General features: G+C 35.3%; 7 protein-coding genes across 17 annotated transcripts in view; 2 read left to right on the top strand and 5 right to left on the bottom strand.

Moving 5' to 3' along the window:
* Positions 1-2,076, top strand: part of LOC113727772 (probable protein disulfide-isomerase A6) — a 5,174-nt gene extending 3,098 nt beyond the window's left edge. The window contains exons 5-11 of the mRNA XM_027252113.2: positions 1-54; positions 203-230; positions 320-411; positions 633-789; positions 877-1,001; positions 1,229-1,328; positions 1,702-2,076. The exon at positions 1-54 is cut by the window's left edge and continues 64 nt beyond it. Of these exons, the coding sequence (XP_027107914.1) occupies positions 1-54; positions 203-230; positions 320-411; positions 633-789; positions 877-1,001; positions 1,229-1,328; positions 1,702-1,767 (622 nt within the window). The 3' untranslated portion in view covers positions 1,768-2,076. The remainder of the gene's footprint in view (positions 55-202; positions 231-319; positions 412-632; positions 790-876; positions 1,002-1,228; positions 1,329-1,701) is intronic.
* Positions 2,077-8,372: 6,296 nt separating this feature from the next.
* Positions 8,373-9,695, bottom strand: LOC113727771 (uncharacterized). The gene has a single exon (XM_027252112.2). The coding sequence runs from the start codon at positions 9,693-9,695 to the stop codon at positions 8,373-8,375; it is 1,323 nt and encodes a 440-aa protein (XP_027107913.1).
* Positions 9,696-19,156: 9,461 nt separating this feature from the next.
* LOC113727770 (uncharacterized) lies at positions 19,157-25,190 on the bottom strand. 2 transcript variants are annotated; one of them, XM_027252111.2, is made up of 6 exons: positions 24,724-25,190; positions 23,964-24,137; positions 23,775-23,833; positions 21,935-23,683; positions 20,290-20,437; positions 19,157-19,975 (listed from the first exon to the last, which is right to left on the bottom strand). In XM_027252111.2, the coding sequence occupies exons 2-6, from the start codon at positions 24,064-24,066 to the stop codon at positions 19,302-19,304; spliced, it is 2,733 nt and encodes a 910-aa protein (XP_027107912.1). In that variant the 5' UTR covers positions 24,067-24,137; positions 24,724-25,190; the 3' UTR covers positions 19,157-19,301. The 2 variants fall into 2 exon arrangements, with proteins under 2 accessions (XP_027107912.1, XP_027107911.2); XM_027252110.2 differs by lacking the exon at positions 24,724-25,190 and having other exon boundaries at positions 20,290-20,428; positions 23,964-24,157.
* Positions 25,191-35,286: 10,096 nt separating this feature from the next.
* LOC113727768 (ATP-dependent DNA helicase Q-like 1) lies at positions 35,287-40,886 on the bottom strand. 3 transcript variants are annotated; one of them, XM_027252106.2, is made up of 10 exons: positions 40,694-40,886; positions 40,222-40,601; positions 39,380-39,646; positions 38,506-38,669; positions 38,105-38,201; positions 37,960-38,003; positions 37,452-37,566; positions 37,023-37,376; positions 36,477-36,701; positions 35,287-36,344 (listed from the first exon to the last, which is right to left on the bottom strand). In XM_027252106.2, the coding sequence occupies exons 1-10, from the start codon at positions 40,806-40,808 to the stop codon at positions 36,234-36,236; spliced, it is 1,872 nt and encodes a 623-aa protein (XP_027107907.1). In that variant the 5' UTR covers positions 40,809-40,886; the 3' UTR covers positions 35,287-36,233. The 3 variants fall into 3 exon arrangements, with proteins under 3 accessions (XP_027107907.1, XP_027107908.1, XP_027107909.1); XM_027252107.2 differs by having other exon boundaries at positions 35,288-36,344; positions 39,380-39,631; XM_027252108.2 differs by lacking the exon at positions 35,287-36,344 and having other exon boundaries at positions 36,500-36,720.
* Positions 40,887-45,169: 4,283 nt separating this feature from the next.
* LOC113727767 (uncharacterized) lies at positions 45,170-57,380 on the bottom strand. 6 transcript variants are annotated; one of them, XM_027252104.2, is made up of 13 exons: positions 56,747-57,379; positions 55,748-55,959; positions 54,102-54,283; positions 53,450-53,618; positions 51,524-52,205; positions 51,316-51,400; positions 49,692-49,779; positions 48,237-48,421; positions 46,830-46,962; positions 46,351-46,487; positions 46,126-46,200; positions 45,702-45,821; positions 45,170-45,544 (listed from the first exon to the last, which is right to left on the bottom strand). In XM_027252104.2, exons 4-13 carry the CDS (start codon positions 53,592-53,594, stop codon positions 45,500-45,502), a joined length of 1,695 nt encoding a protein of 564 aa, XP_027107905.2. In that variant the 5' UTR covers positions 53,595-53,618; positions 54,102-54,283; positions 55,748-55,959; positions 56,747-57,379; the 3' UTR covers positions 45,170-45,499. The 6 variants fall into 6 exon arrangements, 5 of the variants coding, with proteins under 5 accessions (XP_027107905.2, XP_071932443.1, XP_027107906.2 ...); XM_072076342.1 differs by lacking the exon at positions 55,748-55,959 and adding an exon at positions 54,860-54,998; XR_011839629.1 differs by lacking the exon at positions 55,748-55,959 and having other exon boundaries at positions 45,702-45,849; positions 56,747-57,380.
* Positions 57,381-61,281: 3,901 nt separating this feature from the next.
* On the bottom strand, positions 61,282-65,783 carry LOC113727766 (uncharacterized). Of its 3 annotated transcripts, none has more exons than XM_027252100.2 (7): positions 64,576-65,783; positions 64,312-64,476; positions 63,804-63,827; positions 63,640-63,720; positions 63,433-63,552; positions 61,658-61,762; positions 61,282-61,574 (listed from the first exon to the last, which is right to left on the bottom strand). In XM_027252100.2, the coding sequence occupies exons 1-7, from the start codon at positions 65,698-65,700 to the stop codon at positions 61,530-61,532; spliced, it is 1,665 nt and encodes a 554-aa protein (XP_027107901.1). In that variant the 5' UTR covers positions 65,701-65,783; the 3' UTR covers positions 61,282-61,529. The 3 variants fall into 3 exon arrangements, with proteins under 3 accessions (XP_027107901.1, XP_027107900.1, XP_027107902.1); XM_027252099.2 differs by having other exon boundaries at positions 63,804-63,845; positions 64,576-65,782; XM_027252101.2 differs by lacking the exon at positions 63,433-63,552 and having other exon boundaries at positions 63,804-63,845.
* A 3,294-nt stretch (positions 65,784-69,077) lies between these two features.
* The window catches only part of LOC113727765 (calmodulin-binding protein 60 B-like), a 5,829-nt gene continuing 4,239 nt past the window's right edge, over positions 69,078-70,667 (top strand). Inside the window, exons 1-2 of the mRNA XM_027252098.2 lie at positions 69,078-70,134; positions 70,226-70,289. Coding sequence (XP_027107899.1) covers positions 70,046-70,134; positions 70,226-70,289 — 153 coding nt within the window. The 5' untranslated portion in view covers positions 69,078-70,045. The remainder of the gene's footprint in view (positions 70,135-70,225; positions 70,290-70,667) is intronic.

Genomic DNA, 70,667 nt, shown 5'->3' with positions numbered 1-70,667 from the left:
TGAGATTGTGCTTGATGAGAAAAAAGATGTTCTGGTTGAGTTTTATGCGCCCTGGTAATAAATAGGTTCTGGTACATTTTCTTTGTTGCAAATCCTCTTTTAGGTTGCCAATTTATTTTCCAATCAACTATGTGTGATAGCTCTGGAAGTCCAGTATGATTATACGTCATTTCGCATCTCTGATTTTGCTTTATCTTTGCAGGTGTGGTCATTGCAAAAGCCTTGCTCCCGTATGTGCATTACTAGCTAATGGAATATGGTGGAAGCTGTCAAACAACTTTTGACTAAAAGCCTGACTTTCTATTTTTATATTATGCAGACTTATGAAAAGGTGGCAACAGCATTTAAGTTGGAGGATCATGTGGTTATTGCTAATGTTGATGCAGACAAGTACAAAGATCTTGCTGAGAAGTGAGTCCTTGATATGTTTGCATTTTTGGTCCTTAGCCAATTGATTTTTCCATCAGATTTCTGCTTCTGCTGTTATTGTTTCTAGTTGATCCATCTTTGTGCAAAGAACTGGGATGCTCTCTCTCTCTCTCTCTCTCTCTCTCTCTCTACACCACTGCCCCCAAAAACCCCTTGTCTTCTGTGTTTGTAGAAGATTTTATGCTAATATTTTGCCAAATCAGATATGGTGTAAGTGGTTATCCTACATTGAAGTTCTTCCCAAAGGGCAACAAAGCTGGCGAAGATTATGATGGTGGTCGCGATTTAGACGACTTTGTTACTTTCATCAATGAGAGAACTGGCACTAGCCGTGATGCAAAAGGACAATTAACTTCCCAGGTTAGTGGCAAACTCTCATACTGTTGTAAAGTAACACAACACCGGTACTAATACCAGTTTTGTATTTTTATCTGTCTTACAAAACAGGCTGGTATTGTTGAATCCCTTGATATTTTGGTGAAGCAGTTTGTAAGTGCTTCAGATGAGGAGAAGAAGTCAATATATACACAGCTGGAGGATGAAGCCCAGAAATTGACGGGTCCCTCTGCAAGGTTTTTATGATGATTTTTTCTCTTATTTTTACTGCAAATTTGTATTCCTATGTATTTTCCATTTGATAATGAAGCTTAAATTACAAACGTTGTGGTCTGGTCTTGTAATTATGCTTGAATCAGTTTTCAACTAAATGTTCTAATGAGGATCATGCTTTTTTCAGAAAAGGATATATATTTAAGCACAGTCCAGTGTTGATCTTTTTGTTTTAAATTGTTTTGTTTAGATATGGGAAAATCTATCTGAAAGCTGCCAAGAGCTGCTTGGAAAAAGGTGCAGATTATGCTAAGAATGAAATTGAGAGACTTGAACGTATGCTTGCTAAGGTAATACTCGGGCTGTTCTTATGTTAGTTCTTCAAATTTTGTGCAGCTACTCCTTTATTCTTCTTTGATTAGCACCCAGTAATTATAGTTGCACATCATGTCTTGCGACAATGACTGTCTAGAAATCACAGCACACTTTTAGAACAATAAATCGACAAAGCTTCTTTGAAAATAATGACTAAAGGAAAGATGCAGTGAGAATTTTATAGAGAAAAGAATGTCATTTAAATGATTGGTTTTTCTAGTGCTATAAATGCTATGAAGAGTTTGTTGAGCTTCTCAATTAGTTAATCGATTTGAAATTGTCACTCAAAGACTTAAAATATTCAAAGTTTTCTGGTATCTCTACATTACTCGATCAATGGTGATGCAGGCAATAAATGCAGCAAAGGCTGATGAGTTCATCCTGAAGAAGAATATCTTATCTACATATGCTTGAAAGCATAGGAATTTCAGTATGGTGATTCATGTAGAAGCTGGTTCCCTGGAGATATATTCATGCAGTCGTCTGCCATCCAGGCTTTCCCAACACTTGGGAATTGTATCATCTTGTTACTCTTAATTTGCTTCTTTTTTCTTTTTTCGCATTTCCGCGCCTGAAGTATGTTTAGAAGGTAGATTTGGGAAAAAGTGGAACATTTTGCAGTTTTACGAGCAGGAATAACACGAATATTTAATAGTAGGAAATGCTTATTATGACTTTGACTTTTGAATGAGACAGCATCCTGCTCCCGCAAGACATTTCCTACTCCCGCCTGTAGCAGTCTTGCTCTTTATTCTCGTTTTCAATGGATGTATCCAATCTGATGAGGATGCCTTGGTGAATCAACTTGGGGAGTTTTTTAAGAAACAACTGCATTGGTTAAGGTAGGTAGTACAGATATTTATTTCGATATTATCATAGAAATCAGAACGAAATTTTGCAGATAATGTGGTGAATAAGATATCAGTTGAACGGATATTAACCTATATTTTAAGAGCTGCATCAGGGTATCAGCTTTGTCTGCTAAAGCCCCAGAAACCAGAGTCTGCAGTATGAATGAATAATTAGCCAACATCTTTTAGGTGCCTCCGAACGAACAACGTTGGAAGCAGTTCTAAGGTGCCAACCACACAATTTTCCACTCCACTTGTAGTCGGGCCATGCGTGACCTTGCCACACACACACTAGTACATTAGGGAAGCTGAACGGCGGTGACTTTGTCGAAATCCTGCAACTCTCTACTATTAGTTTCTAGGTTGTGTGTGACCATACACAACTCAGGAGCAATACATGAATTCAGCGTCACATGCATCTTCAGATCACCTTCCATTTTCGATTGCAAGAAAATACTACTACTACTTTGCATTACGACTCTGTTTTTTTTACGTCTTCATTCTCCCTTCCCTCTCCCAAAATTACTATCTTCATTCCTTCCGCAACCCTAATCACAAAAGGTTGGTATGTGACTGTTGTATACAAGAAACTACAATGTCAAAGGACCCTGCACTAAAATACGCAGTAGAGTTGGATAAGATGAAATGATAAAAAACCTACAATGAAGAGGAGATGGTCATTGGATGATGGACTGATTAACAAAATCCCACTTCTATAACTTCGTAACCACACAAATATTTAATTACAGTTGTTTCTTTTTTTTTTTTTTTTTTTTTTCTCTTTTGGTCCCCCTTTTACCTCAAGGAAAGAACTAGAGAAGAAATGTGAAAAACTGTCTCCAATTTGCTTTCCTTTCCTTTGCTTAGCTTGGTTTGGTGGACATTGAGCCTAGCAAGCTGGCTCAGCTCTGCGTCCTAGCCAAGAAAAGAGTACATTCCTCATAGAACTCCCAAAATATGGGTTCTTTTGCTCAAACTCAAAAGCCATGAATCATGACAATCATAAGCTGCTGCTGCTGCTGCTCATTGATGCATACATACATAGTCTGGCAAATGATGCCATTGCCACAATAATGAAGCAAAGGCTGTCTGTCACTCGGGCCCTTCATCTTATGTCTGGTGTTGTTTTCTTTGCTTTGGTTTGATACGACTGTCTTCATTTCAAGCACTTTTTGCAGGCTTAGAATTCATGGACTTTCAATGGCTAAAGGACCCCTTGGTCAGTACTGATATATATATATATATATATATATATATATATATATATATATTCGGAGCAATTTGTGAAAAGGTTCTTCTGAATTCTTCTTGTACTAGATTTTACCAGAAACATGTTCTTTAACCTCGTAACCTCTGCAGGCAACCTCACTGATGCAGTAACAAACATAGGAATTTGACCAACCTTTTTATGGATGGGTGAAATCTACAGCAATATATTTGTTTTTTGCTTTTCCAATCCCTGCAGATGGTACAATCTCAAGTGATCATTTTTACTTTTTCTTGGAATTGTTTTCAGAAAAACAGAAACTATCTATGAAGGAGAAGTCATTTTGATTCTCAAACTGTTTTGACATATGACGAAAGTGCAAAATAGTTTTGTAACTTTTTTTTTAACGATCACCAGCTTAGTGTGACAAGTACAGAGTTAATATGTGAGAGTAAATTTTGTCACAAGCCACAAATTATCATTTTCCATTTTATAATATTGTAGTTATGTACTAAAACCAAAAAATGTTGTGGGCTGATATTGCTTATATATATAAACATATATATATATATATATATATATATATATATATCCAGCATCATCTATCTAACATAGGCGTTATATGTTGGTAGTTTAGGGGTTTCATGTTATATCTTTCATCAAGAATATAGGAAATGAGGCATATAGAAATAATTAACAGTCATATCTTTGCATACTATTGCATGCTTGATTTGTGTAAAATTTCTTCAATTTTAATCATACATCTTAAGAAATCATTCAAGTTTGACCCAAAAACTACTACAATTGAAATGTTAGATAATCAATGCCATCTTTTAGTATCACAAAAAAATGAGTGACGCCAAGATGGATACCTCTTTATGCTAAGAAACAATTCAATGAGATAATGACATAGATATATGATTTTGTAACGAATGTTTATTGAACAGTCATTAAAGCGTTTAAATTATATTCAACATAACATGTGAATACGTAAATTTAACATATCATTTGAATGCATATACATTTTCAAAATATATATACTTGAATTACACCTTATCGAGTGTCCACGAACGCTTGCTAGACAAATCTAGGTACGTGAAGGAAAGTTACATTTATCCATCCTATATTATGGGTGGTCCCTTGAAGGCTAGAACACAAATATTGACTAGTGGCGTATCAATAAACTACTCTGATTTTGCTTTGTGGATTGCTGAAATCTTTGCTGATACACTATTGGGTGGGTGGCAAAAGCAAGTAATACAACAACTTGAAACCTTTTAACCAACAGGAAATGATGATGATGCAAAAGTTATTCTGATAGAATGGCAAAAAGGGGAAACAACCCTCAATAGTCATCATAAAAGTGGAGAAGGAAAAGGAATAGAATAGAAATGCAAATCCATGTCTCCATCAACCTTCTTCATGTCAAACTCCGGGAGACAAACCGACCCAATCAAAGCCCTATTAAGAATCCTTCCATTTGGAGCTGCATGAGTTTGCACAAGTTGCAGGTCCAAACACCACAAGTTTTTTTTTCTTTTTTTTCTGATTAGATTTTATTAGGAGAGAGAACACCACATGTTGGATTGGCCAAAATGTACATTTTAGGAAAAAGAAAAATCAAATCATGCCACCTCCTCACTTCAAATGTTAGAGAAGACCAAGGGGTTGGGCATTTACAATTTAGTCATTCATTTATATTATATATATATATATATATATATATGTATATATTAGTGGGCGTAAGTATATGATATAATTACTTCCAATTTGAAGTTGAACTTCAGATTTAACACATGTATCTTGCATTCACTTTTGTTAATGTGTAGAAATAAAATGATATGATTATATATTTGGTGCATATTGGATCAGTCAATATCATTAACAGAATTTATAAGAGATCAAATTATTGAATGAATAATTTAACCAAACCTATGATTGAATGGGTCTGCGGATAAGAGCTCAAATTCTATATCAAATAGTTCGAGATGGGAAAATGTTCAAATTCTATACCTAACAGTTGGAGATGAAAAAAATGTCACTGAGACAGAAAGAATTAAAAAAAAGGTACTAATAAAAGAAACCCCCTCGAGTCTCGTAAAATGTTTTAACTATTAAATAGAAGGCGCGGCTCACGTCAGGGAAAAAAAGGTGCTGGGGTAATAATTAATTAATAAATGCATTGTATTGGCATATACAGGGGTAGCAATTCCTGACAAGACCCGAAAACACGACACGAATCTAACACGAAATTAATGGGTCTGGGTTGAGGTTTCGAGAGTTCGGATCAGAATCGGGTTGAACCCGATGAACCCGAAAAGAAAACATGTCAATTTCGGATCAACCCGTGGTGACCTGATATGACCCGATGTGACCCGTTTACGAATTAAAACTAATTTAATAAACATAAAAATTATTTTATCTAACTAAACTAAATCATTTTTTTTCCAAAGGCATTAATTACTTAATCCTAAATGAATTTTTTTAACTTGTGTGAAGTTAAAATTATTATATTTGGACAAATAATATATTATGTTATTTTTTACTTTTATGCTGTTTTAATTTATTTTATATTTGGTTTGGGATAAAACACTTTTATGGTGTTTAATTTATTTTAGATTTGATTTGAAATTATTTATTTAAATTTTTATTACTTGATGATGTAATTAATTTTGTGAAAAATTGATTTTATTAGAAATTACAGTGATAAATTAATAAATTAAAATTAAGTTTCGGATCATTTCGGGTCGACCCGCCAATCCGAAATTTTCGAGTTCGTGTCAGGTACCCTGACCTGTTTCGAGTTGACGGGTCGGGTTCGGGTCAGCAGGTTCTTTGTTATACTTAAACCTCAACCCGACCCCGACCCCGACCCCGACCCGATTGCCACCTCTAGGCATATATCCTCACAGAACTTGCGCAATAAGTTGCGCTCCCAACCTGTCAATCCAGAAGCCCAAAACTTGCCGACTCCGAAATTATCAGGATCGGTCTATTTCCACTGGAGAAAGATCATAGAAAAGATAATATCAAGATGACAAAGACAAAACGCTTTGTTTAACCTCCGAAGAAACTTTTCAACGTCTCCCTCAAATGGACTTTGTATAATTAACCAAATTGGATTACGGTAGGCCCTAATTTATCCAAAAATGATCATCTTTTTTCAATCAATCTGGGAATGCATATGCTTTTATCAAGGCTGGCCCTTGGAAAAAACAACCAGAAACAGCTACGTGTCCTTGTCACATTTGTTTATCAGGCAACACAGCCAATTTTGCAATTGTAGAAGATGGGGCCTAGCCCCATACCTAACAAGGGCTCACCTAGGACAGCATCCATCAAATAATTGCATCAAAAATCTAACATGGCCTCTAAAGCTTTTGCCTCCCATGCATCATGCAGCATGAACAGTTCAATATTTGATCAATGAGGTTGCACTAGTAGTATTTTTCACTTTCTTTTCTTGGCAACTTTTAATCCGTTTGGAATCAAGATTACTTAGAAAAGGGTTTCTTTTTTTCTTGTATTGTTAAGTGAAAAATGTGAAATGGTTAAAGGAATTGCCTAAAATAGATGAATTCTAAAAGTAATTGGTAAAACTATTCAATTATGAAAACTTTTAGGGACTTTCGTGTAACTTCTGTTCATGTAGCTGATTTCATGGAGGATATAAGTTTCTTTGTGACTTTAAATCCTCGTTTTTGAATCTTGAATTTCAATCGAGTGAAGCTCTTTTAAGACGTTGTCTTAAGTTTAAGCAAATGTACATTCTTTCTTATTTGATAAAGGGCTCACTCAGGTGGAATCAGAGCATGCATTTTATACCGTTGAAAAATTGAAAGTGTCTAATTTTTAATGCCGTAAACGGCACTCGAATTCGACGTCGGAGCAAAGAGTTATAGTCGAAACAAAACCACCCATCTCTCACGACCTCAATTGCCCCAAAAGGAAAAGAAAAGGAAAAAATCTATTGCATCACCTTTGCAACGGAAAAAGATAACCCCTTTCATTCTTTTTTCCATCTTTTTATTAAAGGTTTTACTCGTCCAAGAAAGGACAAAGGTATGGCATATGGAATTAACATCGCTTTTCAGTTGCAACCATCTAATCACAAATTTTAACGTAAATAAGTTCAGGAATCTTTTGGAAGGCATAAAAACAAAAGGATGAAAACAGAAGTAACAGGTACTAGCAGAATTCTCATCCATCATCCACGCCCCAAATTGAGCTGTTATTTTCTGCTACTACATGATCATTGTTTCTTGAAACAATATGCGTCTCTGCAACAACACGGATGGATTTACTCTTTCAGACCCCTGTGCATCATCTGCTGCCAAGCATCATGGCTCAGCAGAAAGTTTGTTGCTTTTGAGAGAGATGGAAAGAGACCTCTGTCTCTCAGGGGAACCAGGGAAATTATTGCGTTACGATTATGCAGCAAGTTGGTCAAATAGATTACAACTACCACTGAAAAATGGTCTACTAAACAAGTGCCAAAAATACCAAAGAAAACGTCAAGAACTGAACAATAGAGATGAGATCAAAAAGTGATTAGTCGGCTAGAATAGATGCTTTGACTTATTGGAGCTACTAACTCTCTGGTGGATTGTTCATCCAGACAACAAACAGAAGAAAATTGTGGATCTAAGGAATAGTTTGCCAAGAATGGCTAAACAAATCCATCACAATTAATCAACAAACTTCTTCTATTTCCAACCTTCCAACGAAGAGATCGCCATCAAATTCGTAGTAGAGTTAACTACATACAAAGGCAGATCCCAAAATTACACTGAAAAGTGAAGAAGGCACAATTAAAAAGAAAGTTTCTATACAAACCCCACTTTACGTTTTTTTTCCCCAACTAGTAATAATTTTCAACCCCATGAAAGGATAATCTAATCTAATGATCATAGATTTTTTTTTTAACTTATTTTACATAATCTTCTTCCCCCTTTTTATTTTTACCTTGAAGAAACAGGGTTCAAAGCTCTAGCAAAACCATTCATGGCACCATAACTTTTGGAACTAAATCCCAAACAACCAAGCAATCCTTGCCTATATGGCAAGAATGTCTTCTTCCTCATCTCCTCAGCTTGAGCTCTATTGGCAGTATAATGCAGTTCATGAGGTGATGGAGGAACCCTTCTCTTTCCAACCCCATTTACCGCCACCTTCTTCTTCCCATCTTTTTGGGCGCCAGTGTGTTTTGCTCTTTTCCCATCTGCAGACTCTGTTGCCAACAAATCAGGTGAAACTGTTGCTGCAGCTGTGGGAGAGGCCTTCTCTTTATCTTTATCCTTAGGAGAGGAAGAAGAAGAAGACGAAGAATGAAGTGATGGGAACTTTGTTGGCATTAATTTCTCCATTTTGATCTTGTCTTTAACAGGTGAAAATGACAGAGACCCCCAAAACTTGTGCCCATTATTTCTTCCTTCACTCTTACTCCTATAGAGAAACTCCTTCAAGAAAACCCATCTACTCGAACTCCTCCCCACGGATGAAGATCTCGAGGACGCACCAGACTGGCACGGGGTCGTCTCGCCCGAAACAGCTTCTTCTTCCTCGCCATTTTTAGCAGCAGCCAGCTGCTTTTTGTCCTCGAAAATTCCACCTGATCTATCATCCTCAAAATCGCCTCCATCGTGCCACCCGAATGGGCTCGAGCTAGTCCTCAGGGGTGACATAGATCTAGTCCTCCTCCGCAAGGATCTATCCCGCATCTTCGCCTCTCTTCCTCTAACAATTTCGCCAACTTCATCATCAGCCACATCTAAATCCAGGAGCGGGGCTAAAACTTGAGGTCTCTGGAGGTGGGAGGACAGCTTCATGGGCCGGATCTGGCCGTTCAAGAAAAGCTCGTCAGCGGAGCTCATGGATCCGGCCGATGAAGTCCCATTGGTGGAAACTTTACTGGCTGAGAAATCGAACTCGAATGAGCAAGTGGAAGAAGTAGGGGAAACTTCAGGTTGGGAAGACAGTCCTAAGTCGTTACTGTTACAACTACTCATGGCCGTAGAAAGCATGAAATGCATAGGACTCGCCGGAGCACTGTAGTAAAAGCCGGTGACGGGTGCACCCTGGCCGCGGCCCGGGCTAGAGGGTGCACTTACGTATGGGGTGGAGCAAGTACTATCAATGTCATAGTAATCGGTGAGCATGTTCATGGGCTCATTCATTGCGGTGGTGGGATCACATTTCTCGAGTGTTTGAGTGGCGGTGGAGGAGGAGGAGGAGGAGGTGGTGGTGGTGGGAATTTCGAGTTCTTGATTTTCCGGGAACAGCATTTTTTTCTGCGAAAGGGACTATAGGAGGTGGGGAGTGGGGAAGGGTGGTGAAGCGTGCAAAATAATGGGGGGAAGGATGGGAGGGCGGTTACGTTAAGGAATGGACCTTGAATGTTGGGATTTATATCGTCAATGCCACTGCTGTCTTTTCAGATTTCGTATTGTTTTAGTAAATATATTTGGGCCTTTGCTGATGGATATGATATCATTATGAAATGTTCATTTACTGCGACACACAGTCACACGCCCCCACTTTTGCCTTCGAGTAAATGATGTGTTGAGTGCTGTGCAGGATTTTCTTTCTTCCTCTCTTTCTTTTTCTTTTTTTTTTTCAAATCCTTTTACTTTGGTAATTTTTTTTTGTTATGATAAAATTAGAGAGACAAATGAATCGAATAAATTCAAATTTTGATCTAATCGAATTAAATCTCGATCCAATTTTACCAAGCTCGAATTTAAACTTGAGATCATTGAATTTTTAATGTAAGGTTGTATTTGGATTGCATTTTTCATGATTTTTCATAAAAAAATTATTGTAACGATTTGATGTATGTGAGGAAAAAATGTAATAGAAAAATGTAATTACGGAAAACGACATAATTTTTCGACGGAAAACAGCAATCCAACCAAGGCCAAACTCGAACTTAAATTCGACCTCAAATTAGACGAGAGTCGGCAGCAATCGTTCGCATGCATGTCACCATACGGTGGTTCTGAATTTATACATCTTTGTTTGGACGAGGGTCATTTAGGAAAAAAAAATTTCTTTGAGATTTTGAAAACAAGTTCTTTTACAATCTTTTATGTCTTTGTGATCAATTTTTTATTTACTACTATATTATGTTTCAAAAAGTACTATAAAAAATTATGAAGTATTTGCTTTCTTGTACTACTTTGCCACAATAAACACTGGGTCTGTTTGGATTGTAAGTTATTTGGAATATTTTTACTGTAGCACTTTTTGTGATGTGATGTATGTGAGATAAAAAGATATTGGGAAGATAAAAAGGTGTATTGGAAATTGTAAAGATGATGTAAGCAAATAAAATTGGGGAAATATGAAGCAATCCAAACAAACCCAGTACTAAAAAGGAAAGGGCAATAGTCTAACTGGGCCTTTGGGAATAACAAATAATTTTAGGACAACATAAATGGTATATTGAGAATAATTAGGGGGTGATAAAGAAGACATTTTGAGTATCAAGAAAGAATAATTAGGGGGTACTCTAACTTCCAGCAAGCTATTAGCTGATTAGCATTTTATTTTAGTACTGGGAAGCACATAGATGGATTTTTTTTTTTTTTTTCATGGATGATTTCATTGGCATGATTTTATCCCACTTTTTTTTTTTTTTTTTTTTTACCCCAGTGGATTGTTTAGATTTCTTAGCATGATTTTATGTCTTTAATTGTATCAGCACCAGCTCTTGGGAACATCTTTTCACCACAACCAAAACACAACAACAAAGTCATATTCGGTTAACCTAACACCAAACATAGGTAATGAATGCTACGCCTTTTATTTACACGAAAGGCAAAATTAAACCCAAGACAAAGAAGGTGTTAGCATAATTACACCTAAAAAAATGTGGCGAGGCAGAATTATGTTGCTGAAAATTTCACCAACATTAGCGTGGTTGAATACATCCTCAAGAATGTTCTTTTCACATGTTTATTTTTATCAAAATATTAGCATTACCATTAAGGGGTTTAGCTGATACTTTTCAGAAAATCGAATGTTGGATAATCAACAGTAATGTTGCCAACGCAAGTTGGTTTTAGTTGCAAAAATGGTCCGCTTCATTACAAAAGATCATGTGTTCGAATCTCACTGCTCATGTGAGAATGACAGAATTTGTGAGCGATTCATAAAAAATTCTATAAACGACTTATGATTTCAGAAGTATGTCCTGCCTCTTGATTGATCGTGATTGAAATTAAACACACTCAAACTTCATATTATTTAAAAAAAAAAAAAAAAAAGTCTTGACCTCGAGGTAGGGGCACGAGAGAAATCGAGAGCGTACCAAGCAAATCTTTATTAAGTGTATATTTCTCGATGAATTTGTACCATGTACTAGGCTACTAGCTATGCAATGTAAGTTGTAGCATAGTATAGACTACAGTGTGACAGATGCAAATCGGAGGTTTTGCTGGAATCCAACGCTGGAAACTTGTCCTCAAAAGAAAAAAAAAAATGCATTGGTATGATGCAATGCTGGCAAGAGAGAAGAGATGGTATGAAAGAATTAAAAATGGTGGACACAGAGAGAGGAGTAGGGATCTTGATGGGAAAATGGGAAAGGTGCAATGGACCACTCGCCACAGACATGCCTGCAAACAATCAGAGGCCGGGCACGTTCTTAATCCCCTAATCAAGTCCCATCCCTTCCCCCCTTTTCCAACTCCTCTTAACTGCCACACCACAGTTTTCTTACCCCTGCAGATTTGCTAGGTTTCATGTGCCTTGCTCTCATCTTCTGTGCACATCATTATGCTCATACATGATGATGCACGTCAATCAAGATCTTAGGACTGTTTGCCCGTCTCGTTTTGGGACAAATCAAAGAGCCACCTTTGTGGTAAACCCTTCTTTTTTGGTTTTTTGGGGTACAAGTGAAGAACACAAAGAGAGTTGCATCTTTTTTGTGTTACTCTCCTCCTCTTTCAAGGCCTGTTTGAATTGCGATTTTTCATCGAAAAATTACGTCATTTTCCGTGATCACATTTCTCTATTACCTTTTTCTCTCACATATATCAAATCGCTACAGTAATTTTTTCATGCAAAATCATGAAAAATACAATTCAAACACAACCTTAGTTAGTGATGCATCTTCAAGGGTTTCATCGACATGTTCTTCTTAGTTTTTTGTAACTAGTCACAAACATTAATATGAAGTTATGATTTAACGTTTTATTATAATATAACATTCATAAGATGAAATAATTCAAGATCAAACACCTCTTCGACCTCTAAATGAACGGCAATTTAGGGCCGTTTTTCTTCTTGTAAAGGAAAAAGTTTAAGATCCTCGTGTTTAACGGTTTAAATTTCAAGATAGTCTGTAAAGTTGAACTCTAACTTGTATATCAAATATTTAACAAATTCCTCCCAAACAATTTGAGTGATTTAGTCATACAAACAAGCCTCTATCTATGTCCATAGCTATTGATCACCACATACTTACTAATAGTGGTGGTGTGTTGTGAATGGCATTATGCATTAATAGACATCATCATCATCATCATCATCATCATCATCATGAAGAGAGTAAGAAATGGAATGCATCATTTACACATGTATGTGTGTGAAACAGTAGCTAGGGAATGTAAGCCAAGAGCCGCTCCTCCATAGGATTCTGACTTTTTGGGGGCAGCTAAAACGAGGAGGTGGGCATTGCTCTAATTAGTAATTAATCATTGGTAGAATAAAAATGTCTAGGCTTCCTTAGTTTAGTTTATATATCTACTTACTTTGTTGGCCAGAAACCATAAAAAGATACTCCCTCCCTTTTTTTACAACTGACGTTTAAGGTTTTACACATCAATTAAAAAAAGTTTTTCATTGTTTAAATCTGTATACTACTTTTCTTTTGTACTCTCATTAATTGTCCAATTCACCCATATTTTCTCTTACTAGAGTACTAAATGGTGTTGTTTTACTAAGCCAAAAGCAATGCAAACTAAATGAGTAGTAATTAAGAACCCTTTATTGGAAAAGAGAGATAAAAGGGTAAAATTGTAAAAAAATAATTAATACTGTATGGAAATAATAAAATGACAGATAAAAGTACACTAGAGTAAATTTCTTAAACGTCAGTTATAAAAAAAAAAAAGGGGAGTATTATTACTGGCATTAATATGTGAACATTGCAGAAAACAGCCTCTTTTTTCCGGTTCTTCTCTAACCAAGAAAGCAGATTCAGGTGTCCATAGTAGCTTGCTGCAGAGGAATCTCATTGAGGCCAAAGGGCACTTGACACGTAAAATATGGCCCTTGCTATTTACATTATTGTTATTATTATTATTATTTTACCTGTTTTATAATAAAATTAACTAACTTTATCAAGTTCCAAGTCCCACTTGTCAACACCAACAATGGAAGAATGACAGATTATTAGTATTTGCAAGTCAGAGACTCAGAATTACTCTCAAAACACATGGTTTAAATAAATGTTACATTTGGGGACAACCAAAGCATGTTTTAGAGCGAAAATGTACAACAGAATTATTATCTTTGAAAGAAGTAAAGTGATTTACTTCTAAGGTTTCCTCTTATATGGCATTTTATTTGTCCAAATACATTTGCCTGCCTCAACGTAGAAATGGTAATCAACCCTTCTTCATTTAGTTAACTTTCAAAGGATTCTCTAAAAAAAAATTTTACGTTTTTCGTGAACATATTTTTCGATTATCTTTTTAACTCACATACATCAAATCAATAGAGTGCATTAACCTATAAAATACTTTATAAAATAGCAATCCAAATGAGGTTAGTTTTTTAATAAAAAAAAATTTCACGTTTACTATGAACACAATTTTCAATCACTTTTTAATTTCACATATATCAAATCGCTACAATACATTTCTCTTCAAAAATTTCAAAAAATAACAATCCAAATGTGCCGGACTTGGAAGTCTCCTTTCACCAAGGATGTTTTCTAATAATATATACCAATTTTTTCTTGCAACTAATATAAGATTAAAATTAATGGAATCAGATTTTAACATATTCAGACCGTTTAATAACTAAAAATTAGACATTTGAATTAATTAAGTAGCACTAAATTTTCTAGACAAAGTTTGTTCTCAAAATTAAATAATAAACTAATTACTTATCACTAAATATGATAGGCACTTAAATATATTAGATTTAATATTTAACAATTCAATAACTTAATGAATTCAGACATTACATTTCAGATTTCAAACTTCAGTTTTCAGACTCTAATTTCATCAAACGCGTCCTAAATAGCGGATTTCGGTATATGAGTACCCATCACTTAGGAAAAAGAAATAATACCAAAAATGTTTCTTGAAGAAATGAAAGCTGTGGCCAGAGCAAGCGGGTCGTCTGCCTGCCCTAATTAGCTGTGGAATAGTACTCTTTGACTGCTGAGTGCTGATGGTTAGGGAGCACTCACAGAACGTACTGCTTAATTTCAGGGACAGCATATGCAAAAGAGAAGATAGATGGTCCTTTGAAAGAACATTTTTCTTTCTTTCTTTTTTTTTTTTTGGTTAAAAGCAGAATAGTTATGGTTGTGTAGCAGAATCTTCTGCAGAATCTTAAAATTTTACATATAAAATTTTGAGTTGGTCAATTTTTTCATTTTCTTTTTTTTTTTTTTGGTTTAATATCAATGTATATAAGTTGGTCAAAAAAGTTACAACAATTAGTTTGTTGAAATAGTATTCAGGGTTTAGCTTTTTCCTATGGTATTTGATCGCCCACTGATTTTAGAAAGTAGTCTACTTTTTATGTGTTGCTATATTTGGGGTTTGGGACAAATACAGTTAAGAATTGAAGCGGTTGAGGGGTACAAATTGTTTATTTTATATGATTTGGTGTATACTAATGTCACTTTGTTCTAAGAACGAATTTTATTGATGTATACTAACTCAATACATGAATACAACCCTGTCTATAAGCGTATTTTGAATCTTGAAAGAAATATGACAACTATACTAATTTGGAATATTATTTGGAAGGGAAAATGACATGTTTCATTCTTTACATTTCGCAAAAATATTCTTTTCGTTCCTCACTTTTAAAATGAAGCAAATTCATCCCTGACATTTAAAAATTAAAGCTATTACATCCCTGAACCTAATTTTCAATCTGAGTCAAACCATTCAATAATCTAGTAATAAATTTCGGAAATATAATTGATAAATCACTCGGTCAATTTCATCATATTCATATGAAATATATTAAACCAAAAAAATAAAAATTATAACATAAAAGGCCATTCTTTGTCTTGGAATAGTAGAGTTTTTTTTTTTTTTGGATAAATCTTTTCATACACCATCAGTATATCCGCTTGCGAATCCAGATGCGTATCATAAATATAAAATTTGGTGTTTAAATTTAAATTGAAATGATATGGCGGTACATAAAAACTGTCAGTGTGTACAATGATAATGTAGGAAAGATTAATTTTTCTTTTTTATGTTATAATTTTTTTATTTTTTATTTTTGGGTTCATTAAAATTTACATGAATATCAAGTTGAGTTAACCTAAGTGATTTACCAATTACACCCCCAAAATTTGTAATCAGGTTGATTGGTGGTTTGATTCAGATTGAAATTTGGGTTCAGGGATGTGAGAACTTCAGTTTTTAAATGTCAAGGACGAAATTGATTCGTTTTTTAAGTGAGGGACGAAAAGAATATTTTTGTGAAATGTGAAAGATGAGACCGATCATTTTTCCTATTTGGAATAATTACTGTAGCATTTTTTGTGATATGATGTATGTGAGATAAAAAGGTAATTGAAAAGATTAAAAATTATATTAAAAATTATATTTGTGATGTAAGCAAATAATTTTTGGCCGTTACTTGGCTATCCAAACACACTCTATATCTGAGGTAGCTACTTGTAAGTTAAACAAGAGGACACATATTGTTATGGTAGATTCATAGTGATTTTGAGCTGAAAAAAAAAGAGATTTGAGCTTTTCGACCTAAAAAAAATAGAAAATGACCAATGGAAAAAACACATAGATACAAGTTTGTTTGATTGTGAATATTGGGAAAAATTTTTGAGTTCTTTGAGAATATTTCATTAACACATTTTTAAACTACCTGTTCGTTCATATAATACATCTCAAAAAAGTGTTATAGTAATTTTTTTTATCCTAAAAATGCGAGCCAAACACAATTTCTAATAAAATTGTTCATCAATGATGGTGTCTTACTCAAATTTTGTGGTGAGCAAGACACTAAAGGTGACTCTATCAGCATTGGATGAATGACAACTATGCAAAATTTGAATTCGAAATTCTACTTTTGCATACATATCATGAATCCAACGATGATAGTGTATGTCAGTGTAAGAAAAATTTACTTTTATACTTAATTGAAAAAATTTTCAAGTTTCTCTTATTTCTTTTCTTTCTTTGGTTGGCTCTTTGTTCTCAAAAACTTGTACTTACAAATGAAATAATTCCCATTTGGATTGCTATTTTCTAAAGTTTTTATAAAAAATATATACTATAACGATTTGATATATGTGAGATTAAAAGGTGAACTAGAAAATATGTTCATGAAAAATGTAAAAATTTTTTGGGAAAAAATAGCTTTCAAATCAATCTTCCTAGTCTTGAATTAATGTCATAGCAAATTTGGTTTTAATTATTAAATTAAATTATCCTTCCAATCAACCTTCCTAGTCTTGAATTAATATTGACATGTGAGGATACAACAAGAAAATTTTCTCTGGTATAAACATTGTGACTGTAACATTATCTATTAACTTTTGGAAAAATAGATCATGAATAATGTACTGCCTATATAACCCGTTTGGATTGTTATTTTCTAGAGTTTTTGTAGAAAAGAAATACCATAGCTATTTGATGTGTATATTTTTTTTTTGTCAAAACTTTTCGTAAGACTTTTGTGACTTTACAAACCTAAACCCCGAGTAAACCTCAAAAGCCGGCAACTCTTGAGGTTCCTCAGAAGACTTATAAACCCACCCAGATCCCCTCTCAGCCCCGATGTGGGATAACCACGTAAGGGGGCAGCTGCTACTAAAACTTAAAGAGACCCCACTAATCCCGATCCAAGCGATTGTCTTTTTTGTCAAAGCCTTTCGTAAGACTTTTGTGACTTTACAAACCTAAACTCCGAGTAAACCTCAAAAGTCGGCAACTCTTGAGGTTTCTCAGGAGACTTATAAACCCACCCAAATCCCCTCCCAGCTATTTGATGTGTATGAGATACAAAAAATTGTTTAAAAAATACGTTCACGAAAACGTAAAAAAATTTTAAAAAAAAAAGAGGCAATCCAAGATAGCACTCTAAGCAATAAGGCAAAGAAATGATGGGATCACGTGATATGTTGGCCGGTTAACGTACCAGTATTAGAAGATGGCACGTGAGCCCATTTGGCAAAGTATGAGCATTCTGTGTTCATCTCCACAGCCATCTTCTGCCATCCCATTACACAACACAGCCATAAAATACTTGTCTGCAATAAATACCACAAACATCAACTTGCTCATAAACAAACATTTTGCTTGGAATTCATGAATTTAGAAGCATGTGCTTTGATTTGTGCCCAAGTTAATGATGCCAATCACAAAGGGCTTCTTGGAAGGATCACTCCCCTAAGGCAACATTTTGTCCTAGATTCCATCATCATCTCTCCAAACCATAAGAGTAGTAATTCTTTCCAGCACCTACTACTTAAATGTTGGACCACAATTCAACCTGTAGTTGCAGTGAAGTTCTATTTGTGTACCATTTGGCTCAGTCCCATTGGTGATTGGATACCCCTAGCAAGTCATTTCAAGAAATTCACTCCCATCTTCTTGCTTATCCATTTTGACATTCTTGAGCCTCAACAAGTAGGTGCCATTCAGCCAAAACCAAGTGCTATTGAATCCTCCTAACCATCTATTTTCAAGGTCAAGCTCGTTTATATCAAGTTATACCCATATCAAAAAAATGTTGAAAATGTTAAATTTGATGGTCAAACGTTGCAACTTGACTAGTTTTCCACCTCCTCTAACTCTAAGTGATGGTATCACATTTTGACACATACTAGGGCGGGCCAAAAGAAAGCGATTCTCTTGATAATGAAGTGGTAACTCCATGTTTTTTCTTTTTTCTTTTTTTTTTTGTTGTCCTTCCTTTCATCAGAGCATGGCTACGACTCCTCAAGTATGAAAAGACTCAGCCTCAAACCATTGGATCTACAAGGATTTGGTTAACCACCAGCACTAAAACACTTGAGATTGTGTCAATTGTCAGGTTCTTATGGTTCAACCGTGTAAATCAATTATTCCCATTTATGGGGAAAAGAATCACTACTACAGCCAAATTCAACCTGACCAATCCCAGCCAAACACCCCACATGGCCGCCCAAAGAAGGACAACTAGAATGATTAGTCAAATTGGGGCTTTGGCTCATCATACATATGTCATGTCGAATCCCTCATGTCTGCTAGGCACAGCCTAACACAGTTATACATCAAAATTGATTTTTTTTTCAATGTCTATAATCTGCATGATATTTTATGATCACCGGTTCAATCTTTTTTCTTTTTACAAAGAATTGGTTTTACACAAGTTTGTAATATTTGAGCCAGGTTGTAAAGGTCTTATAGTAGAAGATACGGACGGAATCTGTAATGTCACTGTTTATGAGGTCCTATAATGAAAGGAAGTTAGGCCTAAAAAGGGTTTCAAGAAATTTCAGTAGTGCAGTTCTGCCCAGGGAGACAGCAAGCAATGAAGAACGGTGAAGTTACAATCAAAATGCAATCTGCTCAAGTATGAATTTTAAGCCTTTGTATTTTTGGGCCCATCACAATAACCATGTATCTACAAGTCATACTTGAGTAATGTAAAACCTATGTAGCCTATGTTGCAATGCTTTAGGACAACAAGAAATCATCAACCAATTCATCAACCAGATTACTCAATATTCTCTTCTCAATTTCTACACCTTCTTCAAATGCCTCAGTCTCAAAATCAACCCACTTCCCCAATTTGGTGCTCATGTCCTTGTCCACAAGCTCATCTACCATCAAATCTTCCATGCTTGTCCAGCCTGAAATCTCCCTGCCCAGTTCTTCAGCCAACCAATCTTTCTTCTGAATCAGAGCTGCTAGCTTAGTCCAAGATTTCCAGCTTCCACTAAAATGCTGCGCGCACTTTAATTCCAGAGATTCTTCAACATAGTCGAACAATACCTTTTGCACTAACTTGAAGTTTTTTTCCACATTTTTACTTGATCCTAGTTTTACTTCACCCCACTGACCAAAGAGATTGGGAGCTAAGATCTTGTGTGCCTCACCAAGTGCAAACTCCTCCAGCAACAAGTCAGTGTTAACAAGTATACACCGGATATATTCCAACTCCCATTTGGCTGATTCATTAGTAATCATTGAAGTGAATGATGAACTTGTATCTGTTACACTTGTTGCCCCGAGAGAGGCTGAAGAGGCAGAATCTGACACTTCCATGTCGGCTTCCACAGGTTGGGACTTTCTAGTGGAGCTCCATTGAGTCATTTCATAAGCTTCAACTGCCAAAAACATCTTGCTCGCTGAAATTGAAGAAAATATTACATTAGATCCTAAATTACACCCCCCAAAGAAAAATCTACTAAGGACTACAAGAGTTGGTCCCGATTAAATATTTCAATCAAGACTTCAAGGCTCACAGGCTTCTGTACATTCATAACCTCATCGTGTATCCTAAATGTTAACAGCCATCAGTTAAATCTTTATTATGCAGTTGATCATAGATCAATTATATAGTTCTTGGACTATGTATAAAATGCCAGATAATATAGCCTATCTCAATCCAGTGTATATTAGAAAAATGTGATAACAGTGTATAGAGGACAAGCAATCTTACCCTCACTGGTAATACTTCTGTTGCTATCTAGAGAGTTGCAACTACTCTCTGAGTAGGCGGGTTCCAAACTTGACACTGGACCACAGGATTGATATTTGGGGTCTCTGTCATATCTAATAAAGCCAAGCTCTTCCATCTCCTGTACACCCTGAGAATGGTGAAGAAAATACAGAGTACAATACTTCTTTTCAGGACTATATGAGCAGAATAAAATTAGCAAGTGTTATGCTGCTTATTAACCCACACAAATGCATGCATGCACAAAGAAGAAAGAGGCCACTACATGCATTTTTCAATTAATATGGAGTTCAAAATCATGCGAGACACCATAGTTTGAACTTGAAAGAACAAAAACTACTTAACGGATGTTTATTAGGACAAACCAACAGTTGAAGCCTAAAAACTAAAAGGAAACAAACTTGTTTGGGTACAAGCAAACTTAAAAGTAGCGTATTGGCGGCAACTGTTCATCATCTGGCATTTCCAGCCAAATCTCATTTAAATTTGCCAACTGACATTCCACAGAGAGCTGTTTTAAATGAATACTGTAATAATAATGAATAAGCATCATTATCTGACTCTAAACAAGTGGGATAAGAGTTTAAACAAACAGACTGATATAATGTACAGTTAGCGAATCACTTCAAGAGTTGTAAGAGGTAAAAATTCTAGCAAGAGCAACTTCATTATGTGATTCTTGTAAGAGTAACCGTGTGATTTACTCCATGACGATGAGAAAGAAAGATATGAAATTAGCAGATGTTAATCCCCAACTAACGTATTCCAAATATTCAAGGAATATGAGAAGTGATCACTGCAGTTAGTTTGCAATATAAAAGCTTCTCTACATGACGGTACAAGTACTTATACACGTTAGCTATGTAGATTTGACTTAATCATGGCCAAAAATAAGTATCTAAACAAGGATCGTAGTACAAGGAATAGAATTGGTCATTCTACAATACTGTTGATGTGAGTTATTTATTAGAAATGCAACATGCAATGAACTTTTAAAGCGAGATAAAATTTTTTGATGAAATTTGGTTAAATAAGATAAAAGAGAAACTACATAAAGCAAATTAAGGCCGCCAATTAAAATACTCTATTGCTGATAAGGGAAATCACCTAATTTGTCCTTGAGTTCAAACTTCTACAGAGGTTCATAGCCATTAGGCAGAAGTTCTACAAATGAACCAACATCCACCATAGGACCATTCTTGGTTTGTAACCCATATTATTGAATTACATAGATGCCAGAAGAATATCTACCCAGTTGTTCAACAAAAAGAAGGAATCAAGGGCTACAGCACAGTTGTATTGAAGCCATTCCTTGATCACAAGATGACACCAGCTGATAATATTTATTACCTGCTACCTAGAATGCACTAGTAGTTGTATTGATGTGATATCTTCATTTTAAAAAATCCAGATAAACTTTTGAACCAACAAAAGCATACTTGTAATGCTCCAGTGAGATAGAGAATTTCAATCACTTTTTACTGTTTTGCAGCATTGTCAAAGGGTTTTTTTTTCTGGATAAACAAAGGAATATGTATGCCTCTTTCATTTTTTACTACAGCAAATGCAGTCAAAAAAACATGACCCATAAGAATACACGTACAGACAAAATCATAAACCAAATTACCTGCCACTTTTGCATTGCTTTAAGGTGAAGTTCATCAATAGAAGAGCTATCGGATTTAGGTTGGATGCGCAGTTTGTCCTGAGGCACATCAAGTTGGGAATTTTTGTGATGTTCACTAGATGTGGTATGTGTCATTGTGAGAGTAGACACTGAATCTTCACAACTGCCAGCAGAACTACATGGAAACTCTGAATGGAAGTGGTCTTGATTAGATGAGTCAACTTTAGATGTCAACTCCTTGAGCTTTTGTTCCAAAAGAATGCTTAAAGCATCACCACCATCAACATTCAGACCAAAAGAAGACTGATTTTCACTAGTTGTGGGAACAAGGAATGAGCCTCGTTTCTTGTCAGTGACTTTCACAGGTGAACTAGAAGCAGATAATGACTTTTTAATTGGAGAAGTGAATGTGAATGATACAACATCCGTGCCATTTTTTCTCTCAGCTGCATCCCATTTACTGCACCTATCAATTTCATAATTGCATTTTATAGACCTTTCGCCTCTACTCACTGATTGGTTATCATTTCCATGAGAAAAATTGTTTCCATTGATTGGTTGCTTCTTTCCTGAAGATCTCTTTACTGCTGATGGAAGTTGTTCCTTTCCAACATGATGGATTGAGGTCTTTCCGGGCATGACAGGAGTGCTTACAACGATCTTATTTACAGTCTTATTCGGCCTAGGTACGTCATGTGAAGACAGCTGTTTCCTGTCTTTCTGATGAGAAAATGGAGGCCTTGAACCTTCCATCTCTTTAGCTGAAGCAAAGTTTTGCTTCCGGTTATTTTGCCTAAGTACATCAGAAGATTTGTCAGTCGATGTTCTCCTTTCAACATTCTTTTGGATTTTTGATTGGTTCCTACCAGAAGAGCTATGCCTGACATCATTAGGTTCCTTATGGTTTACAGAACTCCGGTTTCCAATTGCAGTACATCCCTCTTTCTTCTGAACATTAGCCTTAGCTTGAACAGCCAGTGAAACTGATTTTTCCTTATTCTTGATACTCTGAGAACCAGCATTTCTTGACGTATCAGAAACCCTAAACATGTCTGGAGCTTCTCCTTGACCTTGGACCCTGTCCCTAGTTTGTCTCTTTACCTGTTTGGAAGAGCTTTGTTCTTTGGCCTTCTGAGAAGCTTGAAGAGTCCTAGAAGATTTCTGAGCAACCTCCATTTTCTCTTTAAGATCCTGGATTCTCAAAGGAACTGAAGAAGAACCCAAAGATGGCAACTTATGTCTAGCAGTTGAACGAGGACTTTGTTCAATGATTTTGGCAGCTGCCTCTACTAGATAAGCAGCATTCATACTTGGAATGAACCCTGGACTCTTAATGGGAGACAAAAGCTTGTGGTGAGTAATTGAAATGGGCTTCGCAGATTTTGGGGGCAGTACTTCAGTTTGAAACTTCTCAATTGGTCGATTCTGCACCTTCTGCAGCATCACTTCAACAGGATTCTTGGTGAACCCGTCTAGCTTATTCCGCATGCTGTCATAGATTATGATGTGTTCTTCGCTCCAGAAATCAGGCATACCCCTTGAGTAATGAGAATCTCTAAAAGAGTGAGAATCAAAAAATTGTGTATAACAGGGCTCAGAAACATTTGAAGTAGGAAGCGTATCCAATCCCATAAGTCGTGCAACGACCCCCGGAGCTCTTGCACCATATATTTCATCACCATTTACAGATGAAGCATAACTTGAACCATCGTTCCCTCTGGTACTTGGACCACACCCATTGTCATGCGCCTTCATAAAAGTATTTTGAAGCTTAAATACTTTCAAACAAATTAAGGTAAGGTGAAAAATAATCTGGATAATAAAATGAAGAGAAAAGTACCTTTCGAAGACGTGAAATTGTTGTATCATCAAAAGTTTCTCTACCTTGCTGTGGATTATCTGCAGTCAAAACATCATACATTAAACCTTCAGAGAAAAAACAGCAATACAGATTAAACATGAAAGAGAGAGAGAGTCAAACTTCAACTTAAGAGAGCAAATGAAACAAAAATGTCAAACAAAAAATTACCAGATAACTCAGATTTGGCGGAGAAAAGCTTCTTCCGGGATTTAACATTCCAATCAAACAACTGAAGAAATCCACCCTTGGAACTTCGCTTTTCTACTTCCATTTTTTCATTCAAATCCCAAAAATCAATCAAGTCCCCTAAATCATCAACACAACTAAAGGAGATCCAGCTAGCTGCATCAGCAAGAGATATCCTGAGTCTCAAAATCATCAATTTATACAAAACTGCAACAGTTTCAGTGCCCGCATTATTGATTCAAAACCAAATAGACCGAGATTATAAGTCAAACTACAGAAGAAAACAGAAAATGTGTGTTTCCAAAAGCTTCAAAATCCTTTGATTGACTCAGAAACGTAAAAAATCGCTTCATCATATATTAAATTATCAAGAAAAACCCTAGATTCAAGAACCACAAAAAACACTAAAACAAGCAAGCAACACACGCGGAGTTTACACATTTATAAATTCACTACGGCGATTATGCAGATATAATTGAAAACATAAACAAATAGAGAAACCCAGAAAAACCCATCAACAAAAGTACCTATACGATCAAAAAAATGTGAACTTTCATATTAGCATTTTAAGTCCAGCAATTCAAGAAAAGTGAACCATAGTAGCATTTTATGCATACAGGTCCTTTCTTTTCTGGTGTTTAACAAACACTAGAACTAGAACATCAGTACTACGTTATCATGGGGCAAGAATGCACATCAAGAAAATCTAATAAAGTTGAAACATTTTCAAATCGAAAGTTACCAGCCAGGAATCCGAGTAAAACCCACTAATATTTTCCAGATTTCTGAAATGCCCTTTTGATTTTACACATGTCTGGAGTAGAAAAATAAATAAATAAATCTGTAGAGAGATCTGAATAGCAGAGTGGTTGGTCGGTTGAGTTTAAATTTTGATGAGCATTGTGTGTGTGTCTTGGTGGCCCTCTGTCAGTGTGAAGACTGAGGAAGGGAGTGAATGAAGACAAAGCAAAAAAGCACCCTCACCGGTCAGCAGGCAAATTAAACATTAGAGAAAAAGTATTGAGCTGTTACTGTGTGACTGTGTGTGAGAGAAAGAGAAATGACGTGTGTGAGTTTTGAGCGTATTTTGGTGCCTGTTTTGCCTGCCTGGTACATATTCCGGTAGTTGAAGACAAAACTATTACCAAGCAATATCTTAAAAAGAAAAGAAGAGATAGTAATAGTAGTAGTAGTTAAAAGAGTGAATGAGAGGGCAAGTTTAGGCCAAAATTGATGTCAAAGATGAAGAGGAGAAGATGAAACGCATTATTTCCGCCCGTTATGTAATACGCAAGTGCCAGAACTTGGTAGGCCCGGTCTACCCAATGACCCGCAATCTGAATTATTATGTATCAATTGTTAAAAATAAGATTTATTCAATTGTTAGCCGTGTAATAAATAATTATATATCACTCAATGAAGCATGGTGTTGTCTGTCAAATAATCAATAATTGTTATCACTCAATGAAGCGGCTCTATTTGGATGGGTTGTTTTCTGAAATATTTTATTATAGCAATGTAAGTGACAAACTTTTACTATAGATAGATTAGGGCTGGAGCTGAACCAAGTAGCTCGGCTCGAGCTCGCGAGCTACTTGGTCAGCAGCTCCAGCTCGAGCTCGGTTGACCAAGCTCGAGCTCGAGCTCGAGCTGCTCGTTAGAGCTATCGAGTCGAGTTTGAGCTTGAAAATATAATACTCGAGAGCTCGACGAGCTCTATCGAGTTTTTTATAATATATATTTTAAATTTTTTTATTGTGAAATGTCAATAATATCCTTTATTTAAAATTATATATAAAATATTAATTTTTATTACTTGAGCTTGATTGAGCTCGAATAAGCTCGATTTAGCTTGATTTGAATTAATTACATTTAATTAAACTCGAGCTCGAGTTCCATAAATTGATGTCGAGCTCGAATTTTAAAAGTTTGACGAGCTCGAGCTCGAGCTCGAGCTTAGTTATTTTGCCTCGAGTCGAGCTCGAGTAGTGACAGCACCCCTAAGATAGATGATGTTGGCCTATTTTTTGTGTTCTTTGAGGTTGTTTTTTATGTTTTTGGTGTTTTTGAAGTCGTTTTTTGTGTTTTTTAGGTTTTAAAATGTCCATTTGAATTAGTTGTTTTTGGGAGTATTTTTAAAAAATTTTACTACAACAGAGTTTTTATAGTATATTTTGGGATATTTTTAGAAAATATTTTGGGATATTTAAGAGTAGAAGAGTTTTTAGAATATATTTTGGGATATTTTTTAAACATTAAAAAAAATTTAGACTACTTTTTAGAGTATCTTTAAGAGTACTTTTCAAAAATTTTAATAGTATTTGAAAAACTAGTTTTTGAAAAACTCAGCAATCCAAACAAAGAGATGTTTTTGGTGCTTGTGAGGTTATTTTTGTTTGTATATTATTGTAGCATTGTATATAAAAATTTTGTTTTTTAAAAAATGACCAATCCAAACAGAGATAATCCTTTTCAAAAGAAAAAAAAATGCCAAGGCAAAAGCAAAATTATTTTAGACAATTAACATATAGTGTGTGTGTGTGTGTATATATATATATATAAAGAAAGTTTGCATGCTATGTTATACTTTTTGTGTTACACCTAATGAAATACGCGTATTAAGACTCAAAAGGTAACACCCCATATTGATACCGGATTTGGTTAGTAGGTGCCTTGGACTCTCACGTGTTAATTCTTTTGATAAAACTGAAATTAACTTTGATAAGTATTTAAATACAGAAATGTATTAAAAGTGAGTGTATATTCACATGGTAAATTAAATGCTGATGAGGTGTACTCATAGGTGCCCTTGACCCATTTAAAAAAAAAATATATTTGATATAATATTTACTAAAATTTGGTAAATCAAATATATAGTCACCTACATAATTTAAAGAAGGGCAACATACAAATATTCATATTATCTATGTGCTTTTTTACTTGCTTTTTCTTTCTACTTCTTCTAATAGGGGAATGATGGAATTTAAAAAGTGGAAAAAAGGCATGAATATTTGAATCCAAGACCAGTTTTAAGTAATTGTTTTCTTTGAGTAAAAATAAATGTGACTACTAATAAGGCAATGATTTAAATATTGTCAATTTATAACTTACTATTGATTTTTTAAAATGTTTTTTTTGTATATATATTTTTTTAGGATAATAATGTTATTTGCACTCCCATTATCCCATTTTTATTTTGATGAAACCATATTACCCCCTTCCTAATTTCTTCTTCTTGCTTATGAATTAACTTTACTAGATTTTTTCTTACATTCTAAAACCAATTAATTGTTCCATTACACATTAAAATGGCTAATTTTAAATTGTTACTAGTATGTATTATGTATTTTTCTATAAAACTTCACCAAATTGTATGAGATCAATCTAGCAATGTAATATGAACAGATTCCAAACATCAAGTCCAAAAAAAATATAAAAACAAAAATCACTATCTTCAGAGATAATCAAAAACTAAGTATAACTACAATGTCTCGTAAAATAGGACACTAATACTTCAAAAAATCTACTAAAAATAGCTCATATAGTCATCATAAAGGGAGTAAAGTTTTCGAGTGTATTTCAACAAAAGTATAACAGCATCTAGTATCGAAATGATGCAACAAACCTCAATTACCCCTTTTTTTTTATAGTGTAAGTGAGAAGTCTACACTTACTTACGTTCCATTCCCAACCTACGATTGATTAGGCAAAGCATTAAAGCTCATCGGCAATAAGTACTACTAAATTCCTTTGGCACTGGAGAATCAGATTTTGCCAGCTTCAAGATTTTATTAACTTTTCTTTAATTTTTTTCCCTTTTTATCAGTTTAGTTAAGGGTAAGACTGCCATTTGCTCCCCTCTTCTGAAATACTAGTACAATCAATTCCATTGGTACAAACTCTTCTGAAATTCAATTGCGTCTCACTTTGATATTCATCAAGTCAGTAAATTTTTGTTGAGAAACATCACTTTTGCAACTTTTAGTAACCTATTATTCTACCGGGATTTTTGACAATGAACAAGGGTTTACAAATATTCAAAGATCTAGATCAGAAAACCAAGACTTTTTTTTAGCAATATCTTATACTAGTATATCCTATATTATTACTGTTTACATATTAAACGAGGCAGTTTCCCTTAGTCCAAGGCTGGCCCTCTCTTCCCCCAACCATTCCCAGTTTCCTGCTAAACTCTGGCACAAGTAACTTTGCAAAACCCACATTCTTGATTTGCTGTCTCTCGAGTAATTAGGCCATTTCAGAGATGAGTAGAGAACTTTTATTACTCTTTTAAGTGTCGAGGTACACGTTGTATATAGTTCTCTAAGTCATTGTTCAAATACTGTAAGTTTTTATCAATAAAAACATCTATCGTTTCTAAAAAAAAAAAAAGAAGAGTAACTTAAGCAATATGTATGAAGGATATTGGAGAAGGTGAGCCAGGTACTCGAACTATTATTAACTTTCACTTGAAATCACCTACTATTATTAACTTTCACTTAAGAAAAAACCACTTATTTAATGAAAAAAATCTCAAGTTAATAATAAGTTGAGTAGAAATTTGGAATAGTGCAACAAGTTTTACCACATGAATGCGAGTTGAATTGTTCACAATGAAACGGTGGTATTACATACTAACTATGCAGTTTTGCTGAACTGACCGAAATATGATTTTCTTCATTTCAAAAGGTATCTAGACAAAAACTTCATTCTGCCCAATGTTGGAGATGTATCGCAACATTCTGCTCAGAGGAAAGGTATCCCAAAAAAGTAAAAATCAAGAAGATGACAATTGCTGGAGAAGGGAAGAATGACTCTTTGGGGGGTCAACTTAAGAATGACAGATTAGATCAGGTCTGTTTGTATGGCAGCATTTATTCTGCTTCGTCCTTGACGTACGCTTGCGCCATGAACCAGAAAAATAAGCACTTTAATAAAAGGCACAACCAACTTAGCAACGTAACTACTATCTACTCCCTTCCTTAATTGAATACTATTCAATTAAAATCCCTCCCTTTTTAATACTAATTTCCTTTGCTTGTAAGCAGACATGGTGACAGAACCTAAAAAGTTTTTGTATGGGGAGTTGCAATTCTAGTTTTTTGAGGGCAACAAGATTCAAAACTTAAAAAAAAAAAAAAAAAAAAAAGGAGGACAAATGTATATCATCATAGAATTTTCAAATATCCATCCATCAATCACTAGGTCAGCCTTTAGAATCATTCTCACTGTCGCATTCAGGATTCAAATTTTATATCGGAAACTTGAGAATTGGGAATATAAAGGATGTGAGTTGGAACGAGAGAAGGTTAAAAATAAAATCCATCTATCATGTACTAGTGCGTTTATCTTTTAGGGTTAATTACACTTTGGCTTCTATGTTATGAAACTTGCCACAATTTGACGCTTTAAATAAAATTTATCATCACTTTGCCATAGGCAGGTAATAAGATCATTTAACCATTTTTGGTGCGAAAATACATATTGATGTTAAATTATCATCCTTCCATTCTAGGAAAGAAACAACGTGCATGGCATGTTAAATACAAAAAAAAAAAAAGATAAAATAAAAAATATATAATTTGTCATACGAAAGAAATAACTAAAAATAAAAGAAAAACCTGTGAAGTCTGGATATAGAGCTCAACTGTTTAAGCTTTTGGTTGCCATATTACTACTGCTTTAACAAAAAAATAGGGATAGCTAAAACTTACATGTTTAGAAACCATCCCACTGTACCATATTTTGAATGCAGAAATTCATCAATGCATAAACTATATATTTTTAAACACTTTTGTATTTAGCATGAAGAACCCCTTTTAACATTTTATACAACAAAAGTTCCTTTTTGTTACTCGTATTTTAAATTGCATGTCACGGCAGATTACTCGTACGTGCAATATAATAGTACAATATCAGAGTTTTTTTTTTTCGCCTAAAAGTCTAAAATGGCAAATAGCCTTTCAACTAATAACCCAAGGCCATTTTAATCACTTGGCGCCTTTGGCTATCTATTGGCCAAACTAACCCTTCCCTCGAGATCTCAGTATTCTCAAACCGTTTGGATTGCTATTTTTAGGAGTTTTGCATGTAAAAAAAAGAAGAAGAAGAAGTATTGTATTGATTTAATGTATGTGAAGTAAAAAAATGATTGAAAAAGGTATTCACAGAGAGTGTAAAAATTTTTCTGCAAAAAATCACAATCCAAACAAGTATACACTACAAGTGTATTTATTATCAATGATACATGAACAAAATTTGCAATTCTAATTTAAATTCAAATGAGTTATCATGCATTAGACCCGTCAATTGGGCCATAAGAGTCGATCTTTCATAAGTTCAGATTCAACTCATTTAATTTGTAACACTTTTGGGATTCAGGCCGTGAGTTTCGAGTTAATAAATGTGATGATCATACTCAACTCATAAAATATTCGGGTTTTGAGCCTTATTTGAGTTTAACCTGCTCCTTAATTTTCTTAATATAATTATTATAACTTTTGAATTGTAAAACTAATTCAACATTCACAAGACTACAACATTAAAACTAAATATGAACAAATAATAGGTCTTAAAAAGTATATAAACCAAGAATTTTTCAACAATATTTATGTCTAATTAGTTCAAAATACATAAAAAATAATAATAAAACATGCGGTCATAAACCAATACAACATCCAAGATTTGAACTTCTTCATAGCTTTGTGACTTGAATCCAAACATGTTTGATGATTCGTGTTTCTAGACTAAAAAGAAATCAACCAATATTATGTCAACACAAAAATTTACTCAACCAATAAGATAAGTTAAAGTTTCAGTTATGCATGACCAATATTGTCTCCCAAGAAAGTTAGTATAAGAGTTTTTAAATGTATTTTTGTGTTTTGTAATTTGTATATATTTAGTATTTAATAATAATATATTTGGATATATAATATCAAAATATATATTATATATATCAATTTATATATAGGTAATTTAAGGGCCGAACTTATATCGGGTTTGAACCTAATAAGTTCCAAGTTCGACTCATATTTAATTCGAACCTAATGTTTAGATTCAAACTCAGACCGACTCACTAAAAAGTCGAGCTCATCGGGCTTTTTTTCAAGCTGAACGAGCCGAGCTCGGGCTAGTCCAGTCCCATTAACAGTCCTATCATGCATCTAATGATGATAGTGTATATACTGGTACTTTAGAAATGGAGATGATGGAAAATTCCTTTTTTTTTTGTTTAACCCTATGATGGGAAGTGCTCAGTGTGGTTCACCACTTAACCCTGTTTAGTAATTTTCCAATGTGTTTAAAGTTGCCTAACGCCTACTTAACCTTGCCACACTTTTTCTCTCTTTTTTTTTTTTTTTTTTTGTGTGATAAGTTAACACTAGTGCATTGGAATATTAATGCTCATTAGTTCGGAATATACATAAAGAAGCAGTTCGAGGTTTTTAGTATACGGGGATAATATCCAAAATCTCTGTTCAGGTTTTTGACCATTTCAATCATCTCCACTAAGATTTGAAAATTAGACTAACTTTGATATTACAAAAAGACTATATTAGTTTTCATAAAATCTTCAACTCCAATCAAAGAGCTTTACAAATAAAAATAAAAATGAGAAAAATCTGCTAAGCAATATATATATATATATATATATATATATATATATATATATATATATATATATATATATAAGCACTTTAACTCACCTCATCTAGTGATCTCCATCTAACCAACCAGCCTATTAAATCTAAAATCTCCACAATTGAATTTGATTCACAATTATCCAACCATCAAATCCCATCAGTATTTCTCCCTTATATAGGGATACTTTTCTTCCTATAAATATTAACTATTTAATTTCTTTAATAGATGAGATGGGGCCAATATGGGGTATTCACTAGATTTGTTATACTTGCATCATTAGTTGTTACCTAGTTATATTTTTTAGTAAGGGAGATTTCTGTAATCATCGAAACCTCAAGGAAGGTGGCTCAAATTGTCAGAAAAACCTTTTTCTAGGGGAGGTTTTTTTTTAAAAAAAAAAAAAAAAATTCTGCATAGTGAGATAGATAGAGACTTGCCAGGAAATAAATAGGTAATTATATGTAAGATATGATCTGCACAGACAAACCATAGTTGATATATTTTGACCACGCACGTCCTATCTCATTTTCATGGAACCAAGACAAATTGCATGTTACATCACTCAGGGGTCCTCTCATAGGCTACAAGGAATCAGACCTTTAAAGGCGGTTCAGGCACAAATTTTCCAACGTTTTTAGCTGCAGGAGGATCACGAATCATGAGTGCGTCATTTTCCGGTCCCGACGACACAAATCCAACGGGCTCTGATTAGGTCTTCCCAACATAATTCCTTGAGCTTCTTCAATTGCTTGTTCTTATTATATCACTAAGGGAGTCATTTATGCTAATTTAACTATGGCATAGTATTAGAGGTAAACATATAATTTTGTTAGAGCATGCATTTCTTATAACGAAAAAAAAATTTCTCATGAATTTTGGGGATGAAAATAGTGTTTTTTTTTTCCTTGCACTTCAATTAAATAGGTATCTATCATACTGATTACCTGTAGTAAATGAGCAAGACAATTTTTCCATCTTCAGAAGAGGGATGCATTATTTATTCTCTGGTGAATTGGCTTTGTTTGGATTTGGTTATTTTTCAAAACTAGTTTTTCAAATATAAAATTATAGTAATATACAAAAAAAATAACTTCAAAAACATCAATTTATACAAAAATAACTGACAAATACATAAAAAAAAAAATTCTACTACATCTTCTTCCACCACACAATACCAATCCCACCACCACCCATCATCACCATTCCCTCCTTTCTCTCTCCTCTTTCTTCCCCTCCTTCCTTCTCCCCCTTCTTCCTTCCTCTCTGGTTGTGATCGATCATGGAGGGAGAGGGGGGAGGGTGCCTGAAGAAGGGGAATGGAGGAAGAGGGAGAAAAAAGAACGAGGAGGGAGAGGGAGAAAGAATGAGGGGAAGAAAGAGGGAGAGAAACGAGAGAAGAGGAAAGAAGAGGAAGGGAATGGCAGATGTCGGTGACGATATGGAATGGTGTAAATTTTTAAAAAATATTCAAAGAAATTTTAAATTCCAAAAATTCCTTAAAAGACATCCCAAAAAAATCCCCCAAAAATATCCCTGAAAACACCCTAATACATCTACACATCTCTAGTAAAAGTTTTACAAACACAATAATGATTTAGATAAATTTTTGAAAAACACCCAAAATATAGTTAGGACTATGTCATTTTCTCAAACTTGTCAAATTCGTATCTGGTGTCTAATATATGGTTGCTCCGAAGTCGCTCTCAATCATAATATTTTTGTTATCCCTTTCTCTTTAGATGCAGTCGCTCTCTATCACTATTGTTCCCTGTTCTTTTTTTTTTTTTGGGCCCCCCGGCGGGGAAGGGGGGAGGGGGGTTTTGAAAAAGTTGTTCCCTGTACCATTGAATAAAAACAAATTAGTGAAAGGACGCATATATTAATTTCTGTATCTATGGGGTATAGACAATTGGGGAGTAGGTCCAAGATTTCCTTTGGCGTGTGACGGTTTAGTCTAGTCCACGGACTGCCGTCGCAGTCCTTTCTTGAACTAAATCGTGAATTTTGACTTGGCATGTTCTAAATCGAAAGTGAATGATGTACTAATACATCATAAATATATTTTTTAATTATTTTTTTTATATTTGTAATTATTTTTATGTCTTAAAAAATGTTATAATAATTATTGTAAATAATATTTAATTCAAGTTTATTTGGAGATTTAGACGTTCAAATGGACAGGGAAAAAAAAAATACTAATCCAATATGCTGTTAACGAGTGCTTATGTTTTCTTGGTGAGTAGCAAAAGTTTTTCACAGTTTCATTAATTTTTTAAGCTGTTAGGCTTCTAATGCATGAAAGCTTAAAGCCTCACATTTGGTCTTTTATTGTGTTCAAATTATATCGATATTATTTGGGACTCACTTGATAATTTTGAAGGCCTACCCTTGAGTTCGAATTCTAAAATTAAACAACATATTATATGCAAGTCTTACATAGATAGTTGTAAGACTATTGATAGGGGACTCGCTTGGTTAGTTATCCTGTTTATATTGTTTTTGGCGATAAGTTTTAACGAATAACAAATAACTGAATTTATTAAATAATTGAATCAGAGGTGAGTTGAATTGGATAGTAAGGTGGAAGGAATATAAGTAAGTAGGTCCTGAATTCAAGATCTTCACTTATAAATTTAAAAAAAAAGGAATTTGTTACATATGTCCGTACATTTCAAAATGCAACAAATACCGTGTTTGGTAAATACATTTTAAAAAAATTGACTGAGAGTTTGGTATAAAACAATTTAGGCAAGACCCATAAAGAAATATACTTAAAAGGACATCGTTACAATTTTGTAAAAATTTTTTGGGGGCAAAGTTTTTAATGTCTTCAAGGATAAAGATTAATAATCAAATTGAAACTTTTATAATCTAATGAATATGACTAAGGATGCCAATGAGGCGCATGAAATGGAGCGGGTGTATAATTGAAGAAATTTCTTGGACTATTGTTGATTTGTTTCTAACACCCCCCTCAAGACAAAGCTATCCAATTCCAACCTGTTTTGCCCCTAACCCTTTTTTATTTCGATCGGTTCCCTTCCTCCGCACTGAATGTAACTTGATTTGTTATATTTTATTTTCATCTTGACAGCTTTTTAATCTTATTTAACATTGTTTACAATTGAATTATTATAGTCAACATTTATGATAAGTTGATTTTTTTCTCCACGGGAGAAATCGGGGCAGGGGACGGGGGGAATTATTTGACAACGGGGCGGGAGTGGAGAAGGATCCCCGCCCTATTGCCACCCCTAAATATGACCTGAAATTTCGGTAGTAGTAGATCTTTTCCATTTTGCTGGAGGCTGCATAAAATCGTGGCTTCTAAAAATAATACTCCACTAATTAAGAACAGAAAAAACAAAGGCGGAGCAGGCTCCAAAGTCAAAGCTGTAGGCCACACTGACACTGTAAGAACTTATCTGAAGAAGAGCTTTCCATACTCGGCGTCGACTGCGATTATTGAGAGCCGGCCAGAGACGAGTGGGTTCAATGAATCTTTCTTCTTTTTTTTTTTCCCCTTCACCTTTGGTCGGCAACGACAAATGGGACTTCTTTGGAGTGATTTGATGAATACCCTATACGTCGTAATAACAAAAAGTAAAAGAATTTTTTCAAGAAACTGTTGTATAAGTTACAACACAAGATCGTAGCAAAGATTACATATTTTATGGGTGCGCAAATTCATAATTTTTTGTTGTGGTCCTGAATCATTATTAGGGCACAAATCATTAGTTAATTTCAACCAACGATTATCACAGATGGGGGCATTAGACAATAGTAGTATAACAGTGAGCAGGTCAATGAACGTGTGCATGTGGCCTCGTGTATTGGATGGATGGATGGATGGATGGATCTAAAGTCAGGCGTCCATCAAGATTCTGAAATGGCGTGTCATTTCTTCAGAAGAAGAATATAAATGCGATGGGATGCAAGCAGCGATTATTGACCATAGTCCAGCTCTTCATGCACTTCTGTCTCCTTGAAATTAACATTACAGGAGGCCTTCCTCTCTCTTCAGAAGGAAAAGGATCAGAGGAAAAACTCTCTCTCCATCTCTCTCTTTCCAAATCATAATATGACATTAAGAAAATATCATTCAATACCTACCTCTCCACCAAATACCAAGTTACAATTCTCTCGAGCAGACTTTGACTTAATAGTTGAGGTTGAAGCTCCAAAATTAAAAGTTTTGAATTCTAGTCTCCTAACTTCCTCCCCACTTCTTGAATCCCACCCCCCCTCCTGCTCTACACCAAAAAAGAAAAAGAGGAGGTTACAATTGTAAAGTTTCCGGACTGCTAGTAACATTCCACATTCCAGCTCTATTCTTTGTCACATTGATAGCATTTTGGAATACAGGTTTACAACTTTAAACGAATTGGGCAAAAGGCGTTGAAACCAAGTATTTACCTTGAAAACAAGCGTGAGAACATCTGTCCAGTGCCCCGGATATGTGTTGAACAATAATAATGTAATTATTGACTTGGGCACATGTCAATCCATTTCGTTTCTGCTTGCTTGTTCTTTGGACGAGTAGATAGATGTAAGCACCCAAAGATGATTTCCCTATCATAGCTTTCACTCACGATTAGAATTACTCTATGAGGAAGCCCTCAAGCAGTTGTCACAGGGACTAGAACCATTTTTACAGCCGTTTGGGTCAAAGGACTCTCCAAAATGAGCTAATAAGTATTGTCTACGACATTCAGTCTGCAAAAGATCAGACAATGGATTTTAAAAAATTGAACTAGCACTTTGTCTAAGAGTGTGTGTTTCTGCAGCAGAAAGGCTGAAACTTTCTTAGCAGCAGGTCTGAGGGATATAGTAATTTAAATTACTTACCTTAAGTTCACAATAGTGTTGCATTTTCCGAGCTTGATCCATAGCCAATTTGAAGCTCTCAATTTTGCGCCCTTGCCCATTTCTTAACATACAGACCACACGACTGAAATCCTTCTTCTGGTATAGAGCAATGCATGTAGCAGGAAAGTTATCTCTGCCTGCTCTTCCAGATTCTTGATAATAGCTTTCAATTGATTTTGACATTGTATTGTGAACAACGAACCTCTGGACATACAAAAAGCATCTGTATGAGAAGTAAGCAAACGTAAAAAATTAACACTGGATAAACTTTGCAAACAAAACATGTCTTCATCAAATAATTTATGACAAATATTTTGACCAACAACATATCAGACAAAAGCTTTGCACGGATAAATAAAATTTTTATCACAGATTTATCATGTCAGGTGTTAACCAATTGAATTAACTGTTTCATGACGGATTTACTTATTCCACAGTAACCATTGATGAAATAAAAACAACCATTGAATTTGCTAGCACATAATGAAAAGCCAAAGAAGATAAAGAACAGTATGCAGGACTCACAACATCTGGCTTGTCTATTCCCATCCCAAAAGCTATCGTGGCACATACAACATGGACTTCTCCAGCATGCCATTTCTTTTGAACTGCTATCCTCTGACGAGCTGCCAATCCAGCATGGTAATACTCTGTTTTGACGTTACATTTTTCATTAAGATATTTTGAGACCTCTGCACATTCACTTTTTGAAAGACAGTACACAATGCCACATAAATTCTTGAAACGGTCCAACAGTAATCTTCCAAGCTGCTTGAGTGGTTCTTTGCTCTTCTCAAGTACTTCATACTTTAAGTTGGGCCTGTCAAAGCTCATCTCCAGAATGAGTGCACGAGGAATTGCAAGGGCATTTAAGATGTCCTACAGAGAAAAATGAGCCTAAGACAAACAGCAAACAAGACAAACAACAATGTTGGGATGAAGTCACAAATTTACCTCACGAACTTTTTCGGTTGCTGTGGCTGTTAATGCCATTAAAGGAACACTGGGGAAGTTCCTCTTGAGGCATCCCAAAACTCTATAATCTGGACGAAAGTCGTGTCCCCATTGGCTGAAATGTGGAGTAAACCAGATTACTAGATGGTCATTTCACCTCATCAGAACAAGCCAGATATTGTCCCAAATTTCACTTATATTTTCATGCTCTCAAGTTTTCACGCAATTTCCTTCTTCTATGTTCCCTAAAACGATAGTAAATATCTCCTGAAATAGTATACTAAATTCAATTGGTTCATTGGATACAACTTTTAAGGGATGCAACATAAGAATTTCCAGCCATTTGGTTTGATTTAAGAAATACATCTATCCCATTCGGTAATACACTGCAATTGATAATTAGAAACGTCAGACATGAGTTTCATTTCTTTATTGGTTTCCAATTTTGGCATTCATGATTAAGACACTTCCTCTACTCTGATTTTCTGAAGAATTCCCACACACAGACCTTACACAATGTGCTTCATCAACAACAAATCCAGCCAATTGCCCCTGCCAAATTACAAAAGTATCTTAAATCAGAATAACTGATCCAAAAGCACATGACATTAAATCACAGATCTGACAAGCTAAACAATGGACTTAGAGCTTACCTTCCTGTACAGACATTTTAGGATGTCTTGAAATGGTAAATTTCCTGCAATTCTTTCAGGAGTTACATAAAGTAGCTTACATGATGGTCTAACTCTCCTGGAAACATTAAAATGAATGATAACTGTCATACTCAAACACAAAGAACCATTACGTAGACAATCGCTGCACAAGTTGTCAATTAGCTATTGAAGCAATTAATAGAGAAAAATCAACACTCGAAAATTTTTTATGAAGAAAGGGTCTGTTAAGATAATGGAAATTTTGGATGCAAGTTCCTAAAGAAAAGAAACAAATGATGTTTGACTTCTTGAAATTGTGAGTCTTATTCACTATAGATGAAAAAAATCAAAGGAAAAAGAAACACATACATTATAGCAAGGGGAAAGAAAGTGATCCTTGCCTTAATTCTTCAAATACTGCTGCAGATTGTGAAGGAGTCTGTTGAGAATTTAGAAAAGTAGATGGTATGGCAAACTTGAGGTTCAGGGTGAAAATTTGGTCCTGAATGAGGGAAAGCAGTGGGGATATAACAATTGTAACCCCTGGTTGTAAAATGGCTGGAAGCTGCAGTGCAATAACATTATAAGAACAGCGACTGTTGACACAGCAATGTTTAATACCTAAATGAAAAAAGACCATTCTTCCTTTACACATTCACACATATAATTTAGTTATGTACCATATTCATTCAACTCTCACATTAAGTTGGAACAAATCGATGTTTGACTGCAAGCCTAAAGAGCAACCTTAATTAACTACCCCAGTGTCAGAGGAAAGTCAATTAGAGAAGGCAGTCTTTGTAGCCAATAAATCAACTACAAGAAACCCTCTTTCAGCTGCCAATTCAAATATACAACAGAACAAAAATAGAAAAATATAACTTGGAGAAAAAGGACACAAAATTATTCTTCCAACTTAAGGCAAGACATATCCTCATGCTTCATATACATACCAAAACCAAATAAACAAGAAGATAGTTCGACTGCTTGACCTTTTTTGCAGTAAAGAAGAATAAAAACACTAATGCCTATGGCAGTTTTCTGTGCCTGCAGAGATCACTTGCTTAACGATTGTAGGGAACTAAAATAATAAATTTCTTGACCAAATAAAGCAAATTAGAGTGCTGTAAGTTCAATGCAGAATTCGGAAAAAACTTAAACTGGCCAACAAGTTACAAATCATAAATTTGAGACAACCATTTCTATAAAAACTTTTGTCTGTTAATTCGGGTAAAATTGCAAGATGAAAGCCCATTAAGAAAGCAAGAACCTGACCTGGTAACAAAGGCTTTTACCACCTCCTGTTGGCATGAGGATAAAGCAGTCATTCTGTTCCCGAAATGCTTTACAAGCCTTATACTGTAAAGGCCGAAAGCTACGGTTTCCAAATACAACTACGTTAGCCAATTCAATGTCATCCAGATGCAGCAACTCCTCATATGTCAAGGTCCTGGGTTCGTTATTTGTCTTGTCTGAAAATCTCCCTGAGGATGAAACTGAACTAGGTGTAACACTGCTTATGCACTCCTTCAAGGAAAATGTCTGTCAGCACATTTAAAATCCGGAAGGCTTGTTAATACAACTCAAAGGCACAGAGTAGATGAGCTTTATTTACTTAAAATACTACACAGAAGCACATTCAAATGATTCTCTTTTTCTGTTACCTGAATTAAAAAAATTGGTAAAAAAAAAATATTCAAGTTTGCTTCATATAAATTAGAACTGAAAATCTCCTAGTATATATATTTTTTGGTTTCAATCGTGCAAATTCCAAAACCTTAATCTCAAAAATCCCACTTTAACTCACTTGAAATGTGGAAAAGGGACCTCCACACAATGCCCGTTATTTTCCAAATTCCTAGTGGACTACAACAAAAGATAATTAACATAATTCCAGAGCGTAAAATTATAACTTGTCCATTGACTCAGCATAAACTACTGCAAAAGGTGCGTATCACTCACTCCAATAAAACTTCTCTCAAAACTGCCTTAATAAACCTCCACCTTCTGCCCCTGCCTCACCCGCGCCCCCAACAAGCTATGGTATCAAATATAATTACCAACTTTACACAATTAAATTGGAAAAAGGTAAACTGACTCAAAAAAGCATCTAATACCTGAGACATCGAAGTTCTTTTACTCGAACGTCTATCAAGGCCCTGACTCTGAATTGTAATGCTGTTACCACCATTTTTTCTAGGAATTACAAAATCATCATCGTCGTCATCTTTCTCACTATCACCTGAAGAAGAATCTAGAATAACCTGAACAGAATTTTCAGAGATAACACCCCCATTATCCTTTCTTTCCTCATTTCTTTCGACCCGAATTTTAATATCCTTGTCCAGCATTTCGGCCAAAGCTCCACAAGCCTCAGACTCCATTGCTTTAAAATCATCATTTTCCCAGTCCTCCGTGTCTCGCATGGATTCCGCCAATGCCGCCAAAAAATCATCGCCGCAATACTCCACACGGATGAAATCTCTGCCCTCCTCGCCTTCAAAAATTAACAAAGTTAGAATGAAACAATACTCTATAACAGTATGAAAATCAAATGATTGGACAATGCAAAGGAAGAATTGGGGTTACCGTAGAGTTCAATGAGGCGATCTAAGCATTTCTTAGCGGAGTATTCATCGAATCCGAATTCGACAGCTAAGCTGATTAATTTCACTTTTTCGAGCTCAAGATCGTGATCGTCCATTAAACTAGGTTTCCGGGGCTTCACAGTCGCCGGCGGTGGCCTGGGGCTTGAGTTTCCCGCGCTTTTCACAAACCTGCGTTGATTTATGAAATTTTAATATGAGAAATTTCAAGCTTCATGGTTTTACATGAACCTTTGGCCAGCATGAACGACGTCGTCTAGCAACAGTTCTGGCGCTCTTGGGCTTGATCATAGTATGGACTTCTACCCTGCCTACGATCCACATAAAGCCCAAAACTATCCCGCAGCCGCTTGGGCTAATCCAGCTGTTCAATGTTAAGGACAATTTCTCTTTCATTCTTTATTTGTCTTTTAATCTTGGACAAAGTATTCAAAATAAATCCAACCCCTAATTTCTAGAGCCTTAACTTTGAATCCGTAAGCCGAGGCCTAATCAGTAGAGCTATTAACGAGCCGAGTCGATCTCGAGCACATGATAATCGAGCTAGCTCGAGTTCGCTCGATTAGTAATTCGAGCTTCATAAGTTGTTCGAGATGGACTTGGTGTATTCGGTAGAAAATTCGAGCTCGAGTTTGAACTCGAGTTTTCTATCGAGTCAAGCTTATCAAGCTCAAAACTCGAGCTCGAACTTGAGTGAAAACCACAAGCCGAGCTTATTGAGCTTGAAACGGGAGAATGAATTAGGTTAGAATATCAAATCCACAATGAAATGATGCTAATACCCCTACTATTCGAGCCTGTCGAGTTTTAAACGAGTCGAGCATAGCTCGGCTCGTCTATTAAATGAGTATCCAGTTGAACTCGAGCTCGACTCGTTTCTCTCAATAAACGAGCTAAGTCGAGCTCTTATCGAGCCGAGTCGAGCTTGGCTCGCGAGCTACCCTATTCGATTAACAACTCTACTAATCAGCTACTGTACTTAAAATGGAAATTTGAATAATTCTCAATAAGTTTGAATTTGTTGTTGCTTTTGAGTTCATAGCGAGATTTCAAATCTTACAAGGGAAAAAGGAGAAAAAGAAGAATTTGAAAGTCGAATTCGAGACCTCACAATTACCAAGTTAATATCCCTGTCAATATATTGCATCCTAATGTTTTTCACAAATTTTAAGCCAAGCATTTACTATATGGATTTGTGATACAAGTTTACATTTTGGGACTAATTGTGATTCTTTTGGTTTTGTAAGTGAAATTTGAGGTCTAGTAAATTTGTTCCAAAACTAATTAACAAGGCAGATGAGAAACATTCTCCTCTTTGTTGGATCAAAATTTTATAAACAAATAAACAGATTTTTTTTTCTTTTTTACTCACTTCCATTATAGAACACAGCCTAAAACGATTTCAAGTAACAAGTTTTGGGCAATGCATTATTTTTTTTTAACAGTAGCTAAAGTTGATCTATATAATCAAACATATGTTCGATGCATTCCCCCCCCCCCCCCCCATTGTTGAGATCTACATCAAACGTCACCACTAGTAAACCCAATAAAGTCAAATTGAAAACCCATTTTGTTAGCATTTTAATTAGATCGTTACACCTATAATCTAAGTATTAGCTCCAACAAACCTAAGAGGAAATGAGGAAGGAAGTACATCTAACTTCACTAAATGGGGTGGGGGTACAGGCAACTATACCAACAACCAAAAAGAAAATAACACACTTGTATACCTTTATCCCGGAAGAGAGGCAGGAACAGTTGCAGATCCCGAAAATTCATGATCAAGATTTGGCTAAAAAAAATGTAAGATTCAAATTTTATCTTATACCTCATTTTTCACATTATGTGTAGGGTTTACAAAATTTTATTTTACAGTTATACATTGTCACGTATATTTTACACAAAATCGCCTTGAATGGTTTTCCGGTAACCGTTCGGCCCTTGTCACCTTTATTCCTAGTTTTAATCAATGAAGAGTTGATACCCATAGTTCTTTACTGCACAAAAAATCTGAATGGTTCTCAAACTATTATAGTTCTTTATATTGGTTGATTTTTAACCCTCCAATTATTAAATGCATATTTTTGCCCCTCAAACTTCTAAAAGGGTATGTTCTCCGTCCTTTTGACTAAAGATGATTTAAAAACCTACTATGAGGTGTGTATTAATAATATCACTTGGCACTCCTAAAACTTAAAAATATCACTAACCACCCCTAAAATCGTATATTTCATAACAATCTCACTCTTATATCATTAAAATATTCTTGTAATAATCACTTTTCTCCCAGTTTTACTCTTTTATGTTGTCTTATATTAAATTTTCTACCAATTTGATTATAACACAAGATTTATGTTTTGCCTAAAAATTTTCTCTTCCATAATGTTTTGCCCAAAAATTGTTAAATTAGTGAAGATAATTTTTTCAATTCGTATGCTATGATAGTGATCAATGGTCACATCTCACTGACGTAGGAGTTAAATGATATTTTTGAAACTTCAAAGATGCCAAGTGATATTAACATATACCTCATGGGAGGTTTCTAAATATATCTCTAGTTTAAAGGGTGGAGAACATACCCTTTTATAAGCTCGAGAAGCAAAAATATATACTTAATAGTTGAAAGGCTAAAAATCGATCAATTTAATAGTTTGAGGGTTGTGTAGATTTTTTGTCCTTCTCTATTTCACTTGATGTTTCGTGAGTTACCAACAGTCTATCAAGAACTCACATGAACACATTGATTATCGATGTAAATTATTTATCCCCCTTTACACTTGGAACTTTCTCGGGACAAAAAGAGTTAACAAATTTATATAAACTCGAAAGAAATACTGTGTCAAGTAAGTCATTCTTAGATATGAACACACTTTTCTTGCAATCAAAAGTGCTTGAAGGCATATTTGCTTCATGTAGATTTGGAAGTTGAAACACAGATTGGGTAAAATAAGCGGCATGACACGCTAAATCGAGTAAAGTCTCTAGACTAGCAGTCCAATATGCTATAGTATGAGAATAGTAGGTGTAGAATTCCAACCTAACAGGAAGAAAGTGGAACATGCTTAAACTACTTTTGATTATTGTGTCATTTGACTGCAAACTTTCTAACAATTGATATACCCAAACAGAAAAGAACCTGAAAATTGTTTTGGATTTTTTTTTTCGACAACTTCCCATTTGCAACATTTTCTAGCTCTTCATTCCTAGGTTTTATGAAATTAATCAAAACTTAGAAAGATAAACGAACATAAATTGATTACGATTAATATTAGTGGAATCATACATTACAGAGCTTATGTATCATGTCATAATGGAGATATTAATATGCCATGCTGCTTGAACTTTTACATTTCAACAATTCGGAAAAACGTAATACATACAAATCATGAAAAGTGCCAAAACAAAAAGGAAAACAAAGGAGAAGCAACGGAAATAGCTTCAATATGAATCTACCCCTTGCCAAGATCGCTTTCTGGCAATTGAATCCCTCATTCGGGGTAGATTTTGATCTCATATTCAATGAGCAAACCACATTCTTCTACGTAATTCTCAAGGAAACAGAGAAAATAAAGCCAACATATTTTGCGAGATCTCATGTTCTGCAAAGCATAGAATATTGGACGATGAAAGAAGATATCAATAGGAGGAAAAAGCACACGCAAATAAATATGGACCTTGCATGCAGCATGGAAAGTGATATTGTACCCCAACCGTACAAACCCTTTTTCATGGTCATCTAACTCAATATTTCACGTCTAGCTCTATACCTAATATCCATGAACTATTTTCCTGCAGGTACGCTTGATCCAACGGAAACCTTTCTTGATAGAATTCTTCACCTTGCCTTCGTATGCGTAATATTTGTAGGTAGCAATTCTCTTTCTTCTGTTCAATTGGCGATAATCGATCCACGAACGAGACGACGACGTTGGTGGTGGTGGGGGTGGTGCTGGGGTGCTGGTTGGCTCCGTAACCTGATATCTTCCAGCTTGGTTTGCAAAATGGTTATTTGATCGGATTACACATACATTGTTTGCACCATATGCTTTACCATTGATGATTTCTAGAGTTTGCCCTGCCGTCCTCCGGTGACTAGCCTCGAACTCGGTCATTCTCTCTCTCTCTCTCTCTCTTCCTCTTCCTCTGTCTCTCTCTTCTCCGGATGGTTTGTTGAGAGGAGATGGAGGAGAAGAGAGAGTTCAGGCTATAGATAGATATATACAGAGATGCCAAGGAACGGTTGTAATGAAAAGTTAGATTTCTTTGACTCCTTTAGAATTCTTTGACTCCCCAAGAAGACGTTAATGAGACTAGAATTCGAATGTACCGTAGGTGGAAATTATAAAAGGGGGTAACGACCAAGATTTCTAATTGCCAGCGTATACATAAAGGTACAATCAAGAAAATACACCAACATATAGAATTTGCTAAGAGATCTTTGTTTATCTAAGACACAAGATTAGGGAAGGGAGTTATCGTTTAAGCCCCCATAGATTTACTCATTTAATTGAACCTCTTGGGGTCTACAAAATAAAAAATTAGTCCATTTGAGGACTAAAAGCGTTCATTTGCAGGCATTGTTTACCCTGCTAAACAAGTTTCATATGCACATTCATAAACATTATAGCAAAGATCTTTCCCTATTTGTCAAAACAGAAAATATCTGCCACAGCTAAAAGAGAATTCGGCCGAAATATAGGTTAGGCGTCCCTAGCATTATGTTCCTCAGGTGAATTGTTAAGATTTCAGGGCACCCTCATCTGCCTCAGGAACATTCTCTTTTCTGCTCTTAGCTCCTTTTCTTGATTCTTCCAACTTTGTCCTTGTGCGAAACCTGAAAAGTTTTGGAGGTAAACATCTATTTAAGGAAATTGAGAAAACTTAACTTATAGCTAACCAGCACAATAAGGGGTATGCCCCTTCCCTTGTGCAAACCTTTCTTCAGTATTGATGATCTAGCACAGCACGGCGAGGGACAATATTGTGCTTACAATGTAAGATTTCCACTCAATTTTGCTGTGTTCATTAGCAACAGCTGCAGGCTGTACATGGTCACGAACGTGCCGGAAAATGTGGAGGAGAACTGCAGCATCAAGAGCAGCATACTCTAACTGCACAAGCATTCAACATGACATTAATCTGAAAATCAGAGCCGCAAAAGTTAATGAGTATGAAACATTGAATCTAAATCAGTGATCTATCCGCAACAACTGTGGTTTAACTGCTGAGAACCTAGGCCCAAGTTGATACTTCAAAGATTAATAGATGCACTTCGTTCCCTCAATCTGCTAGCGTGGTACCAGTATTTAGAACAGGTCCACGCCTCCATTGACATTTGAGATTTATGATCTTACTTGTGAGTAAAAGTTGAGTCCACATAAATCGATTAAAAAAGAATGTTAAAAGATCACACACCTGATAAATGCTTAAAGGTCTCTTCTCCCAGTTGCTATTTCGTCTCGTTTTGTTTAAGCCTCGTCCCAGTACTTTCTGTATCCATTAACATTATTCATGTCCATCAGAAAGTTCAGTAATTGATGCCAATATATGTTGAAATGTTATAAGCAAAAGAAACTTGAAGGAATGCCATAAGAGATACTATATTGAGCATGCTTTGAAGATGCCAAATTTAGGAATCACCTCTGCTAGACCAGAGAGACCACCACGGTGTTCCTTGAACACATTCTGAATATCAAGCAGCATCTCATAGTGCTCAAAGCACTGCAAATCTTGATAAGAGTAAGCAAGCTGCTTGATGTCACACTGAAAATTGTAGCCTACAAGTTTTGTATGTCAAAACCACCAGTATTATTTTGACGTATAAATCTAACTACCAAAATATGACAGAAATTGCTTGCTACTTTAGAAAAGAAAGAAATTGCAGTGCTTTTAGATAAAATCGGACACAATGGTTCGGTACAACAGACTATACAGATAAGCCGATACTAATCCAACAGTTTCATGGTAATAAATACGAGTCAGATCATAAAATGGGAATGTAGTACAAGAAAACTCAGGAATATTAACTGGTTTAATCCTGACTAAAGAAGAAGCAAATATCTGTACAAGTATAACGGAATAATTATGTTGTAAAGCTCTGTGGAGTGTTTTGTACTTACCAAGTTTCAGAATCCTGGAAGAATGCAATATTCGGCTTAGACATTGATTTAAACTATCAGGATCACTGTCATATAACTTTATCAGGTCAAGTATATAGACTTTGGTTTCCGAAGCAATTTGCATGATAGAGACCTGAAAATTCACAAAACAAGCAGAAATTGCAAAAAAAAAAAAAAAGAAGAAAAAGCAATATGTACGATAAGAGCATGTCTAGCACTGTTAGATTTTGAAACATACTACCAATCAAACACCACAAAATTGTTCTGCTACATAACAGAATTTGCTTCTTGCAGAAGATCCACCCTCAACCCCCACCCAAACACCTACAGGTACACAAAGGAATTACTTTTTTTTTGGTTTTTTTTTTGTTGGGGAGGGGGAGAGGATAGATGAGGAGTCAAGGATCATGTGAAATTGGAGACTCTGGGAGAGAAAGGACCGTACCATATTTTAATGCCAAGAAAATTGCCCGTTCTACAATTAGACAGGGTAACAAATTTTTTATGCAGTACATCTCTATGGCAAACAAACCACAGATGAACATGAAATGCATATAGACGGTTTAACAATGATCCAATTTAGTGATGTCAACCTTAGGAACAATAGTTCTCTCAGAGCTAGAGGGTAGCAGGTTAAGAACTGAGGTTAACATAAGGCCACCATGACGCAGAGAAGCATTTTTCCTCTCCTGGCCTATGATAGAAGCTTGTGCAAGGCTGAATAGTGAATAAGGATATTCCCTGACTAGTCATAAGACCATTTTTTTTTCCCCAGTTCGACTAAACAGGCAAAGTTTTTGTTCTCATACCATCTTGAGCACATGCTAACGAATCCTTTTTCTCTACTAGTCATAAGACCCTTTTTTTTTCAAATCGACTTACAATTTCATTCTTTCGGTTTTCCTCATCCACTAATTGTACGAGTAGAAGTTATGTTAGTACTCCAAATTGGTCCTCTATTTATTTGTTTTGCCAATGAGCAACAAATTTTAGATCACTTTCTCTTATAAAATAAAATAAATTCTGTGAAACACCAAGCATTTTCTTTATAACTTGGAAAAGATTTTTGAACCCTCCAAGCAGAAGAAAACAATAGAGAGAACTAATGCTTTCTAAGACATCCATCAATAAACAGGCAAACATTAAGAACATATTGTTGCTCATATGCAGCAGCAGGATTTGAGAAAAATCTCTTTATTCTAGCATAAAAATGTAAGGGTTTTGGTAAGAAAATACCCGTGCATCCTTCTGGCGGATGCATTTTAAGAAGTTAAGCCAATTTAGTTAAGGTACATTTGTCATCAGCATCAAAACATCTCCAGCTAAATCATGTGCTAAACAATTATCAGTCTTCCTGACAAAGCATAATTCTTAAAAGCACCAAAACAGACAATTCCATAGCATTACCTTATTTGGTGCACTGCCCTTTTCATAATTGGGCTTCCATTCAGAATCAAGGCCAACAACTTTAAATTCCTCAAGGTGGAATGTAGCATCACGCAAACCATCTACTTCATCAACCCACACTACATCCTCGATGCACAAGTCGTCAAGATGCAGGTAGCAACTCTTTCTGAGATTTGCTTCAGTCTCTGCAAAACAATAATGAAGCAAATAGATTTAAGTACTACTTATTCTAATGTTAATTAAACAAATGAAATGGTCTACAAACAAATAATAATTTCTCGTTGGTATCTGAAGTGGATGATGTACCCTTATAACAAGAAGACTACTGAAGAATTATACAAAAGCAAAAGAAAATTTGTAGGAATCGTGATCTGAAAATTTCAAAATTAGGTGCTTTCATCTCATGCTCTCTGTAAAGCAGAAAAAGCGGCTCTGCCTCAATAAAAATTGAGACCAAATGCCGGCGGAGTTTCAGAGCAGATATCTTCTTACAAATGAAACTTGCAAATCATGACATAAAGCGCTCCTGTTAAAACTTGGGCAATGGGAGAGGGACTAGAAGAAAGGACCTTCTATATCTATTCTGATAAGGTTCTGTTATCCATTATATTTCTCTCTCTATCTATCACCCACCCCCACCCCCCCCCCCCAAAAAAAAAACCACAAAACCCCCACCCCAAAGAGAAACAAGCACATGCACGCATTCAAAGTACTACCAAATTTTTCTTTCAAACCTTAAAACTTCATAACCAACCATTTCCTTGTTTGTAAAAGGACAGGATGTTTGAGTGGCTGCTAACTTAAGTATTTTATGGAATTTGATAGGAAAATAGATGCAGTGAATACAATAAATATCTGATACTGGGGATATAACTTTAAAAGGCATTTACTAACTCTTTTATGAGTTTTTGTTATTCTTTGCTTATCTGGTACAAAATCTCCACTCCACCTAATATCAATGCACAAGCTGTTCAAAGCTGTGCATGGATGATGGCAGATGTAAAACCACAGAAAACAACTGATGAGAGGCGAAGGAAAAGACGCTATATTCAGATCATTGCATCATCGTCAACTCAAATGAAGATTCAACAGATAAGGATTTCGAATTCACAAATGTAAACAATGTGAAAAGAAAAGTTAGCCAGCCCGGAACCATTAAGCTAACTTTTATGCTGTATTGCTGTGGCTTAGCATTGCCAAAACAATTCAATGCACTTGCATTTTACAAATTAATAGCAGTCATAATAAGCAGATGCAACATACTTCATTTCAAATCAAATCTGCATGACATCTTCTTAAGTAATAAAATTGCCTTATAAGTAAACCAAGCAAGAACCAGTTAGAAACATAAGAATGGAGTGAATAAATTGTTGCAGGTAACACTTAACCAATTTGCTTCTCATGCATATTAAGAAAGCTGTAAGAATCAAGTACAGAAATGGAGATCCAGCTTACTTTTGACATTCTCGAAACCTTCAAGTGAGTATTTCGTGCAGAGTTCCTCAACTTTCTCTACGTAGCCTGCTTCCATTGCCAAATATACCTTAAAATGTAAAAATTATTAAAATATTATAAACTACATAGGTCTCAAGAGAAGTAAAAATAAAAAATCATGCACAATAATTTGCAGACCACAACTTCTGTATCTATGGAGTTTACCAAAGAACTGTATGGAGTTACTAACATTTCCACTATGTGAAATTTTAATGGCAAATATTTCTTTTACAAGCAAAAATGTGGAACTTTATATATGCATGATGCTGAAGTAAGAATTATTGTCAACGATTGTGAATAGGTAGGTAGTGACTCATTATTCAATAAAAGAAAATATAACAACTAATTTCTCAGCCTCTGCTTAATGGTGTACATTTATCAGATTATACATTCAAACCATCTGGAAGAAAAATAACGAAATTTAGTCCTTGCTGTGGGCCCAGTGGCTTAGTGCAAGAGAGAAGTGACTAGCCAGTCTATAAGCTCCTCAATTTGGAGGATTCTAAGAAAAGCTCTAGCTGTCTTCGACTCACTCTCAGTCTGTCTCTCTCTCTCTCTGTGTTGTGCATGTGTGTCTCTCTCTCTCACACACACAAATGACATACACATGAGTGGTGCACATTAATACCAGTGGGTGAATTGGAAGAGATGGACTTTTTTTTGGGTTTTTAGGAGGGGGGGGGGGGACAAAGAACAGATGGAATGGGCAAATGCAGCCTCAGAGATGAGAAGATCAAACAAGGAAAAGAAAGAAAATTATTAACAACACCAAGCAAAAAATGTCCCTAGATTCTAAATAAGTCTCTCCCTCAGCGGAGTATTAATCGACCCACAGTACCACGAATTCCACAACACCAGAACTTCTCCAAGGCTCTTCCTGCAACTGTCATGTGGTTAAGCCAAATTGAAGGAGCAATTACTGTCCGCTACAATAATCACCTTAAGATTTTTTAACAAGTTCATTCCACTACAAGGACCTTTACATTTTGGAACCTGAACCACAGTGAAAGGATGATACAATGGTAAACTGACGTGCTCAATCCTAAAGCAAAATCCTAACCAATAAGCCAGAATAAACTTGAAAACAGATTCTTCTCTATCATCCTTTCAGACACATCACCTCTATATTCATTAAGCAAAGCATGACTAAATGTTTACGATAGCTTCTATGAAACATCTCCAAAACATTTCTTAATTTGAGCATAAGAATATTTGTCAGGGAAGATGAACATATATTTCCCTTGATATGTTTTATTATGGCACTAGTTGTAGAACACCATAATAATCCTACAGGATTGAGGAAGTCCAAGATGAGGAAAGTAGAAATATATCCACGTAGTACCCAGGCCACAATGGATCTCAACAAACTTACACAATTACTCTACCAAACTTTGGTGGTAATCCAATTTCAGACAACTATTTTTGAAGAGAAGGAAGTCATTGGTCAACTACAGTAAGTTGGTTTCAGCAAACTATTGTGCACTAACAACTTAGAATTAGGGAAAAGCCTTTCCTTTGTTTTTCTTGATAATAAGGACAAAATTATCCACGGAGTTAATCTAATTCTATTGTGTACACCACCTACCACATACTCCAAATATTGTCTATTGCCTTTCGCCTTTGCCTCTGCATTGTCCCAGCAGCCATGTTCTGCTAGCTTCTTTAGCAAGCTGCAATTTGAACTCATACTTATCAATATGACGAGTACAATAAGTAAATTTTTACAATAATTATGACCATAGGAAGATTGAAACATGCAGGATGCCAGCAAGAAATGAGTAAAATAAACTTGCCTTTCTTTATATTGTTGACACACTTCTGGAAATTCCTGGCAAAGATTGTTTTCCTTTATAACATCATAAGCAGGCTTTAGTTGTTTTTGCTTAACATATTCCTGTACAAGCACTTGCAGCATTGGTTTTCCCATAAATGTAGCCCACCTTTCTGCTGCTCTAAATTTATTACATTGAATCATCTGTAGTAGGAAAGGCTCTCCAGACCATTGAATGGAGAAGCGTTCTAATAAAGAAATTGCTGTCATAAATGACTCAGATTCTATCAGCTTGGATACATACTGCTCGATAAGTACTTTTGCTGTGTCTGGACTAACGTCACCTTTTGCATCCAGATCTTGCATGCCTATCTCTATATCTGTCAAACTTACATCAAATACTTCAAGGATCTTTACTAAAACCTTTTCATCATGAACCAGACTGTATTGAACTCTAAGCAGGAATAATTTGGCAGCTAGCAGTTTTGCTTCTAGTTTGTCTTCTTGAGTGGTTCCCGATTTCAAAAAGTGATGAAGAGCAGATATTATCAAGTGACTGAATCCGTTGCGATATGTATCAAATAGGGGCAAAATGTACAGACACTGAGCGACAAAAATGGCTGGTCCAGGTTTGGGACCATTGTGTAGGACCTGAAGGACTTGATCTTTAAGTCTACGGAACTTGGCAGATGCTTTTAGTTCACCTATAAATGCAATATTTATGTAATAGAAATACAGGGAAATAAAAGTAACTGCAGTAAACATTGCAAAATAGCAATGGCAGTACTGAAGAAAAGGAAAGCTGTCAAAACCTAAGCAGAAAGTACTGCTGCTTCTTAAGCTTCAAATCTAAAATGCTTTTACTATAATTCACAATAAAATCCAGTAATTATGATGCTTCTGTAAACTAGTTCAGCAAACCTTAAAGATTTCAATTTATTGGCCACAAAAGAAGCAACTGTAAGTTTACATTGATACAAAATATCAATTGATATCAGAGTAAAACAACCAAGTTATTGTCACTATTGCTTGCAATGAACATAACAATGTTTTAAAGTTTAGACAGTGGCTAAATCTATACCATCATATGCTCACCAAACACTATAATGAGCAGCATAGGAAGTGGATAGCCTTTCTGCCAAACTTCAAAGAAATCCATATCTAACTGACTACAACAGCAATGAAGAAATTCCGACTAGTCTGATATCGTGCTTTAGCCCCACAATTTGTCATACGCACTGGCGAGTGCTACTACAAATCTCATCTCATATATTTTTCTCATGCTACACTCAACTCTTTTTAGATGATGCTTTCATTTTCTCCAACAACTTACTTTTGTTTCTTTCTTACTCCATTTCTAAACCTTACCCTGTCTTCTTCCGAGCGTAAGATATAACAGTGTAATTAGTAAATTCTTGAAAGCTTCTTCAAAAGGCACAGTTTAGGTGGTTAAAGAATATATTCTGAAGGGCTAACATAGTCCATGATAAAAGGTTGTTATCTCCTCCAGTTTTTCTGGCAAACTTCATGATTTGGGTAAAAATTTTCTCACAATCCAAGCATGATTCACATCTATTTTCCACCATCATGAATATGGCAAATTATAAAAGCATTGTTCCTTCAAAAAAGACTTTCTTCAATTATTACAACTATGCAGCCAATTAACCCATAGAAGATAAAGTAGTTGGCCACCACATGTATTTGTAGGGTGGGAGGTCAAGGGTTCAAACCTTGCCGCCTCCCATCACGTTGCCACTAATGTGGCTTCTCTTAGATCCATATGGATGCGTGGTGACGATTGACAAAAAAAGAAAGCAAAATGAAATCCTGATAATGATCATCAATTCAATAGAAGAATTAAACAATCAGCAAGGTTCAGCAACAACAGATTCCATAAAAGAGGTAGATTAAAATATCTTCAAATTCAGAAAAGGATGGAGAATTTTACCGCATGTGTATGATTCTTTTAGAAGGTACAGAAACATCAATGGTGAGACATGTGATAAATCGGAAAAGGCATGTGCAGATATCGACCATGCTTTTTGAGTTTCATCTCGATTCTGCAGATCTTCAACCCTTTCATCCATCGTCATGTTTAAGTAAACAAGATGAAGGTCCTGGATGATAACAAATTTCTGAGATGCTAATATAAGTTGCAAAAATAAAAGAAAGTTCTAATGAAATTTCAGAGAAAATAATGCAATCTAAATTCACGACCTAGTCATAGAAGACGAGAAAAATAGTTCTTTAGCATTTGATTTTGTTGTCTATATATATATATATATACATATATATCAAATTGTATTTGACATACCAAATTTAATTACATGACAACTACCTCAAGGATGCGAAACACGTGTATTAAGTTGGAAAGCAAATTTATGAGTTTTAGTGCATAACACACACTTAACACAGGAGGTGACCAAAAAATTTTCTATCGAAGAAAGTTAGTCTTTTTTTTATTCTTTTTTCAGCAGGTGCCTTTAATCTAATTATTCACCTTAACTTAATAATATAGGATTCTATTGAGAGTTCTGAATAGGACCAATAAGCACTACTAAGAATTCAGACACGCTGACATTTTGCTCACAGTGAATCACCTGGAAAAAAATCTAATGTTACACCATTCCAGATAAGGAAACATCATTTGCTCCAATACAAATTTCGTTCCAGCAATCAATGTAATACTAAACACTTCTTCTCCAAGCTACCAAGACAGGCAGAGATTTGTTTCCGCTCTTATCTTCTACAATATGAAGGACCTCCAGCACAAGTCTATAACCTGAAAGAGCAGATGATTGTTTATAGAAAGGGCATTGACAAGGGAAACAATCAAACTAAGAAATACTAGCCTCAATTGGAGGTAAGTAGGTAACCATAACGTATTAGGAAGAGAGAAACCAAGAATACAAACAAGAGTACACAGTGGGAGGTAATTAATAAAATTACCACAAAAAATTGCAACAAACAGTAATTCATCTCACCCTCTTAAAAGCAAGGACAACATTCCTGGGACCATCTAAAACATAATACTATTGATGAATTTAAGAGATTTTCAATTCGACAGACGGATTTTTTATAGTCTTCCTGCTAAACAAACAAAGTATTTACTTGATTCAGATTCTGCCCATATACACTATGCACGTCACATACTGCAGAAGGTAACAAATTTGATTTCAGAATTACTATTCTTTCAAGTAGAAAATTTACAAAAATCAACACAATTTTGTAATTTGGTAGCATAAAAAGACTCTAGATGTTACAACATTGTATTCTGAAAATGTCCATAGCAATGCTGATTGACCAAATTCATAGAAATACCACATGTTAATTGTTGTGGTATGCTGCTAAGACTTGCCAATTAAGTTTTCTGATTGAGATTGCAGCCAGGTCAGCAACCAGAGAAGTTCTAAATGCCCATACTGAATCTTCTTCTTCACCTTCCAGATTAACTGGGGAAGAACTGGGCAATGAACCTTATATGTATTCTCCTTCACCTAGAAGTCAAACTTGGGTTATATGAGACTAGTGACTATCACAAGCTTGGCTTAAACAATACAAATGCCTGTATCAGCAATTAGTCTAGTATGAAACTTATGACTTGTCCTAAGGCACATGTTTATACTGGTGTAGAGAACCTCCGGTGCAAGCAAGTTCAAACAGCTTAATGAAAAGCAAAATAAGCGGAGATTAAAAACTCAGGAAATGCTCTAATGCTTAGTCTGACCAAGGTTGACAACCATTAGCCAATCTCTGCCCCCAAATTCCAATAACCATACCTATCAAAGATGTGATGAGAAAACAGCTGCTTCCCAAAGCCGTTAAAAAATTTGAAGGAAAAAAAAAAAAGAAAAGAAAAAACAAAAGAGCCAGCAACCAAATAAATGTCAGTAAGAACTGAGCGTGAAGTGAATGACCGTGGGATATAATAGCAGCAAAAATGTACAGGAAAACATAGAATGGTATTGACAACAATACTTGCAACAGGACAAGAAGACTAACATCTTGGCAAGAAACTCAGATACTGCAGGATGTAACAAGTGTAAGATGATCGCACCAAAAACACTGGCAAGAAATCCTAATGTCATAGACAATGATAAAAACATCTCCAGTGGCACATTAGCAACAAGCCCAAATATCAATTCTATCATAGGACCACCACAGCAGCAGATAGAGAATAATATCATTATCATGCTATGGTGAAAAATAGTACTCTGTAAGCTACAAGATTGACATTTGCCTTCACCTTTTGCACCGTGCCAATTATGTTTATTTCACTCTAACTCCGCCACAAATATCAAAACAAGGAAAGATAAGGCTAAACAACATTCTCTCGTCTCTTTGCGCTAAAATATATGTTTACTCGTTCTTCATGTAAATGCCATATCAAAGCAGCGCAGCTATCTTAAATGGCAGAAGTTACAAAGCCACTCTTCAGATTCCTCTTGAATGCAGTCACTACAAGAATCCAACTTTTAGATTTTGCTTGATAGAGGAAAAGCATTGCATAATTTGAGGCAAATGAAATTGACATCATGGAATTGCAAAATGAGCTCCCTTTATAGGTTCTTTTGATTAAGGAAAGAAAACAGATTGATCTGCATAGTTACTAAAACTTGCTCCTAACAAACATTTTCCATCAAAACGCTGCAATTTTGCGTAATACAAGATGTAAGAAAAATTTCCAGAGAGTTAATCCACAACTTCTTCGCAAGCCAAAAATAACTAAATAAAAAAATGGCCATAATTGATCACCAAAAAAAAAGTTTGCTGTTACTGAAACTATTGATTGATCAATTACAAGAATCCTAGAAAGTTCCATGAGGGAAAAAGTGAGGCTTAGCTGAATTTACTTATGCTAGTAATATCTCGAAAGACAACCATCCAAAAACATGCAAAATATGTCTACAGTACTTCTGTAGCATTCGATAAACAGGTAAAGGAACATAATATGCATAAACAGCAGCATTACTAACATGGAGAAAAGCTTTCCAACCCTTTGACGAGTCATCATCATCACAAAGAAACTTATTACTTTGCAATAAAAACTAAACAGCCCAATGGAACAGTTAAAGAACTACATCAAAAACGAAAAATTTAACAAAACAGATGACTAAAAACTAACAAAAACATCACACAACTCCTAACTAACAGGCATACGAGATTATCAACATTTTGATGATATTAATAAACAACTATAACGATGTCAAACAAACAGCAAACCTTAAACAAAAGAAAAACTCACCAGTTGAAGAAGTACTTCACAATGCTTCTCCCCTTTCTCCTTCCTCTGCAGCAACAATGTGTCGTATGTGTATATATAATATGTATATATCTGTATATGTTTCAGAATATATTTTTCATGTCGGTTCTATCAATCAATGCTAGTAGTAAAATAATCCCAGTATGAATAAACAAATAAATATGATGTGATAGTTTAGAAAATTCTCAACATTAAAAAATACAACTTTTTAAAACCTTTTTCTTTAACCGCTGTTTTTTTTTTCCCCCTTTGGAGCTGTCCTGTGTTTTCGAAGATAAACCGATATTTTTACTATTGCGTGAGTTTGTTAGTAATTTCAAGTAATTAAAAATGGCTTAAAAAATGGAGAGAAAAATGGAGTTTTTGGTTGTTGCAGTAGAAAAATCTGCAAAAACCCTAATACTGGTAAAGAGAAGAAGGCAAAGGTAAGGTGTTTGTATACTCAAAATAGCAAAAATTGTTGCAGTGTCCAGCTTCCATCTGTGTTTTTTCCTCATGTGATTTTTTTTGGAATTTTCTCTGCTTTTTATTTTAGTCTCTTTCTCTCTCCCTCTCAAGTCAAGAGTTCTGGTTCTCTGGGGATTTCTTGAAGCGGTCAATAATGCTAGTTTGCGCTGGGCACGCAAGTCTACTGCTTTTGGGCACTAAGATTTAGACCTTTTTTTTTTTTTTTTGATAAAAAAGTATTTTTGGGTGCTGAAAGTATTTTTGTAGCATTTGGTGAATATCAATTTATAAATTAGGAGTAGAGGTTTGGTGTTAAAAGAACTTCTAGCAAAAGTCCAAATTTAATGCTTTGAAAATAGTTTTTATGTTTTAAAAAAATAAAATATTTCATTTAATCGTTTTATCCTATATTATGAACTAAATAAAGAGATAAATATATTTTTAAAAATTTAAATTACATATTATTCAATACAATAAGTACTTATTGAACTACATTTACAAATAATATACATTAAAGCATTCAAACAATTAATAAGTACTTTTATTCAAAGTTAGTAATCCCAATAGTCATTCGTTATTTTTTTTGTCGACTTGTTTTCTATCCAAAAGTGAGCAGGAACGGAGGGGAAAAAATGCCAGTATTAATGAAAATTTTTTTTAAATTTTCTAAAAAATCTTTATGTGTTTTTTAAATTATGAATAAAATGTAACTAATACATGATAATTTTCTTTCCTTTCCTTTCGTTTGTAATTTTTTTAATATATAAGATGAATGGATTCGCGTTTTCTCTACTGTTTCCTTCAATCCAAACGTTGCCTAACGGTTTGGATTTGTGTCCTTGGAGGAAATAATTGAATTTTATTGAGGGTTCTTTTGACTTTTGCTTTGAGTTTGTCTGCGTTCGATGTCGTTTGGGCTAGCTTTTGGTGACGTGGGACAGATGGAAGTCAACCGATTAAGCATTTGTGTAAAGGGGAAGGGGCCGGAAACTGAACTGCATAATTAATTCCTTATAAAATTGTATAAATAATTGATACTAATTTATAATTTATTTAAATAAATAGCCAAAATATCACAGCTTTTATCGTGAAGTTTGTATAAACAGTTCATAATAAATTATAATTTATTTAAATAAATATTTCACCTTTCAAGATGTTTGACCAGCTTCACTCACTCGCGCGATGGTGCTTAGATGGGCTATAATTACAAAGTGCAACAAAATCCCATATTCTTTCATTGAAGCTTACCAAAAATATTTGTAGTTTTCTTGGTGTAAATGATTTTCCAATTGACTTGGGTCTTTTTTTGTTTTGTAATTTCACTAGAGTATAATTTCATGAGAGAAATTTTGCTTAATGCCTTTCGTATTCTGCTTAATTACATCATTGACTATAATTTACACCTCAACATCGTTCATTTAGCACAAACTCAAGTGAAATTGTCTATTCTACGTGCACTATTTGATAGGAAGTATACAATTGCTGCAGCTACTCCTATTCTACACCAGGAAGAAAGAGATCTAAAAAGATCAAGGCGAATCCGGTGAGCCATTACCAATCCAGATGAGTACATAGATCTAAAGAAGTTAAGAATAATTCGATGAACCACCACCGGTTCAGAAAAGTATCTCTACACCTGTTGAAGAAATGTTTTTAGAATGTAAGATAAGAAATTTGGTTCTTCGATTTATAACAAAGTGAAATTTTAAAACTCCCTCGACGGCCAAATTGGTTATTTGATATGAAGCAAGAGCAATAGACATATACATTAGGGCTGCAAACAAATCGAGCCGCTTGCAAGCGGCTCGAGTCGAACTCGAGCTGGTGCGACTCGAAATCGAGCTCGAACTCAAGTTCAAAATATTAAGCTCGTTAGCTCGCGAGCTCGAGTATATATATATATATAATATTTTTTATTTTTTATATTTTAAGTATATATATTTTATATTTTAAGTGTATATATATAATTTTTATTTTTTATTTTAATAGTAAAATTATATATATATCCTTAATATTTTATTATTTATTAAGAAAAAAATATTATTTTATTTTTTTTTTAAAAATATAAAATAACTATTTTTATTGCCGGCTCGAAAACAGATTTAAATTGATTCGAGTCGAGCTCGAGTTTTAAATTACCGGCTCGTCGAGCTCGAGTTCAAGTTCAAATTTAGTAAAATTTAGTGAAGACTCGACTCGATTAACCTAAAACTCGATTCGACTTGGCCGCAGTCCTAAAATGCATAGAAGCCAAAACACAAAAGATTTGTCTTCTTTTGGGTACAAAAAAAGGCGGATTAGACTGTCGGCTGTCTTTCTCCTAAGCCTTTTAACCTTTTCGGGAGAAAGAAAGCACACGAGGGAACCTGTTATTTATGTGTTAGAATAACTAGATTGATATGACGTCTTTTTCAAGAAAGATAAGCCTCAGCTCTTAGTTTATCCCCATATGCCAAATTGGCAAAAATGGGGACAAATGACATGTTGCTCTCAAATGTTACAAAAAGGAACTTGTCATTTTCGTCGACATTATAGCACAATCAAGATTGTGTTGGCATATGGCAAGGCGATGGAAGACTTCTTCACCAGCCACTTCCTATAGGCCTATGGAAATGACATCCTAACAACAAGCACTCTGTCCTTCCTTCAATAGCATCTAATCAAAGTACACCAAGGCCAGATGCCCTTTTTCAGTTATCTTGGGACATTATCATTGGTATTATGGCTAAAATACCAATAATTACTAACATATGGCTAAAATATTATCATTGCTACAGTACCCAGAATTGAGGGGCAGCAGATGGGATATCCCGGAAATGGGGCCGTCCCTGTCCGGTTAACGGCCCAGATTCCCCCTCAAAAATTTGTGCGGTTGAGATAACAAGTTGTAACTCGATTTCCGCGCTATGTGTGGGTCCCACAAAAATTTGCTTTAAAGTTAGGCGATGTGCAAGTAAAGTTACACGATGTACAAAGAAAATTACGCGCAGTTGATAATGACCAAAACTGGCAGGGACGGTTGCAGGTGCAACCGTCCGTGCCCCGAGTCCGGGATATCCCCCAATTCAAAAGGTCTTTAGACTCATTATGATGGTTTCTACCTTTGAGTAATTTGCATGTTGCATGAGGGATTTGGGATCATCTAAACATCATTAAGGATAACTGTTTGAAAGCGTGGCTGTCTTACTTTACTTTGATATTCAGAGGAGATAAAATGCATTATCATAGTGTTTGTACACTATAAGCCAACAAGATTGAAAACGCGATTGCAACAGAGAAGACAAAAGCGATGATCAATTGGCCTACCTCCAACGCAGTAATGGTGACAGAGTTATCTCATATACATCACATCAAAAAAAATATTACAATATTTTTTTATAAAATTATTTCAAATAATTTACTATCCAAACACACAGTAAAGCTCCTTCAAAACCTTACTGTTCTCCGAAACGAATTCGGAATTGGTCAAGAGGTATCCAAACACACTGTAGAGCTCCTTCAAAACCTTACTGTTCTCCTGAACAAATTTGGAATTGGTCAAGAGGTAAAGGCAGGCACTTGAGTGCTAGACTGTATATTTTTTATCTTCCCTATGAAAGCTCGATAATTCTCCAAAAGGGAATTTCAGTAACCACAACACAGACATTCAGAAAGTTACAATAGGATGCAGAACCCCCCAACCAAAAAAAAAAAAAATTTCTTGTTTCTCTTACCAGCGTTTTGCATTAATTGGAATCTTGAACAAGGAATTTGAGGGATGGATGATACTCTAATTATCTGGGATAATGGAGATCGGGAGGCAGTTAAATTCCATAAGCTTCCCATAGAGATAAGACTAATCTTGTTCCAAGGTCTCCAGTGATGTTCATTGTGTATTCAAAGCATCCAATTCGTGGAAAGTTTGTGGATCATGAAGGCTAGATGCAACCGAAGGAAATCGAACCCGCGAAATTTTACCTTCCACCAGCATTCTTCTTAGTTTGGAGCATTTTTTCTAGAACTCTTGTCACACTAATAGCATATACTTCAGGACTAGGCGGAAGGAGGAAAACAAATGGAAGAACAAAGAATTCTTAAAAGGCAAATTACTCGCAGGAGAAAAATGTACGCTGTTGGATTTGCTATTACACTAGAATATGAGAGCCAGCATTTACATATTTAAAGAGAATAAGAGAATCTGTTTTCTAGCCAAATTTAAGTTTCTGGTTACAAGACAAAGATGCTAACGGGATCTATGTAATCATTACAACAGATGACCTACAAATTACCAGTGTGATGTATCCCTTGTTTTGCAAGTATCTTCATCTTCTGACCACAATCAAGTGCTGCAAGGAATCATGACTGACAATTGCTTTGCAAAAACCTTTAAGGACAAAGCAAGATTTTATGAAAAGAATATAAGACAAAGACAGCGAACTTGCACAATCAAGAGACTATTTGGATTACCATTCTGAAGTTCTCCACCTCTTTGTCTATCTCTTCCTTGAGGTCCCCTGCTAATGGATGTAGAGTACAAGATGATTGAGGTTGGTTTCTTGCCTCACCAAGAACCTGCAATTCCAGAATGTCAAGAAAACATCAAAAGTATTGCCATTTCTAGTTACATTTCTCCTAAACTGCCCTGGCATAGAAGTCTACACAGAAAATTAACACAAATAGAATTAAATGCATACCCCTCCATCACTCGTGAAGAAATGGCAAGGCCCCTTAGAGCAATGACATGGGTCCTTGCTATTAGTACCCATGTCAACGAGTTAGCTTTCCTCTTAAGTGTGTAAAAGATTACATTAAGGCGCACATAGTCAACATTGGAGCATCATTGTGTCAAGTTATTATAGGTAGCATAACAAGGTGAAGCAAACAACTCAAAGAGAGACCAAATTTACAAGTAGTTTGTTCAATCAATGATATAGAGCCCGTTTATGGCTCCAAAGTACCCCCTTTTCTCACTTGCTGCTGCGTGAAAGAAAAAGTTGATCAACAAATCCTGCCCATTAAGAACCATCAACTAGAACATTTAGAAGCCTTAACACTGTAAATCTTAAACCAGGCAGAAAGATCAAGAGAGCTCCATAGCTCAAGACAACAATTTCAACATAAACTGTGTTTATGTAGTTCACCTTTCTCTGGCCCTTTCCTCAATTTGTTTACTTTCATGACCATGATTAAAGACCTAGGTTTTCTATTTTCTTCTTCTGGTGAATTGATATACATATATAATATTAAGGTAAAAAAACAAAAAGAAACACCAATTTATCTCTTCGGTATAAATCAATCATCAAAATTCTCTATCATCATGTCTTTTGAGAGAATAAATGCTTGAGACAGCACAAGTTGGAAAGAATGGATGTAATCAACTCCACTAAACAAAATCATGACAAGACAAACAACTGATCATCAAAAGACAAAATACGTGCAGCCAGGGCTCTTCGAGAAGCCATAGAAGTATGAATGAGCTAGTTCTCCTCTCCATGGAAAAAGAATAAAAAATCTAAGCAGAATACTATGCAATAAAAAAGGGCGCCAGTCATCACATCCTGCAGTTTTTATCGTTCACCCAAGAATGCTCGAATTTTAATCATCAATTAGCTGATCACCACTATTGTACTAATTCCTTCAAAGGAGCTTCACAGTCTGTGAAATGACTTTTGCTTGCATTTAGAGTAATCAGTTTGCAGCTCAAAATTTCTACCAAAGAAGCCTTATTGCATGGAAATATAAAAATCATTAGCATGCTGGGGGAATTTATGACAAAGAACCAGCATAAAACAATCAGAGCTAGGGTATTATTCTTGAAGCTGTTTCTGAGGAGTTTTTGGCATACTTGCACTGTATATTTCTGTTAGAAGGAAAAAGTTTCCAGCACAATTTGTTGAAATGTAGAACGGACACCATTAGCAGTACCCAGCTCATCTATTACTGGAGAAGAAAATTACAGCAGTTTCATCTGAAGTCTTACGGTTTTTATTTTTAGCCCTTGGATGCATAACTGTCTGAAACCTGGGTTGATCACATTTGTTCTGAACACTCTCCTCATGACACAACATAGCAAATAGATACTATGCATTTGTCATAAGCACAATCAGTGATGAACAAAAGATGAGAATCAATTGATACTTCTATAGCTGGTAGATTTGGATAGCACAGTTCCAAAACATGTAAAGCTATACCTGTACAACAATTCAAACAAAAGAAATAACAAAGTAGCGAGCAGATCTTACCAGCCTAAAACCTTCATCAGAACATGAAAATTTGAATGTTTGAATGCCTACAGACTGAAATTGCAGTACAATGGCAGATAGCCGTAGTATAGCACAAAGCATTCTGAACTTAAGCTTCACCTAAGATTTAAAGTTAGAGGCTATAAGTATTAAATAGACACAATAACATCATCATGACAGGAATTGGGATTAATTTTCCTCAGATACCTCTTCTTCAAACCCCTCCAGCAAATCAACATCAGACTTGGGAATTTTCTTTCGGTGATGCTTCACAAGTAGTCCTATTAACTGAAAGCAGATAAAAGTGCCATGAGCATGCCAAATTTAAAGAAAGGTCACAGTAGAGTTTCATTAAAGCAAAGAAAACTAACCTTAACCTCTTTGTCACTGTACCCCTGAAGATGATTACCATTCTGTATGTAAGTTCAAGCTTCTCAGAATAGGACTTAACACAGTTAAGAATAATTAAATAAAAAATGACTCCACCCAAAAGCTTGAGATTTCAACAGCTACAAGCATATTCCAAAGCATTGTCAGGATACTCAACGCTTGATAGAAGAAGGAAAGCTGAAGGTTTCAAAATGAACTTAGCCAGAGACATTCTTCCTCTTATATCTTTTATATGGTAGCAGCGGCCATGACAATTCAATTCTATTTCCGTTAATCATGACTACATCTACATGCCTCCACCATGAATATTGAACATCATAAAGCTCTTCATAATACAACAGACTAATTTGGTGTAAATTTTACCATCATATTTGATAGTTTTATGCATCTAATTCTTAACTATCGAGTTACTGTTCTATAGCAATCTAAAACTGCCAAGACGCTAGCAAATGAAAAGTTCAAAATAGAACTTCTAGAAGGATTACTCACAATTATGACTTGATAAGATTGCTTGTGATACCCTTTCTTGCCAGCATACAGACCAATATTGTGAAGCAAACAAGCAGCTTCAAGATATTCAAGGTCCTTGTCCTCAAAGCATACCACTAGCTGATTATCAACCTCATTCCACTTCTTTATCCCTTCAAATATGTCCTGTGACCATGATCAGCAAGCACACCACAACATACCAATTTTTTCTGTGTAACAAATGATGAATAGGATCCAGAAACAACTACTGCATTTTCTTTGTACCTTTGTTATCGCAGCACACATTACAGAAGCCTTCATCCTCTTCTTAGTATTGAGCCTTGTCACCAGCCTCACCACAGATCCCCACCGCACATCTACCTCCCAATCACTAGATCTTTTACAAACCTTCCTCAACATTTCTGCAACAACACCCTCACCCAATGCAAACTCGGATACCTCCATTTCCTCAATGCCAAGCCCCTCAAATATTTCCTCCAATAAAACCGCCCCTGCTAATATAAACTCAGCCCTCTTGTTGAAAAATCCCTCCCTTCTTTTCTTCCCTTTTACTCCCAAACCCTCCACCAGCTCAATCAACTCCTCCTTGTTAAATCTCCAATCCCTTTTATCAATTTCTTTAATTTCTCCTGCATTTTTCTTAGCATATCCTTTGTATACTGCCTCCTCAATTGCCTTGATTGTTCCTGATGAACCTAACACTTTATCAATCTTATACTCCTTAACTTTATCAACTAGGCCTGAATGATCTATCACACTTCTAATATGCTCCCGCATTTTCGTAATTTCTATGAACTGCTGTGTTAAAGTAACATGCCCTAATTTCAACGAAATTGCATGCAAAGTTTTCCCATTTTTACCTATGATAATTTCAGTCGACCCGCCGCCGATGTCGATAGTGAGAACTGTATCGTTAACGACCGGAATGAACTGGAGGACGCCGAAGTAAATGAGGCCGGCCTCTTCTTGACCGGAGAGGACGTCCACGTGGAGGTTAAGGTTTTGATGGAGCTTGAAGAGAAACTCGGACTGGTTGGAGGCTTCACGCACGGCGGAGGTGGCGACGAAGCGGGAATGGGAGGAGGGAATGTGGAGACAGTGCATGATTTGCTGGAATTTGCTGAGGGCGGCGATGGCGCGGTCCACGGAGGAAGGAGAAATGACCGTGGCGGCGGTTGTAGTGGCATCGAGGCCTAAGAGGACGGGCTCCTTGTGGCGGTCGATTGGGAGAAAGCGGCCAGTGGAAGGGTCAGCTCGAACAATTAGGAGCTTGAAGGAGTTCGTGCCCATGTCCACGGCGGCGTAGAGGTCATCGGCATTGTCTTTGTTGGTGAAGGCGGCGGCGGCGGCAGAGGATGATGATTCTGACAGTGTTAGACCGGTCGACATTTGCTCCGGTGGCCGGGGGGAGATTCTTTTTTTTTTTTTTTCTTATTCTTCCAAAAACAAAAAATAGTTAGCCCAAGACTTTTACTAATTAAGTGCAAAGGCAAAGTCGTCTCACAAGTCAACTCATGCAGTTGATGACTTTAAAAAATTAGAGGAAAATTGTAGTTTTGGTCCTTATATTTCAATCACACCATCAAAGTAGTCCTTAACATTTCAACGTAAAAAAAAACAAAAAACTGAGCTGACTCTCACATGAATCACATCAAAAGAAAAATTGTTAACTGCACCTTCCAATTGCAATATTTCTTTTGATGTGATTCATGTGAAATAAAACAGATAGTTAGAAATAAGGACAGACTTAATAATTGAGAAAACATGTTGACAAAATATAAACCAAAAAAAAATTTTGAAAAAATTTTACAATCCAAACAGACTTAAATTTCTCAATGTATATTTATTCTCTATATGTTTCCTCAGCCAATCATAGGGAAGGCTTTATAGGTGGAACCGAGGAAATTAGTTAAAAGTATGTATAGACTATAGACCATTTAGTGACACTACTGTTATGCTCCGTGGATGATGAGAATAGTTTTCCAATGATTCAAAAAAAATTTTGTATTTCTTACCAAAACAGGGTAGTTAAGATTGCTACTCCTCCGTCCCACTTTAATAGTTCTATTTTCCTTTTTTCGTCTGTCCCAAATTATAGTCTACTTTTCAATTGAATAATGTAGTTGTATTTTAATTTTTCTAAAATACCCTTATTCAATGTAAGTTGTTATTACTATAAATCTACCCCATTTAATGAGAGTTGATTCTTTTTTTACCATCGATTCAAGTTCCCATAAAGTTGTCCTCTAATTAATGTGATGGTATTTTAGGAAAATAGCTACCTAAATTGATTGTTCCAACAAAGTTAATTACTTTTTCTTAAACTGTGTGAAAAAAGAACTAGAACTATCAAAGTGGGACGGAGGGAGTATTTTTAAGAGTTTTTATAAAATATATATATATATATATATATATATATAATGATTTAATGTATATAAAAAAATAATTAAAAATAATATTCATCCAAAATCTAAATTTTTTTTTTTTTTACGGAAAATCACCACCAAATAAATGAAGCTCAAAGTTCAAAACAAACCTACCAAACCATAGGTAGACAAACATTCTGACTATAGGCTTCAAGAAGAGAGCTTCCTCGAATTTACTACCATGTGCTAGTTAGGGACAGATTTTTCCTAGTAAACACCGTCCAAGAAAATCCCCCAAATACTGGACTGGAGTTTCCATGGTATTTCCCACTTTCCTTTTTCCTCAAGTCAATGCCACACTAGTATTAGCAAATGACTAAAGCAGCTACTACAAAATCATGCATTCATGCCTCTTGTAATTGTCAACCAAGGCACAGCTTTGGTTAAAGAATGAGTGTGTTTGGACGGCCAATTATTTGGCCAAATATATTTGCTGACATCACCGTTACAATTTCCAATACACCTTTTTATCTTCCCAATTACCTTTTTATCTCACATACATCACATCACAAAAAGTGCTACAGTAAAAATATTTCAAATAACTTACAATCCAAACACACTCATTAATATCATTCTCGTGTTAACCTAAAACTTATTTGCATGTATGTGACTCCAAATTACTTCGTGCGATTGTGAATCCAACATAACTAGCTTTTGCATAATTAAGATTAATAGTATACCTTATTCTTTTATCCAAGTTTGGTGTTAATTGAAGATAATTAAATATGATGACAATTGACCAACAAAAAAAAAAGGTTAGATGCATTATTTGTAACCGCATTCGATGAAATTCCAGTTAACTAAGTGTGTTTGGATAACAGATTATTAGGGATAATTTTTTGAAACAAGATATTGTGGCACTTTTTTCATACGCTGTATGTGAGATAATAAAAAGTGATTGAAAAATGTGTTGACGATGCAAATAACTAAATTTCGGCAAAATAATACACCGTCCAAATTTGGTTCCTTTCTATTCCAAATGGCCGTGTACTCTCCAGTACTAATCCTTGTTTTTATGCCCGAAGCTCTCTCAAGAAACCAAACACAACTTGGTTAAAAAACAAGGGTTGACTTGAGGACATTGGCTCGTTCCCAAAAAGGGTTAAAAAAATAAGGGTTGACTTGATCAATGGTTGGTTTAACTGATAGGCACAGGATGAGTACTCCAATAGAAATGAAATAGGCTGGTAGGTAAAGAAACCAATTCTAGCATCAAAGTGTGTTCGGACAGAAGATTAATTTTTTTTTTTAAAAAAAAAATATAATACTCCCTCCGTCCCACTTTGATAGTCTTGTTTTCCTTTTTCATCTGTCCCAAATTGTAGTTCACTTTCCCATTAAGAAATGTAGTAATCTTTCAAATTGTCTAAAATACCCTTATTAAATATCTTGTTATTAATACATTGTTATTAAATACTAACCCACTACATTGAATACATTGAGCTTTTCCAATACCAATCCATTAGGTGTAGCTGATATTAATTGGCACTTTTCGTGATTAGCATAAGGGTATTTTAGGAAATTATTAATCTAAATTTATGTTTCCAACCAAATTAATTACACTTTCTTAATCTGTGTGAAAAAAAAAAACCAAGACTAACAAAACGGGACGGAGGGAGTAGTACTTTTTTACGTGATGTGTGTAAAATAAAAAAATTAAAAAATGTATCGATAATACAAGTAAATAAAATTTGCTAAATAATCGCGGTCCAAACTTATTATCCACAAAATTTAAACTTCTGCATACAAAAATAAATCAGACCCAATTCTTATTTTGTGCTCAAAGAATAAAAGAATCCGCTATTTTTCCAAAAAAAAAAGGAGCTAGATTAATTTAATCTATCACTTCTAAAACTTTGAGCTTCTAGACTCTAACTACAAGCTCGTGGGAGATGGGTTGGATTGTACAGAGAGAAGAAATGTCAGAGAGAGAGAGATTTTAACCCTCTTAATTCGTTATTTCTCACTTATACTTAAAAAAGAAGAAAAAAAAAAAAAAAAAAAGGGCCTCAGGAGCTCATCCCATTTGTGTGTCCCAGCCCTCTTATCCCACAAACAATTGTAGAACAAACGAACAAAGAAGTATAAATGTTTTTTAGTTTCTCCAATGATGATGGTGACAAACTACAAACTGCCACCAAATAACTGATAATTCGAATCTTGGATTTGTCATTAAGAACTCCACAAATCTCTCAAACGACCCAAATGGCATAGTAATAATTTATATTTGATTGTCACCAACGAAACTCGAAACTTGCCTCTGCGATGCGATCTTGCTGGGCACATATTTTAAACAAAAAAAAAAAAAAAAAAAACAGACGACTTCGCAATTGACTTGAGCTAAAGACTACCAAAAGTCTAAAAGAGCTTCCCCTCCTTCCCCCCATCTTCCTTCAAAGGTCGTTTTCTAGTTGAACAGTTGTTTTTACTCCACCAAAACGGGTCTTCATCTCAACTCCTAGTCTCTCTCGCCGAGTTGTATGTATTTATGAGTTTTTCTCCTTTCGGTTTAGCTAAAGCTGCTGAGGAATCTTCCTGCAAGTTTCTCAGAAGATCACTCTCACAAGTCACATTATCAGTCTTATTCAGCAACCCGCGTTGTTTTTAATCCTTTCGTGTCTTCATTTCAATCCAAATAGATAGCGGTTTCATTCCCTTTTTGAAAATTAACCACAAACTGCCACGCGGAGGAGTGTTTTCGACTTGTACTTTGTAGTACATTTCCAAATTAACGCGGTCGGAATTTGTTGAATTTTTAAAATTGCAGATTTTCTGATGTGTTAGAAATTTTGATTATTCCACCTTTGGCAATGGGATGACCGAAAAAGAACTCGGTTATAGTACAAAGCATAGGTACAACACCACCACCACACACACTTGTGTGTGCCCGCGAGTGTGTGTAGAAATCAAAATTAGCCTCGCGAGTGCGTGTAGAAATCAAAATTAGCCTATTTATGATGCAACACCATCACACATTCTTGTGTGTGCCCCCCTCTGTGTACAAATACACAACAGTCCCTGCATCAACTACACAGAAATTGTTGCTTTGTGTTAGTAATGACTGCACCATGATTCATTAAAGGGTTCTTTTTGTGTTTGAGTAATATGATCAAATCTAAGCTTGACTTTTAGTATCATCGCCGCATTTTATTAATGGTAAATTGAAGCTTCTAGGCAGTTGCTTATCAATGACACACTAATTTCTGTATCTATAAATATACATTGACAGTTGGGTAGTTTCTGGTGGAAGCCAGCTTTTAGATTTCGAGGAAATAGTTGTTTAGATTGTGTTTCTTCTTAGGCTTTTGATGGTACAGAAACGATACTTCTGGGAGGGGGGTGAGGAAGGCTCTGATGTCCCTAATCGTGACTCTAAGCGCAGAAATGCGTCCATCAGGTTGGTTATTTAAGCTGTAAATGAATATTCTTTATCACGGAATTGTTCTTAACTAATTGTTCCTTTTCCAAATGCTTTGTTGTGTTTGCAGGGATATGAATAAGAGTTCTATGCAAGAACTTGTGATCAAGTTGGAACCTTTTCTTCGGAATTGTGTATGCTTTTGGCTCCTTTTGCTTATAATTCATTTATTTATTTACAGAAATCGAGTATTTTTCGATTTGTGAGTTGCTGCTATTCAATTGTAATTGGAGTATAATAGCAACAGTTCATTTTTGGTGTTTCTTCCTCTGTGAACATGAAGCTTAGCATGTCCTTAGGCTTTCAAGCTTTATTTGTTTGTTAAACAACTGTTTGTAAAGCATATTTTTGTATTCATTGACTTTCCCTATCATACATTTTCTGTTAAATTTTTGTTTTAAGTCTTGTAATTCCACTGACACCAATTCCCCAAAACCTCAATAATACAAATAAAAAATAATAAAGAAAAAGGAAAAGCGTGGTCAAGCATTTTGTTTCACATTTGAACATTT

Source organism: Coffea arabica, chromosome 2c, assembly GCF_036785885.1.
Source record: "Coffea arabica cultivar ET-39 chromosome 2c, Coffea Arabica ET-39 HiFi, whole genome shotgun sequence".
Classification (NCBI taxonomy): Eukaryota; Viridiplantae; Streptophyta; class Magnoliopsida; order Gentianales; family Rubiaceae; genus Coffea; species Coffea arabica.
The sequence above is the reverse complement of the archived record's forward strand: the minus strand, read 5'-3'. Positions and strand labels throughout refer to the sequence as shown.

Bases quoted from the DNA above. Each gene is read 5' to 3' on its own strand.
- LOC113727771 (XM_027252112.2), bottom strand. From the start codon at position 9,695: ATGCTGTTCCCGGAAAATCAAGAACTCGAAATTCCCACCACCACCACC.
- LOC113727770 (XM_027252111.2), bottom strand. From the start codon at position 24,066: ATGGAAGTAGAAAAGCGAAGTTCCAAGGGTGGATTTCTTCAGTTGTTT. The intron at 23,834-23,963 runs GTAATTTTTTGT...TTTTGACTGCAG, and splicing joins CGCCAAATCTGAGTTATCTG to ATAATCCACAGCAAGGTAGA. The intron at 23,684-23,774 runs GTACTTTTCTCT...ACTTTTATGAAG, and splicing joins CAATTTCACGTCTTCGAAAG to GCGCATGACAATGGGTGTGG.
- LOC113727768 (XM_027252106.2), bottom strand. From the start codon at position 40,808: ATGGACGATCACGATCTTGAGCTCGAAAAAGTGAAATTAATCAGCTTA. The intron at 39,647-40,221 runs GTATTAGATGCT...ATGTGCTGACAG, and splicing joins AAAGAACTTCGATGTCTCAG to ACATTTTCCTTGAAGGAGTG. The intron at 36,702-37,022 runs GTGAGTCCTGCA...TTGTATGTCCAG, and splicing joins GAATAGACAAGCCAGATGTT to AGGTTCGTTGTTCACAATAC.
- LOC113727767 (XM_027252104.2), bottom strand. From the start codon at position 53,594: ATGACGATGGATGAAAGGGTTGAAGATCTGCAGAATCGAGATGAAACT. The intron at 51,401-51,523 runs GCAAGTTTATTT...TTCAAATTGCAG, and splicing joins TGTCAACAATATAAAGAAAG to CTTGCTAAAGAAGCTAGCAG. The intron at 46,963-48,236 runs GTAATGCTATGG...GTGAATTTTCAG, and splicing joins AGGGCAGTGCACCAAATAAG to GTCTCTATCATGCAAATTGC.
- LOC113727766 (XM_027252099.2), bottom strand. From the start codon at position 65,700: ATGTCGACCGGTCTAACACTGTCAGAATCATCATCCTCTGCCGCCGCC. The intron at 64,477-64,575 runs GTACAAAGAAAA...TCATGGTCACAG, and splicing joins TGTGTGCTGCGATAACAAAG to GACATATTTGAAGGGATAAA. The intron at 61,575-61,657 runs GTAATCCAAATA...TTGTCCTTAAAG, and splicing joins AGGTGGAGAACTTCAGAATG to GTTTTTGCAAAGCAATTGTC.